Consider the following 71,623-nt stretch of genomic DNA (forward strand, 5'->3'; position numbering starts at 1 on the left):
AACGTCCACCAATACCTTACTGTCCTAATTGTTCTGTAATAGAATTTATTTGGTACCTTTCCTAAATGGATGGAATGTGCAAACGTCTTGCCAATACAAGTTTCTAGAAATAGTGGATATATTTTGGACTGGACTGCAAGAATTGATAAAAAGACAATTATGTAAGGATGCCATGACTCCTGGAGGTTTCATTGGTAATATTCTAACCTTTGGCAAGGGTGGTATTTGAAAAGCTCTCTGGTGCTTAATTGTAGCCTCAGACTTTCTACATTATACAGATAGCAGGAATTGCAAAAAGGGTTCCTGCTATGGCGTATGAGCCTGTGTTCAATCTCCGTATGTTTTAGTTACTGGAAATGTAAGCGTTAAGAAAAAAGGAGAGGGCTGGGGATGTGGCTCAAGAGGTAGCGCGCTCGCCTGGCATGCGTGCGGCCCGGGTTCGATCCTCAGCACCACATACAAACGGGGATGTTGTGCCCGCCGAAAACTAAAAAATAAAGATTAAAAAGATTCTCTCTCTCTCTCTCTTTATTTATTTATTTTTTTTGAGAATTTTTTTTAATATTTATTTTTTAGTTCTCGGCGGACACAACATCTTTGTTGGTATGTGGTGCTGAGGATCGAACCCGGGCCGCACGCATGCCAGGCGAGCGCGCTACCGCTTGAGCCACATCCCCAGCCCTCTCACTCTCTCTTTAAAAAAAAAAAAAAAAAAAAAAGAAAGAAAGAAAAAAGGTGATAAATATCTTGTAGCCTGTAAAAGGTACAATCTAACTAACTGCATCACTAGATTTAACAGAAGGAGAGGAATGTTAATGCTTCACCAATCCTCCTTTGTCTTACTACAGCCAACATTTCAGACCCATGGTATGCTGATGCTGGTGTTCAGATCTTACAACAGATGCATGCTCAGTTAACCAGACCCAAGTGAGCTCTTGGTTTCATAATTCTTGGAGGGGATGCTTTAATTTCATTCATCACCTCTACTGTAATAGCCTCAGTGGTTGTATCTCAAAACATTCAACATGCAAATTTTAATAATTTGGCTCAAAATACTCCCAAAGCCCTCCATAATCAGATAAGTTTTGTTAATATTTATTTTTTAGTTGTAGTTGGACAAAAAGGTATTGTACTTTTTTTTTTTTAATGTATTTTTATGTGATGCTGAGGATTGAACCCAGGGCCTCACATGTGCTAGGCAAGAGTGCTCTACTGCTGATCCACAACCCCAGCCCCAATCAGATAAATATTGATGAAAACATTGAAACTAATTTGAATGCCTTGGAAGCTACTGTCATAAATATTGGTAATGAGCTTTCTGCTTTAAGAAAAGGCTTAAATGCCACACTGACTATAAATATGTCTCTTATTATTGTGGCCAAATATAATACTTCCCAATGGGATTATGGAAAGGTTAAAAATCATCTAATGGGTATTTGGCATAGCAATAATAGTAGCCTGGATCTTATGGAGTTACATTGTCACATCCAGGATATTCAAAAAAGCAAAATCAATCTTAAGAACCCTACCCTCTAGCTGACCAAATACTTCAAGGATTGAATGGCTTTAATCCTGGAAATACGCTAAAACATTCTGTATGGTATGTTATTGGTATGACATGTTTGCTACTAATTCTCTTTTGTATCAATAGGTTGTCCTACCCTTAGAACAAAAATGTGGGAGCTTGAACTAACAGCTCATCATTTACAAAGTAAAAAGAGGGAATATGCAGGAAGCCATCGGTGAAATACATGAGGACCTTTTCAGCATCGTAGCCAAGGAGTGGGTAGACTGGCACTGGGAACTTCTTGTGGCAGTGCCACCAGGATAGACTGCCTGATGCAAGTGAACTTCCCCTCCGCTCTGCCAGAAGGTCCCACGTAGCACGGGAGATGGGCATGACTCTCCTAGGAACGGAGTAGCCTACCTGCCCCCATCTCTATCCTGTTTTGGTGAAGAACTTTCCATAGAATTTCTTCGATGTCTTCTGTTAAAAAAAAAAGCAAACATAGGCTCCTTTCTTTGTTAGAAGCTGGACCCGTCTGGTCAGCTTTGCTTGTCTCAGTATCCTTCTTGAAATTACTTTCTGGGGCTGGGGATGTGGCTCAAGCGGTAGCGCGCTCGCCTGGCATGCGTGCGGCCCAGGTTCGATCCTCAGCACCACATACAAACAAAGATGTTGTGTCCGCTGAAAACTAAAAAATAAATATTAAAATTCTCTCTCTCTAAAAAAAAAAAAAAAATTACTTTCTGTGTTCTATGGTCATTTTGCTGTTCTACTTTTCTTAGCTTTTATTTCTCAGCGAGCCCATCCCACCAAAGGGAAACCCATTCCCTGGCCTGTGCAGGGAATGAGCCACTGCACCAGACCTGGAATTGGGGATTTAACCTAGTTCTTTACTGCTGAGTTACATCCTAGTCCTATTTATTTTATTTATATTTTATTTACTTATTTTATATTTTAATTTTGAAAGAGGGTCTCAACAAGTTGCTTAGGGCCTTGTTAATTTGCTGAGGCTGGCCTCAAACTTGTGACTGTCTCAGTCTCCTGAGTCACTGAGATTACAGGTTTGTACACAATTTATACTTTTTATACACTGTGGGTTATTTCCTTAGCTTGTGTTGATTTTATTTGTTTTTTGGTGATGCTGGGAATTGAACTCAGTGCCTTGTGAATGCTTGTCAAGTGTTCTACCACTGAGTTATATCCCTAACCCTTTGGCTACTATACTATTTTGACAGATTACCACCAATCTTAAGAACAAAAGAAAAACAAAACACTTTTCACCATCTGTGTACTGGTTCTGTTCTAGGGCCCTTCTGTAACACTGTTTACAACACTTCTCCATTTCTTGCTTTCATTGAGCCTAGAGACCATCTAGAGATGAAAGCTTATGGTCTTTACAGGCCTTTTCTGCGTTCACACCCTGTCCTGGGCATTAATGTGGTTTTCTAAATCCCCTAATTGTGCTTCAGAATATCCTGATTTTCCCCTAAGAAAGTCTCTTACAGCTTTTCTTCCTGGGCTGCAGGTGGCTGATCAATGCCCCAGGTGCCTGTGGAGGGTCTCAGTTTACTTTACAATGCTGTTAAGCCTACTGCTTTCCTGCTCTAAGATCTGAGTTAGGAAGAACAGAGATGTATGTACACCTTGCATCGGTCCTTTTGGGAGTCCCAGACAGGTTAGAATAAACAATTCTTTTTTTTTTTAAATATTTATTTCTTAGTTTTAGGTGGATACAATATCTTTATTTTATTTTTATGTGGTGTTGAAGATTGAACCCAGGGCCCCACGCATGCCAAGTGAGTGCGCTACCGCTTGAGCCACATCCCCAGCCCAACAACAACAATTCTTAAGTAAGATCTATTTATTACACACCCTGGAACAAGAGACCATGGTCCCAAGATGAGAACACAAGCTGCCTTCTTTAAAAATGCCAGGAACAGGTTGAGACACAGGCAACTAAGAGTACCACAAAACCTTCTTAACATTTTAAAATTGCCTTTTTCTTTTTTTGTGGTCCTGGAGATCAAACCCAGGGCATTATGCATGCAAGGCAAGCACTCTACTAACTGAGCTATATACCCCAGCCCTTAAAATTGCCTTTTTCTTGATTCATTGTTTGGTTGTTGTCAAGGTTTAACAATTTTCTAGATTTCTGACAGTTTCTTCTTTTTAAACATTTATGTAGAGGAGCAAGTGTTTGGGGCTGCCTATTCTGATGGCTCCACAGTGGCTTTTAAAACATGAACCCCCATTAGCCTATCTCTCCCCCACCAAGGGGCAGAGCAAGGCTCCGGGATTCTCTCACCACTCCCAGCAGGGATCCTTGGCAGTCTGCTTAACATTCTGCCTCTGCTCAGGCTGATGAGCAGGCCTGCTCCTTGGGGCCACTTCTGGGGACCATTCTCTACCTGCTCTTCACTTCTTTTTAGAATCTGCTCTCTTCCACATGTGCAGGACTCTCCTACACACGTATACCCTTAGCCTAACCATCCCCATCCACCCAGGGTCTTGCCAGAGTAACATAGCCACTGACTGACCCAAACAAAGGAAGCAAAAGGTCCATATGAGGGAGCTGTTCCCCCCCCCAAAAAAAAAACAAGTTTTCCCCCCAAAGTTCTCTCTAAAAGGGTTCTTAGGGCAATAGGAGCAGCTGGGCAGTGTGAATACCACCAGAAAGGTATAGGAAAGAATCCTGAGGCAGACTGCCACCAGTCTGGTCACTGGGCTTGGAGGGGGTCAGGGCTACAGCAGACAGCAAAGGACTCTCATGTTATAGCCCTCTGTCTCAAGAAAGAAGCCAGAAGCCTGTTCAGGACACCAGGGGCCAGGCCAGGTCAACTTACTTTCTGATGGTCAGCCTCAGCCCCTTGAGTCCATGAGGCATGATGCTCCTAGGGGTGAGAAGAGGGTGACATGGACATCATCTCCCCAGAATGAGGACACCAGTAGGAAACATGTTCCCAGTACCTGGTTGCTAATGGTGAGGGTGTATAGCTTCCAGCTCATTAATGCCAAAGTAGAGGAGCCCAAAGACTAAAGAACCAGGGTGGGTCACAGGAGGAGTATCACTCACACAGGTCTGTGATACAGGGGTCCAAGGGGATGGTCCTGAAGCTGTGGGCTCCATTTCTGCCTCCTAGAGGCAAGTTCTAAGGCTGGAAATAGCTGGAATCTGAAAACCGGCAAGGACAGAGGTGAGTGTGCAAAGATGTCAGCTACAGGGATCCATCCTCTCACCAGGCAGAAGTCTCTTACTCTACCCCTGCAGCCAGAGACCTGAAAAGGGCCTGAGGTTGCCAGGCATCAGAGACCAATGCTATGTTCCCTGATTCTAGACCCAAGAGGAGAGACAGTCAGCCATACGGACACAGAATCATGAGCCAGGGTTGCATGAGACCTTGTACTCTGAAGGCATTTCCCTACAGGGCTCAGGCCCACCATTATAGGAGGAGAGCAATCTACCACAAGGCCTGCGCAGTGGTTTCATTAATGAGGTTCTAGGCATTAAGTTAGTTAGAAGAGATCAAAATAAAACACACAAACCAGTACCTTATTTTACATTGCTAGGTCCGAGACGGCTCGCCTCCCTGGTTCCCGCCTCTAGCCGCCCAGCAGGGCAGCGAGGATTACTCTGGGCTAGCAGGAGAGAGAGAGAGCGAACACGCCGGGGAGTAGCCTTTTATTTGGGGGACAAGAGATTCAGGGGAGAATTCCATCCAATGAAGGTTGAGGGGGGGCTGCACTCCAAGGTCAGGGTCAGTGATTGGGTCTCCAGGGTCAGTGGTCACGCACACCCCCACACGGATGGGCTCTCTCATCAGGAAAGGGTCGGGATAGCTCCGACACAGCCAGAGCGCCTCAGGCCCTTAACGGGAGTCACCCAATCACATGTCAGAATGGCTCCCCACATATTCCCCCTTTCTTTTCTTAACAATGAGGCGGCGGTTCACTCTCTGGAGTCCCTGGATTCTTGATTGGAAGACTTGCCATCCTATAGTTACAATACAAAAGAGAATTAACAGCAAAGAGAATAATCCAATAATGTACCAAGCGGAGTGTTTAAGAATATTTCCAGGGTTGAATCCATTTAACTCCTTCAATATTTGGTTAGCCAAGGAAGAAGGATCTGAAAAATCAGCTCTATTATTTTGAATGTCTTGGATATGGTGATGAAGTTCCAGAATATCCAAGCTATTATTACTATTTTGCCAAATACCTAATAAATGGTTTTTAACCTTCTCCCAACCCCAGAGAGAAGCATCGTACTTGGCAGCTGTAACACATACATACTTATAATTAGCATGGCATTTAAGCCTTTCCTTAAATTTTAAGGCTGAAAGTTCATTACCAATGTTTATAACAGTCGCCTCTAAGGCGTTTAATTTAGTCTCAATCTTTTCATCAATATTTACTTGATTACGCAGAGCCTTGGAAGTATTTTGAGCTAAATTATTAAGAAATTTTGCATGCTGAATATTCTGAGACAATGTCAGAGATGCAGAGACAGTTGAGGCAATAAATGAGACCAGTGCTAAGACACCAACAATTATGACTCCAATAGCACGTTTAGGTCTTGTTAGCTGGGCATGAATTTGCTGCAAGACTTGTAAACCAGCATCAGCATACCATGGCTCTGAAATATTAGCAGGTAATAAAACAAAAGAGGGCTGATGAAGTATCAGCACTCCTTTTCCTCCATTATACCTAGAAATACAATTGGTTAGGTTGCACTTATTACAAGTAACAATATATCTGTCATCTATCCATTTAACTTTTACATTTCCAATAATTAAAACATAAGGAGATTGGACACAGGCTCTTAGGCCATAGAAAGATCCCTCTTTACAGTTCTTGCCGACAAATTTTGGTAAAGGTTTATCTGTAAAATGTAAATATTCTGAGGCAGCAATTAAACGCCAAATATCTTTTCGAATACCTCCTTCACTATAAGTCAAAATATTACTAACAAATCCTGCAGGTGTCATAGCAGAATTTCTTCGTAATTGTCTCTTATCAATTTTTGGAGACCAGTCTAAAATATACCCACTAGCTTTAGACACCTTATGTTGTACAGGAAAGGTATTTACATAATCCATCCATTTAGGAAAGGTGCCAATTTCAATTGTAGAACTATTTGGACAGTGGGGTATCCGTGGAGGTTTTGCAGAAATGACTGGCTTGTTATGGGAAAGTCCCATCTTAATTACTGATCTAGTATTAGGTTTTAAGTCTCCATAAATAGAATTATTTGTCAGTTTAGGTTTACCAATCGCTGTCTTTTCTTCAAATGATACTTTCAGACAGCCAGCATGTTTATCATGTGACCAACATAAAGGTAATTGGGCACTGTAGCCAGAATAATTAAATTTAGTCACATGATTGGGAGTAATATGAGTATCTGTAAATCCTCCCATCATGAATGAGTCATTAGTAAATACTGGAATAGATTCTCCAGTCCACACAGCTGGGTGTACCAGGGGTGGATCTGGGAAATGTATCCAATAAGTGTCTACTTGATTCCCTTTTACCTGACAGCCCAGTAGGGCAATTAGTGTCGCTACCATCAAGATTGGGGTCCTGTTCTTTCTTAGGCGTCGAAGTATTTGGGAGGCCTGGGTTGTCAATTTCTTCACATCTTTCCACGAAATCAGCTTTTCGGCTGGTTCAATCTGGTCTTTCTTCATCTTTTTCCGATATCTCCTCCTTCTGGGTTGTGGCTCCTCCGAGTTGATCCTCAGTCGCTTGAGTCTGGGTTCTATTTCCTCCATGTCTGATAGCACGTTCAGGCACCCAAATAGGACGGAAAGCACCTTCTGGAAAAATACAGGCATGCCCTCGGCCCCATGTTATTACCGGGTCCGGCCCCTTCCACTGACCAGTCTGTAAATCTTTCCACAGAACTCTGCCTAAAGGGCCTGTCACTGAGGGAGACATTTGTCTCTCAGCAGCGGTGTGACCTTCTGTGTCACAGTTTAAAAAATTTAAAACAAATAAGGCATGATTAAGACTATTTTGGGGAGTCACTATCTTATTCCCCCTTTTTAATTTTTGTAATTGAAGTTTAATAGATAAATGAGCTCGTTCTACAATGGCTTGACCTTGGGGGTTATAAGGAATTCCTGTTTTATGATTAATTTTAAACTCTTGGCAAAATTGTTGAAAAGAAGAGCTTACATAAGCTGGAGCATTATCTGTTTTAATCTGTATAGGGCACCCTAAAACGGAAAAAGCTGCTAAGCAATGAGAAATTACATGTTGAGTATTTTCCTTAGTACGTGCTGTGGCAAAAATAAATCTAGAATAAGTGTCCACTATGACATGCACATAACATTGCTTACCAAATTGAGGAATATGAGTTACATCCATTTGCCATATCTGATTTGGTTTTAATCCACGGGGATTTACCCCTGATGGCAGAGATGGAGTGTGAATAACACACTTAGGACATTGGCTTACAATCTGACGAGCTTGTTCTCTGGTAATACTAAATTTTTTACGTAAGCTAGAAGCATTTTGATGATGCAAGGAATGGGAAGCTAGTGCACAGTCATATGAAGACATCTGTTGACAAAAAGCTACTAATTTATGAATTTTGTCATTACCTGCAATTAGGGGTCCGGGAAGGTTAGTGTGCGCACGGATGTGTCCAATGAAACATGGGAACTTTCGCATTAGCACTGTCTTTTGTAAATTATGAAATAATTTAAATAACTCCTGTGATGAAGTAAACCCAATAACTGAGGTTTCAATATTTTTGGTAACTCCGACTGCATATAAGCTGTCAGAATAGATATTAATAGGCTCATTTGAAAAATAATCTAAGGCACAAATCAGAGCTTGAATCTCTGCCCTTTGGGCAGAAGTATAAGAAGTTTGTATTACCTCTGTGTGAACACGGCTGAAGAAACCTGCCTTACCAGAGTTGGAACCATCCGTGAACACCGATAAAGCTTCCTCTATTGGATGAGAACGTACAATCTTTGGAAAAATAAGTGATGTTAATGATGTAAATTGTACAATCTTATCACGAGGATAATGGCTATCTATCTGGCCAGGGAAATCTGCAAAAGCTATCTGCCATGAGCTAGAAGTTTGAAAAAGCCAATTAGTCTGTTGAACAGAAAATGGAATAATTATGATATCAGGCTCAGATCCAATTAATTGTAAAATCCTAGTTCTACCCTTAATAACTAATTGAGCTATAGAATCATGAAAAGGAATTAATGTTTTTTGAGGGGAATGGGATAAATAAATCCATTCAATAACTCCTAATCTTTGCCATATGGCTCTTGTTGGGGTATGCTCGGTTGGAAATATTAATAAATACATTATCTCTTTAGGATCTATTCTAGTAAGCTGTGCATTTTTAATTGCAATTTCCACTTTCCTTAAGGCTGCCTTAGCTTCTAAAGTTAGTTGACGTGGAGAGGTTGGAGAAGGATTTCCTTGTAATATCTGAAATAAAGGACTTAACTCAGAAGTAGTTAGCTTTAAAGATGGTCTTAGCCAGTTAATATCTCCTAATAGTTTTTGAAAATCATTAAGGGTATGTAACTCTTTAACTCTTATCTGAAGATTTTGAGGACGGATTGTACGTCCCTGAATTATCTGACCTAGATATTGAAAAGGAGATACCTTTTGAATTTTTTGAGGAGCTATACATAAACCCATTGCTGTAAGTGAAGTCTCTAACTGAGTAAAAATTTCTGAAAGTACTTCTGGATTAGCATGAGCCAATAGCATATCATCCATAAAATGAATAATGTATGCATCAGGGAAGCTATTTCTAATGGGATCTATTGCCTGGTCAACATATTTTTGGCACAGTGTAGGGCTATTACGCATTCCCTGAGGAAGTACCTTCCAACAATATCTTTTAACAGGTTCCTTAAAATTAATTGCTGGGACAGTGAAAGCAAATCTTTCACAATCTTCAGGATGTAACCTTATAGAGAAAAAACAGTCTTTTAAATCTATTACCATCAAGCTATAATCTAAAGGAATGGCTGTGGGGGAGGGAAGTCCTGGCTGTAATGATCCCATAGGCTGAATTGCATGATTTATCGCCCTTAAATCCTGTAGTAATCTCCAATTTCCTGACTTTTTCTTAATAACAAAAATAGGTGTATTCCAAGGGCTAAGTGTTCGTTCAATATGACCAGCCTGAAGTTGTTCCTCAACTAATCTATGAATTATTTTAAGTTTTTCCCCTGAGATGGGCCACTGAGAAATCCATATAGGCTCTTCTGTGAGCCACGTGATTTTTTCAGCTGTCTTAGGGATCGGGGAAGTACTCAGGGCCCCTAGTAAAAATTCTGGTCTGGAGTATTTACTAATCCTTGTCGTGGAGACTGGCTTGTAAACAGATATTCTTCCTGAAGGGTCTCCCTATCATCTCCAGGAGAATACCTCTGATTAACCTCCTTAACTGATCTTATAGAATTTGGAGTAACTAATAACAGTCCCATTTTGGCTAATATATCTCTTCCCCATAGGTTAGCTGGTAAGGACTCTAACACATAAGGCTTAAATATTCCACTGTTTCCATCAGAATCTTCCCAACGGAGATAGTTGGCACTTTGAGCAGGCTGTGAAATCTGTCCTATTCCTTCTAGGTTAGCTGGTGCTGTATGCAAAGGCCATGTCCTGGGCCAAAAACGGCTGGACAATACTGAGCTATCAGCCCCTGTGTCTATGATGCCTAGGAAATTTTTATTATTAATTCTAAGTTTTAATAAAGGGCGTTCTTGTCGTACTAACTGGGACCAATATACTCTGTCCGGCGGTTTAGAAACTGAATCTACCGGCAGGTGCCTTTCTGAGACACAAGGCAATAATATTAATTGAGCAAAAATATCCTTTGGGGTGAGTCTTAGGGCATAATTGGATCTTACAGTAACATATAATTGTCCTTTAAATTCTGAATCTATCACACCAGGTATGACTTCAATGGCTCCCTTCAAATTATCACGCCCCAAAATTAAACCTATAGTATTCTCAGCAAGTGGCCCGAAAATCCCAGTAGGGATTTGTGTTGGCCCCGTTTCAGGATCTAATTCAACTGTCTTTGAAGGTCCTAAGAAAACTGTCTGTGATCCCTGTCTCTGTCCCGGTAAAAATCGCGGACTGCCCTGGTCGGCGTTGCCAGTGACGTCACACTGTGCGACCGTTCCTGGAATTCCCGGGCTCCCGCTAGGAGGAAATGCCGGCGGCGGTGAGAAAGCGGGCTGATCTGCGCCATCTGAATTCTCCGCATGGGGCTGGGAGTCTAAGTTCACATTTCTAACCTTGGTCCCTAGTGCTTTTGTTCTAAAATGGTTCAAGGGAAAGGTAATTAACTTAGCCTCAGGCCGATTTTCCATTTGAATAGACTTAACAGCTCCTTGAATGTCTTTTAAAAGGTCTTTAGGGGGCTGTGAACTCTGGCCCATATTTTTAAAAAGATAAACTTTTTTCCTTCTAAATTTCTCCCAAGTAAGTAAATTTGGAGACTCTTGGTCACAAAACCAAGGACAATATTCACCTACAATCTTTAAGAATTGTAATAACTGAGTTTTCTTTATCTGTTTTCCTTTCTGATTAATTATACTGTCTAAAATAGTCAGATACATTTCCTTATCCGAAGAAGTAGAATTTCCCATTTTAAGTAATTTAACGTCTCTTTCCTTCAATATCTCCCGGTACTTTTGTGACCCAAATGTCACCTCTTCCTTATCTTTATCTTTATTCCTTATTTTCCTTTTCTATTCTTTCCCTTATCTTTTTAGCGCGCGCTCCCACTCAATCTAACTAATTCAGAATGCCCCCCTCGTGGGCGCCAATTCTACCACGCGGCCTGCGCAGTGGTTTCATTAATGAGGTTCTAGGCATTAAGTTAGTTAGAAGAGATCAAAATAAAACACACAAACCAGTACCCTATTTTACATTGCTAGGTCCGAGACGGCTCGCTTCCCTGGTTCCCGCCTCTAGCCGCCCAGCAGGGCAGCGAGGATTACTCTGGGCTAGCAGGAGAGAGAGAGAGCGAACACGCCAGGGAGTAGCCTTTTATTTGGGGGACAAGAGATTCAGGGGAGAATTCCATCCAATGAAGGTTGAGGGGGGGCTGCACTCCAAGGTCAGGGTCAGTGATTGGGTCTCCAGGGTCAGTGGTCATGCACACCCCCACACGGATGGGCTCTCTCATCAGGAAAGGGTCGGGATAGCTCTGACACAGTCAGAGCGCCTCAGGCCCTTAACGGGAGTCACCCAATCACGTGTCAGAATGGCTCCCCACAGAGCAATAGTCACAGAGCCTACTTCCTGACACAATGCCATAAAGGTGAATGCATAAGACCTATCTATTGCAGGGAAGCAGCAGACCCAAGATTGAGTGGCCAGGGGCAGCCTGTGCTATAGACATACATATGATCATTATGTGCCAGTGCCTACAAATCCTAGCGGTTGGGTTGTCCCAGATGCACTCAGCAACAGCCACGGGGTATTCCCATCTCCATCTACCTGGGATGTCCTCCCACTTCACTCACTGATCTTGCTCAATTCTCTCAGTTCCCTTTCCCTGTTGGCATTCCAAGGTTCACTTCACCTCCTGAGCAAGTCTGTTAGGAGGCAGTAACACCCCCTATTCTGTGAAGATATTCAAACTTGGGCTCATTTTCAGTCCTAATCACTCTCTCTGGGCAGGAGATGGGACACTCCCACCTGGAGACACACAGGCTTCTCACATGGACTAAATTACTGAATTACTAAATTACCACACCCACTGCCCCCAACAGGCCTAGAGGCCCACCAGGATGTGGGGCTTGACAAACTTTATCTCCTTGCTGACACTGCACTCCCAATAGATACTGCTGATTCCCTGCCCCTCAGAAGTAGAGAAGGCAGACAGAAAAAGTTGGTAGAAACTCATATTGGAAAATGTCAACATATGACCTCGATTTCTCCTCTAGGATACTCTTTTTCAGGATTTCTGAACATCACTATATGCTAGAATCTGTTCTGGGGTTTTATGTGGGACACAACAGCAGACAATGCCCTCATAAAACTCACTAAGGTATCATCACAGCAAATGCATCAGTGAAATAAAACAACTGCTCTGGTTAGCGGTAACAGGGAAGACAGGGACATTTTAACCAGGGTTGTCAGGAAATCCTCACCAAGAAAGTGACCTAAAGGTGAGAGATGGAGTATTGTGACACTGGGGAAGAGAAGTCCCAGGCAGAGGCAATGTGAATGCAAAGACTGAAGAGGGCAGGGGCATGCATGTCAGGTCAGAGGAACAGTGGGGCAGCTAGTGTATAGACAGAAAAATGAGGGAGCCGGGAAAAGGCACTGTAATGGGTCCCATGGGCCTTGCAGTTGGGGTGCTGCCTGCACTCAGTGAGGCTATGCAGCATACAGGCTTTGAAGGCTGCAGGTGTTTAGAGGATAACAGGGGAGCAGCCTCTCACTATTCTGTGAAAAAGCATAAACTCTGTCCTTGACAATGGTATTCTTTTCTGCCTTTCCTGGGAGAAGGGATATTCTGTTCCACATTGGATTTAGATAGAGTCAAGGGGATATTGGTGAGGTGCAGTCAAGGGGACCTGGAGAGGATCTGAGAGGGGGCTTCTCTGAAGAAGGGTGGCAGGAGAAAGGTGCAAGGAGTAGGGATGACAGCAGACATCACCCAGGGCTGCTGGGTTGAGATCACAGAGGAACGCGCAACTGAGTGAGGAGGCCAGAGAGCAAGTTTAGAGACAAAGCTTATGAGAGAAGACAAGGAGGTAAGGACAGAGCTCAGAGGGATGTCACTGGGGACAGACTGTTAGGAGGCACTGGTTGGCTGATGCAGTAAGGCCTTGGCTGCATTTCTAAATCAGGAGACAAAAAACAAAATGTCTCAAAAGATTAACTTGGAAGTGTGTGCAGAAGGATGGTATAAGATGAGACTCAGAGCAGGGAATACAGTAAGGTTCCCATCCATTCAGCAGTAGATGCACAGCAGGAAACTTGAGAGGGAGTTATAAGACTGTCAGTGATGGTGTGTCTGCCTGGGGGAATTTAAATCATCTCCAACATTTATTCAGTACATTTTATTTTAAATTACTTTGAATTCTCATCATTGTTCCGAGTAGGAGTTTTGAGTCACATAGCTCAAAATTTAAAAGGTTTAAAAAAAAAGTTAAAAATGTCCCAGTCACTTGGTTCTCCTTTCCACTTTGAAATGTCCTTCCAGATTACTCTAGGCTTACACAAGCAAATACACGTATGCACTTTTTTTTCCTGTTTTAAAAAAATTATAAACGCTACCAAACTAGTCTGGCACTAATTTTACACATTGCTTTTCTCTGTTTATTCTCAGTGGGATGTTCCCTAGACATGTGCTTAATCTGTGTTAGGCAGAACACTCTTCCAAGACCCTGTAGATATCCTGCACTAAATAGCACAAGGGACTTTGCATAAAGAACTAAGGTTACGGCATGGATTACCAGGGTGGACCCAATCTAACCACAGCCAAAGCTAGCTGCCAGATGTACACGGGCTCGTTCCAGGAGCCATGGGCTGCTCTGCCTGTCAGGCAGCACAGAAACGACGAACCTGTATATGACCATCACAAAGCAACGGATTCTGCCAACTACCCGAATGAGCTTGGCAGCGGGTTCTCCTGGCTAAAGGCTGAATCTGACACTTGAAGACACAGCAGAGACGCTCTGGCAGCAGGAACCGCAGGATGGGACCTGGCCGATTCCCCAGTTCCTTCTCCCACAATAACAGTTCCAAATTCTCCTCCCTCCCCAGAGGTCTCTCCACCTGGAGAGGACGCCCATTACCGAGGGGCCGCCTGGGAAGACCGCCGGGAGAGGAGCGCATCCCGCCCCGCCCGGGTCCTGCGCACCTCTGACGTCACCGAGAGTCCCCCCAACCCCCCCGCCCCTGGCAGACCCGGGAGTCCCGGGCACCGTTCAGCCTCGCACCTTCTCTCGCTCCGCCCCACTCGCGCGCGCCTGGCCACTCGAAAACGCCTCGGCTCCCGGGCAAAGTCTCCGCTGGGCCTGACGCGGCACACCCCACCTGAAGATGCCCCTCAGATCGCGCCGAGGCCAGGACCCTAGGCTAGGCCGAGCCGACCCTTCCCCGCGCCCGCACTCCCACAGTCCCCCGCGCGGCCGCGCACCTCCAGAGGTCGGGGCCCCTCTGCCAGCGCCGCGCTAGATCCCCCCACGCCCACGCCCATCACTTGACTCCAGGGACACCGAAGCAAAGGCTCCGCCCAGCGAACTCACCTCCCTCGGGGTTCGCGACCAGCTGGGTCGCATCGTGCGGCACCCAGCGCCTGAGCCCGGGCTCGGAGGACTGAAAGTCCCGCCCTCAACTTCCCTTGGAAGCCCCGCCCCGATGGCGTAGCCGCTCTGGACCGCGGGAGGTGGAGGAGACTCGGTGACACCGCGCTGGACCGGAACTCTGCGGGGTGAACCCGGAGCCGCTACAGGTCTCGGCGGTTCGAGGGGGCCGAGCCAGGTGGCTATTCGAAATGCAGAGAGAACTAGCACACACGCCCCCAGAGTTGGATCCGACTGTGTCATAAGGTAAAGAGGGCATGCGCGACGGCCCGGGTTCAATCCCCAGTACGGGGGCGACACACAAAAAGCACGCAAGCAAAACCGTCAACTGGAAGAAATATATAAATAAACGGAGAGACTCAAATTCGTTCAGTAGATAATATATACTCTTCTCTTCCTCCCACAGAGTCTCGCCAAATTGAGGGTTTCCCTAAATTGCTGAGGCTGACCTTGTACTTGCCATCTTCTTTCCCCAGTCGCTGGGATTACACGTGTGAGCCACCAAGCCAGGTTAGATAATGTATTTTCATGAGCATTTTTGTGAACATTTACGAAGATTAATTATATACTGTTGAATTCATATTATTCACATAAAGAATATTAATATTTTAGCATATTCATTTTCCAGAATATTAAACTACCAAAATTGGGAGTGAATAATACAAAGTCTCACCAAAAAAAAAAAAAAAAAAAAAAAAAAAAAAAGAGCTGTGAAGTTTACTCTGACTTTTTAAATATAAAAAAGACATCAACTCGAAGATTACAGGGTATAAGCAATGAAAAGTAAACACTTCATTCTTAAATCTCTGGGCGCCAGAATAAAGTGTGTGTGTGTGTGTGTGTGTGTGTGTGTGTGTGTTTAAAAGCCTTATTTTATTATTATTAAAGACAAAGTCATTTATCTTCAGAAGTTAAAAATGATCAATATTATTTTTTCCACCAGCAATAATCAACCAGATAATGTAATTAAAAACTGAAATATCCTCCATAATAAAAACAAAAGGTATAAAATGCTTAAAAATGCACATGTATTGGAATGAATTGGCTTTCCATGTCTGTAGGTTGCACAGTGAATTCAAATTGATTGAAACTTTTTCAGAATTGCCTCCTATTGAACATGTGCCTTTTGTTGTTGTTCTTCCCTAAATAATACAGTATAATAACTATTTAGGTAGCATTTACATTGTATTAGGTATTTTAAGTAATCTAGAGATTATTATCAAAGGAGGTTGTGTCTAAATTATATGCAAACTATATGAAATCCTCATTTCTTTTTTCCCCACAGTCTTAGGGATTGAACGCAGGAGCACTCTACTACTCAGCTCCATCCCCAGCCGTTTTAATTTAGAGACAGGGTCTCCCTGAGTTGCCCAGACTGGCCTCAAACTGCCTCAGCCTCCAATCTGGGAGCAGATCTGGGAGGCCACCTGCTCTCCTGTGTCCAGGAGTGGTGGGGTGGGTGCCCAGCATGGGCTCTCCAGAGCTCAAGTCCCAGAGGTAAGGGAGCCTGAGCCCAGCCTCCTCTGAGACGGAATCTCAGACAGGTACCACAGAAGGCTGGGGAGGAAACGTGGGCCAGTAACCCAGGACAAAGACCAGATTCTTTTCTTGTTATACCACAGTAATACAGATATGTGTGTCCACATTTGAATACTGATAACAATGAAAAATAAATCCAGGCTGGGCTCCTTGGCGCAAGCCTGTAATCCGAGCAGCTCAGAAGGCTGAGGCAGGAGGATCATGAGTTCAAAGCCAGCCTCAGCAAAGGTGAGGCACTAAGTAACTCAGTGGCACCCTGTCTCTAACAAAAAACAAAGATTGGGCTGGGGATGTGGCTTAGTGGTTGAGTGCCCCTGAGTACAATACCTGGTATCCCCTCCAAAACAATAACAACAACCAAATTCAGGAATCATTAACAAAAAAATGTGTGAGGGGGCTGGGGATATAGCTCAGTTAGTAGAGTGTTTGCCTTACATGCACAAGGCCCTGGGTTCGAGCCCCAGCACCCCCCCCCAAATGTGTGAAAGACCTTTATAAAGTTATCATCACTATTTATTAAAGGACATTTAATTAATTAGCTAATTAAGTGCCGCAGTCTGGCAGGACACAAAATAACCGAGCCACCACACACCCTTGTAGGTTCAAACAGCAACCTTTATTCCCGAACTCTCACCGCCACTCTACACACACTTCCCAGGAATACACTGGCTCCACCGGGCTCCAGCGCCAATTCTCTCAGAACTGGGTGAGACTCAACTGGGAACTCCAAAGTAGCGGGCACCGAGGCAACAGGATCCGCCCTAATCCGGGAACCGCCCTATTCCTGGAGGATCCTCCCTAATCCCAGAGCCACCCTAATCCCAGAGCAGGGTCACCTTTCCACCATTCCCTCTAGCAAAATGCCAGGCGTCATTCCGACTAAACTATGGGTCTCAACAATTAAGGACATTTAATTTTCCACAGAATGCTCTACAGAACTAATACAATTCTAACAAAAATTTTAGAAAAAATTCTTTCACATAGGAGACACACAAGAACATTGCTAATAATGGCAAAGAATTGGAATAAACTCACCAAAGCCCTTAGGTATTTGCTCTCCATTGTGAGGCCCCACGGAGATGGTGGCCCAGTGTTAGGTTGTGGGATAGGGCTAGCCTCCTCCACTTACTCCCCAGCCTCCCTTAGGGCCACACCAAGCCCACCAGCAAGTGCTCTGGGCTCTTTCCTCTGTCCTGAGGCTGCTCGGTGTTTCTCCACCTCCTCTGGCCCTTTCATCTCCCAGGCACACACCTGAGTAAGGTCACATCACCCATGATTCACAATGACTGTCCCATTCTTAGAATGAAAGCAAACTCCTGACAAGTGTACAGGGCCCCACCAGAGCTGGACCTTCCCTCCCTCTCCCCTGAGCTGACTATGCCACCTGCAACACCAACGCGCCTACGCCTTTGTCCTGTACTGCGCTTTTCTCCACCAAAGGTCTATTGACCCTCTGAAGCTACCCACGAGGTAGGTAGCTCTGTGCCAACTTTGTTTGCCTACTTTTTTTTCCTCACCACTGAGAGGTGTGCTTTGAGAGGACATTCCCTGTAGTTATTATTATTATTTTACTTGTTGACGGCCCTTTATTTTATTTATTTATATGTAGTGCTGAGAATCGAACCCAGTGCCTCACACATGCCAGGCAAGAGCTCTGCCACTGAGCCCCAGCCCCGGTCCCTCTTTAGTTTATGCTGCCCTCTAGAACCGTGCCTGGGACAAGACCCGCCAACACTGGTGCAGGAGGCTCCGGTTCCTTCCCGGAGCCCCTGGGGCTGCGCCTCCCCGCCTCTCCCGGGAACCCCTCCCCTGCCCGGGAGTCCGCCTCGCCCCGCCCTTCCCCAGTTCTCCGCCCCACCTCCGAGCGCGCCACGGAACTCTGCGTCCCAAGCGTGGTTCCGGGACGGAGTTCGACGTTGGACTCGGCCCTATGTAAATTTCGGCGGCCTTTCTGCGTATGGCGGTGAGCGGCGCGGAAGGGACGCCTGGGTGGCGGGGCTCGGGGCGGTCGGCGGCGCCCCGTGACTCTCCTGCTGCCTCCCTTTCTCCAGGCTCTAGGACGTCCTGCTCGGAGGGTGCCAGCAGCCCTGGAACCTGGTACCGCTCGCGCGTCCCGCAAACCCCAGCTCCCGGGCCGGGGCCCCGATGCCCCGGGTCCTCCCGCCGTCTGTCTCCACTGGGCACAACCCACGTGCGTTGACGCCGCCTCCGGAGCGCACCCCGTCCGCGATGAAGGTGTGACTGTCTCCAAGAAGCAAAAGAAGAAGAAAACCCAGAACAGGGTCTCTGTGGCGAATGGAGGCGAGAAGACCTCCGAGAAGCCTGCCGCAGAGGAGTCTCCCCTAAGCTCCGAGGCCCAGGCAAGGATGGGTTCTCCGGTGAATCTGGGAGCGAGTCTGCGAGTGGTGTGGTCGAAGATCTGGGGGCGAGGGTGGTTAAGGCCTGGCGGGAAATGGGGTGTGGCTTGGTGGGGGGTGTCCCAGTGCCTTTTGTAACAATTCATCACAGGCGGAGCAGCTGGCCCGGGAACTGGCCTGGTGTGTGGAGCAGCTGGAGCTGGGCCTCAAGATGCAGAGACCTACCCCAAAACAGAGTGAGGGTCCTTCACATATAGTTGGGGGGATGTGATAGTGACAGTGGTTCTGCAAGGGGATGTAATTGTTTTTGCGATAGGACACTAGGAGTTGAGCATACATAGTTACTAGTCGTTTGTGTGTTTTTAATATTTTTTTTAGTTGTAGATGGGCACAATACCTTTATTTTTATGTGGTGCTGGGGATAGAACTCGGTGCCTCAAATGTGCAAGGCAAGCTCTCTATCACTGAGCCACAACCCCACTCCCTTGTCCTTTGTTTTTATCTGCAGAAGAGCAGGCCATTGGTGCAATCCGAACTCTACGGAGTCAAAGAACTCCCCTGCCTCGCAAGAGGCAGCTGATGCACTCCTTGTTTGGGGACTACAGGGCCCAGATGGAGGCCGAGTGGCAAGAGTCCTTGCGGGCTCTCAGGGCTGGTGAGTATCTGGGAAGTGGTTAGTTCAGTATACTTAGTTCAAGGGGGTAGGGAGTAACTATCTAGGGAGTGGAAAGGAGAACCCCAGAACATGCTGGGTGCAGTGGTACAAGCATATAATCTCAGCTGCCTGGGAGGCTGAGGCAGGAGGATTTCAACTTGGTGACACCCTGTTTCAAAATAAAAAATATATATATTTAAAAAAATGATTGGGATATGGCTTAGTAGTTGAGAGCCTCTGGATTTAATCCCCAGTACTTAAAAAAAAAAAAAAAAGTCTAGAACAGAAAGGCTGGTCCTGGATGGAGACGGGCTCAGGAAAGCCTGAGCAGGGAGTCTGTACATCTTGTGGGGGTTGGGGGGAGGTGAAGTGGCTGGCTTCTCCTGGTTCTGTTCCTTTGGTGGGGAAAGGTGTCCCCACCTGCCTTTGCTTTGACTTTCTCTATCGGCCATGAAGCCAGATCCCATAGCATTGTGAGTATGATTCCTAGGGCTGAGTAACCTTGGTTCAAACCCTGTTTCTACAACTTGATCTTGACATATTTGTCAGATTACTGAATCTGATTCTAAACATGGGGTGATGATAATATAATAATTTTGAGAAACTGATTAGTAAATTTTAATAACAGTTGGAATTGTGTGGGATTCATAACTGCATAGATAATGTGAGCTGTTACTCAGTTCTGACCCTTTGCTTCCCCTTTCATTGACAGCTGCCCGTTCAGCCCAAGTGCAGCCTGTAGGTGAGGCCTTCAGAAAGAAGAGCCAAAGGTTTTGCAGACCTCGTCCAGCAGGGAGAACCAAGGCCACTCTGGACACTCCTGATGAAGAGTTTAGGTTCAATTTCTTTTAGCTTCTCCCCTATCTTGGCACAGTCCTCTCTTCCTCATGGTGCTGTCAAGGTTTGTCGTGACTGTAGAGCCTTTCTAGGAATTTTCTGTCAGCAAGTATGGGATTGGTTAGTTCTTGCCTGGTCCATGCATTTGAGTTTGTTGGGCAGGTGTGGGACTGTCAGATGAGCATAAGACTCCATTTGTAGATTTTCTAAATGAAATATCTCTTCTGCCAGAAGAGAGAGAGTTGCATTTAGGAGATCTTCTATGATAAGCTGAAGTGAGTGTTCAATGTATTATTATTGAACTTGCTGGGTGTGGTGGCGTATGCCTGTAATCCCAGCTACTTGGGAGGCTGAGGCAATAGGCCAGCTTCTGCAACTTAAAAATATCCTGCCTCGGGGCTGGGATTGTGGCTCAGCGGTAGAGCCCTCGCCCACCTGGGTTCGATCCTCAGCACCACATAAAAATAAAGGCATTGTGTTGTGCCCATCTACACCTAAAAAATAAATACTAAAGAAAAAAAAAAGATTCTACCTCAAAAAAAAAAAAAAAGAAAAGAAAAGGAGTCAGGGCTGGGGTATAGCTCAGTGGAAGACTGCCCCCGATTTAATCCCCAGTACCCAAAAAGAAAAAAGAATATTGAGTTGATTTGATTCCGTAGCCATTGGTGATAAGGATTTGTGGGGAAGCTATGTAATTGTACATTTGGCTCATTTTTGAAAAAATGTCCTACCAGTGGCCTCATCTAGTTTGTGCCACAGACCTGTGCTTTATGTATTATGTCACATCACCCTAATAAATCTCCTTTTTTGATAAAATTGGACAATGAGTGAAAGTGTGCTGTGTATTAGAAGAGGTATGGATGAGATAGGGCCTGACACTGCTGGATCCAGGTTTTCACCCCCGGGCATGGTCCTTTGTCCATGTTGCTTCATTTCTGAGGAGAGAACCACCTGTGCATTTTCTTAGGAACCAAGGAGCTTCTTGCCCCAAATAGACCCAGATAGATACCTTATTTGAGTCTTAGCAGAATACCTGTCTAAATGTTGGCTATTCCAGGCATCAGCCTCAGTTCCTCTGCACTATTGAATTGGGATCTCTGGATGACCTAGGAGACCTGAGCTTGATCTTTGCTTATATTTCTGAACTTGCATCCCAGACTAGATAGCGTCTGAAACCCAGCTGTCTACTCAGTCTCTGCATGGGTGTTCCATGGGCAATTCAAACTCCGTAAGTTTGAAACACCACGTTACCTACCCTGTCTTCTGCTTTTCAGTGGTATAAATACCTTGTCTAATTGATTAGGTCACAAAACCTGTGTCATTCTTGATTGTTCTCTTGGCCAACACCATATGTTCAGTGCTTTCGTGTTTTATGTCATTTCTGTCTTTTCAAATCTGCATTTTATCACTGTAGTTCTGACCTTGACTGCTGTGTTAAACTCCTGATGTAAGTCCCCCTTACCCCCGTCTCATCACATTGCCTTCCCTGGAGTGACAGTTCATATATTCCAGCTCATACTTCTAGTCAGTTACTTCATTGTATCTGTAATACAGGTTCCAAGTAGGGATTACACAAGCCTGCTTTAGATGGCCTCTGATGTCTTTCTCCTGCTGTTCTAGCCTTGATTACTTCCTGTCTGCTCCTAAAGTAATCAGACTCAGTTGCTGTTCCTTTTGCCTGTTTTTTTTTTTTTTTTTTCCATAGATCTTAGCATGATTGGCTTCTGTGAAAGCAAACATCAGATTTGTATGGGAAAGTCACTATTCAACCTGTCACACCTCAGGCCAAAATGATAGATCCAGATAAAGCCAGAATGTTGTGGGGGGGGGGGACCCCACACCCACCATGCAGATACAAAACATCCTAATGACTCTTTTATTTGAGATATCAATAAGATGCCTCAATTTATCTGATGCAGAGCTTTTAGCACTCTGTCCTAACTATGGTTTCCAGGAAGTAGGAGCCTGATCCACCTAGCAGTTCAGACCTGATGTGGGCCTGCCACACAGCCCTGTCTTGCTTTGTGTTCATCCAGATGCCTCTTGTTGCTTTCACTTTACCACCCTTCCACCAAACCCTATAATGCCCACTGTAGTGGAGTAAAATGTCCATGGGTCTCCTGTGCAGGCTTCCCTTATAATAAGGCAATAAACTGACCTTGTGGGCTTTGGATGAGGGACCAGGATAGCCCTGAGTTTTGGGTCATATTATTACTTGCTAACTCTCTTACCTGTTCCTCACAGTCTGTTTGACCCTGACCTTCAGCTCCAATTTTAGGAGCTTGGAGAGCGTAGGGAAAGAAGGTACCAGGGCATATCTTTCCTTTTTTTCCTTTGTGCTATCTTTGTGGTTAAGATTCGGGTTAAGGGTTAGGTTTTGAATTGGGGGTTAGGGTTTGGGTAATGATTCTGAGGTATAAGTTAGGGTTAGGTTTAGGGAAGAGCTAGGAGTTTGGAGGGATGTGTCAGAGCTTGTTTGCCTGGAAATCCATGAAGAGGCTAGGGGCTTTGACCTGGTGTCATTCAGGAGCCTCTGAGGAAGGATGTGTCTGACTTCAGTTTTTGTAGGTTCTTCTGGATGCTGGGTTGAGAAGACTTTCCAACACATTTGCCTCATTCCTGGATGTGGTTTAGCATTAATATATTGGACAAAACTGCCATAGCAGGTTGCAGCCAACCATGAGGGTGCTGAGCTCTTGGGCTTCCAGAACATCTGGTCTTTCCTGAGAAGCACAGAATGATAGTGTCAGAGTCATACAGTGATAAGAACCTGTGTGCTGTTTTTATACACACACACACACACACACACACACACACACACACATATATATAAAATCTCCATATCCTCATTTAAGTATATTTACTTCAGGTATTTTGTCATAGCAACTGAAAGCTGACACTGAGGAAACTGGTGTTTACTACTCATGTCCATTATCTCAGACTCAGATGACCTCACTAAAGGAGTGACCTAGAAAATGTGGAGGTTCACAGAACCCTGTTATTCTGGGTATGCTTTTTGAACTTAGAGGTGAGAGGAACACAACAAGCAGCAGCAGCAGCATGGGGTTTATTGGTGGACTTTTGCAGGGGAGAGGAAAAGGGTTGGCCTAAAGGAAGTGGACCTTCCTCTGGCTGTCAAGTGACATCCCACTCTCACCTGTGCAAAGACACACCAAGATCTCCAGGATAAGGAGTGACTTTAAGAGGCTCATTGGAGCTGGGTGTGGTGGCACACTCCTGATCCCAGAGGCTCAGAGGCTAAGGCAGGAGGATTGTGAGCTCAAAGCCAGCCTCAGCAAAAAAAGCGAGGCACTAAGCAATTCAGTGAGACCCTGTCTCTAAATAAAATACAAAATGGGGCTGGGATGTGGCTTGATGACCTAGTGCCCCTGAGTTCAATCCCTGGTAACCCCCCCCCCAAAAAAAAAGAGGCTTGTTGGAGGTCAGTTTCTTACAAGCACATTGTGTAAGGAGGTGTTAGAGCCCCTCCGCCAGAAAGTAATCTGCCTCTAGTGTTTCTTGACTCAGCACATAATGCAGATTAAAACAGTCCATCATGCCAGGGAGAAAACATGGGGTTTCTAAGACCAATGGACTCACTCAGAATCCCAGAGCAACTTCTTATGCTAGTCTGGGGGACCATGATTATCATACACTCTGCACTCTTGTCTAAAATCAGTGGTGAGCTGGGTGCCGTAGTACATGCCTGTAGTCCCAGCAACCATGGCACATACCTGTGGTCCCAGCTGCTTGGGAGGCTGAGGCAGGAGGACTGCAAGTTTGAGGCTAACCTGGGAAATGCTGACCCTGTCTCAAGATAAAAATAGAAAAGGTGCTTGGAGTGTAGCTCAAAAGTAGAGCACCCTTGGTTAAATCCCCAGTATCAAAAAAAAAAAAAAAAAATCAGGCTAGAGACGTAGCTCAGTGGTAGAGCACCTCCCTATATGTGCAAGACCCTGGGCTCAATTGTTAGCACCATCAGAAAAAAATCAATAGTACATAAAATCAGTGGCTAAGAGCAGGCAGCAGTTACTCAGTATCGGGGTGGCATTTCTAGAACAGTCTTCTCCACAGCTTCTGGCTTGAGCAGGCTCAGATTTGAGAAATCTGTGTGGTCAGTGCTCACAGGGACAACACCAGTGCAAGGGTTGATGTGTTGTGCCTGTCATGGCCATCAATGGCTGCCTGGCCCATGTGCTGAGTGTCACCATGAGCGTCAGCTAGAAACACTCCACTGAGCTTGACTTGCTGTTTGTTTTTTGGTAGAGCTTATTTGTGCTGACTATGATGGGTGCTCTTGGGCCCTGTTTTACAGGTTCCTGTGTGTGTGTGTGTGTGTGGTGTGGTGTGGTTCTGGGGATGGAACCCAGAACCTTGTGTGTTCTAGGAAGGACTGAAATAAACTTAAGTGGAGGAGGGCCCGGGCAGATCAACACACTAAGGGAAAAGTCACGAGGAGGCCATCACTGAATTGAGAACTGCTATGACATTGTGCTTAACAGCCTGTGCCTCACCAGCTCCCTTAAGGTGCCGACATAGGATGGGCTGGGAGATACTCTCCCTGTCCTAAAGTGTGGGGCTGCAGACTCAGCTCCCAGCGTGCCTTTCTGTGAAAACTGAGCAGTGCCCCTCTGCCACCCTCTGTTGAAATCCATAAATGAAGTAACTTGTCTATCCTGTAATTGAAAATAGGGTATTTCCCTAACTGTGGAGTGGGAAGGGTGATGACAAAAAGGGTACTCTGACAGGCAAACACACAGACAGAGCTGAAGGAATTGCTCTGGGGCCACAGGATGGCTGGTGTGGGAAGACATTGCTGTGGCAGAAGGAGGTGCAGGTCAACCAGGTGCTGACACCTGACAGCCTGGACCCTGCAGCCTTATGTCCCACAAGCTTAAGTGCCAGTGTGGCCAGTGGGCAGTTGTCATTGTTCCTCAGATGCTGGCAGTAGCAGGGGTTCCTGGATGGAGAATGGCCCTGGTGGAGACCTGAACAAACTGCAACCTCCAGGTTTGTGTATTCCTGGCAAATTTGGAATGGATTTTATGCAAACTACTATTTATATGTGTAAAACCAGCCCAGGTCCTCAGTATGGGTGTGGCTGGCAGCACCTGCTTGTGGTCAGGGACTAGCCTCTCCTGCACCTATACTTGTACCGAGAGGAGCAGACTTGAGAACAGGGGAACAATTCTTGGAAGAGCTCTGGATTGGGAGATGGAAGAGGTGTCCATGCAGAACAGGCACATGGCAGACCCTCTCCAGAAGGTGCAGGAGATGAGTGAGAAAGGCAGAGGAGGGTTGGGAACTTTGAAAGGGACAGGCAGATCATGATTATGAGTGACCTGATGTATTTGTTCTCTCCATGACACATGCTCTCCTGGGCTCAGGAAAGAAGGCATATCTGAGGATATCTCCTAAGTAGGGCTCAGCCCTTAGGGCAGGAAGGGAGAGATGGGGATGCTGGATCTCTCTTTCCTTTGACTATTCTGAGGCTCAACAGTGGGTGGGTGCTGAGGGAGATGAGGCCTTGTTCTTCCACATATCCCGCTGTCTGGCCTGGGTGGGGCCCAGCTCCTGGAGTCTTCAAGCCAGTTGCTTTTGGCCATTATTTCTGGTCTTGCTGTCTCCCAGAAGCCTATAAATCCTGAATGCTTTTACATGCATGCATGTAAATCCTGAATGCTTTCTATCCCCCACTCTCTGTTCTCCAGCACATGAAATCACATTTTTTTAAAATATTTTATTTACATTTTAGTTTTCAGCAGACACAACATCTTCACTTGTATGTGGTGCTGAGGATTGAACCCGGGCCGCACGCATGCCAGGCGAGCGCGCTACTGCTTGAGCCACATCCCCAGCCCCATGAAATCACATTTTAAGATCCAAAGAAAGACTGAAAGGTATGCAGCTGCAGCAGTGGTTCAAGGTGAATGAGGCATGGAGCTCAGATTTGTCAGCTGAATCTGCTGTCAGGGGATTGGTTGTGTGCCGCAGTCTGGCTGGGCACAAATCACGAGCCACTCAAGCAGGAACAAACTTTACTTCTGAACTCCACCAGCACACTCCCGGGGAACTCTCCCAAACGCCACCCACGCAGCTCCTCCAGGAACACGCCACACACCAACTGGAACTCCCACCGAGCACTCTCCCGGAACACCACCGGGCTGTGGTGCACTCACTCTCCGAACCCCTCGAGAATTCAACGGGAACTCCAAAGTAGTGGGTGCCCGAGGTGGACAGTAAAGGTCTAATATACAATTGAATACACAGCCTGTTTCAATCCAGCATCATTCAGTCACAGTAATTATAGATAGCTTAACTTAATATCATCATCTTAATGGCTCGCCTCTCAACCATTACTTATGGCAAAATGCCGGGGGCCATTCCGACTGGCTCTGGCTCTGGCTCTGGCTCTCAGCAGTTGTGGGCAGGTCTGTGGGACTCTGTATAGTAGTTGGGGATATGGGATCATGCACGTGCTGCCCTGGCTGTGCTCTAAGGAACACTTCTGTGTGGAAAGCTGCAGTGTGACAGCACAATCCTGTTTCCTTCCTAGTAAGAATAAATATTTTTACTTCTGTGGGGAACATTCTGAAAAAGGTCACTGAATGATTACATGGTGGCCTCCAGGAATTGGGGTTAGAGAGGTGTTTACTTTCACTATGAAGTCTCAATGTTTTATAATTCTTATTAAGAAAAAGAAGGGTAGAAGGTGAGAAGGGACAGTCCTACTGGTCAGCAGTTGGTTGTTGTGAGGCTTGCTCTACATCTGCCCTGTGGGGCATTTTGAAGGCAGGTAGAGTTTCCGAGGACCCTCTTGCAAACATTGCCTGCTGGTAGTATGATGCCCTGGCTCTCACTTCGGGGAGATCAGGGGTACATCTCACCTAAGCCCACAGCCTTAACTCAGGCAAGGCTGGCCTTTCCACTTTTGTAGAGCAGCTTTCAGGGTGGGGCTGCTCAGCTCCTACTAGGACACCCCATTGTTTCTTGAAGGAGGACTCATGTTAATGTTTCTCCTGTCTCCCACTGTGTAGACAGCTATACACCTTTAATTCCGTGCACAGAGGGTGGAGTGCAGGCAGTGTGAAGAGCACACTTACCCATATGCCACGGACTGGGGCACTAGTAGAAAATGTGTGCCATTATAGAGGCAGTGTGCCCCACACAGGGGCAGAGGTGGGAAGTGGCTTCTCCCCAGGGAGACATCCTGGGTGAGGAACTTGTGGCCCTTCACAGCCTAGTCTGCACAGATGTGGCAGAAGCAGGATGAGCTCTACTGGAAGTTCATAGTGGCCATCCAAGAGGTGAGGCAGAAGACAGACTTCTGGAACCTGGTGCTGGAGCACCAACTGCAGGCACTGAATACTGCCATGGAGAAGAGGGAGGTGTAGTTCACCAAGGGACTGGTGACCTCCAACCTAGTTCCTGCAGTACTGAGGCTCATGTCCCGCAAGCTTGAGGTAGACCCAGGGGTTCCTGGGGCAGGGCTGGTGGCTGCCCCCCTCCTACCCACAGTGGATGGCCTTGTCTCCTGTGGTGAGACTCTTTGGTCCTGTGTTCTACCCCCTGAGCTAAGCACAGAGATGACCTCTCATTTACCTCTGGGGGAGGGTTTCCTGAAACCTGAGAGCAGGGCAAAGGTGCTGCAGGTATCTGTGCCTCAGGCCTGCGTGTGCTAGCAGTTCCCTTTCAGGGGTTTTGCTTATGTTGTTCTTGGGTCTTGCTGACCCCTCCTTAACCTCATGGCACCTCATAACTTCTCAGCCTTGCAATTCCAGTTCTCCAGTGGCTCATTGTGGTATGCCAGGCTCCTGTCACCAAGTAGAGCAGAAAAGGTGCTCTTGGAATCTGTGGGCCCAAGTCCCTCAGTCACTTGATGATGGACTTAGACACAGGCCTGGGGGGTGGCCACAGCACTAGGAGGCCCCAGGATGCTTGGTTTGGTAGGCATACAGTTAACAATGGGAAACATGTAGACTGTGGGTACCAGGGACTTACATGTCCCTTACTGCCTTCCTGAGTTCTTGGGGAGTGAGGTCTGAGCAGAACTCAAAACATCCACTCCTCCACGTGGCACTGTTCTGCTAGGACTGTCCTGGGCATGGGTGGGAATAGCAGTAAACAAAATTGGTGAGGTCTTGACCCCCAAGGGCCAGCTGAGGACAGGAGGTCTCAGCTGAAGAATCAGGAAGCTGGAACCTCCAACAGAACTTCCTGGTTCCTCTGACACCTTCCTGTCAAGCTTCTAGTGCTTGGCCAGGCCTTCTTGCTCCATCCACCTGTCTGGAGCAGTTACAGAAGAAACAGGTGACACAGGGTGAGGGGTCTTTGACGACACCAGCTGGGTTGACTGGTGGCTTCCAGGCCCATGGCTAGCGTCCAGCAGCCTACCAGGTGCAGCTGTACTGGAGCCCTTGGAGACAAACACAGTGTCATCTCCTAGACACGGCTGCTGCGCCTGAGTTAGAAACAGCTGGTTCTGAGCCTTTGACAGGCCCATTGAGGGGAGGCCAGCTCATCAAGGGGTAGATGCTTCTAGGGCAAGGACATGTAGGGCAGACCCAAGATGGCTATAGTCAGGCTCCCTTGTGGAGATTTCATTGGGTTATGTATTTAGTATGTAGCCAAGGTCATGAGCACCCTGATTCAGTGTATGTACTCAAGGTTGTACACGTTTGTCTGTGAACCTGCACCCACTTATGTAACCTGTGGACAATGTGACTTCTTTGGCTTCCATTAAAAAAAAAAAAAAAGGTCTATGGAAGGACTCGGGGCAAAATGGGGGTGGTGCTGGAGGCTGGGGGCTGCCCCTGCCTCTGAATAAAGAATATCTATTTTGTTATAATTTTTTTTTCTGATACTGGGGATTGAACCCAGGGGTTCCTAACCACTGAGTCACATCCCCAGCCCTTTTTGTTTGTTTGTTTTTTAGTCATAGTTGGGCACAATACCTTTATTTTATTTTTTATGTGGTGCTGAGGATTGAGCCTAGTGCCTTGCACATGCTAGGCAAGCATTCTACCGCTGAGCCACAACCCCAGGTCCTCCCACCCCTTTTTATATTATATTTTGAGATAAGGTCTTGCTGAGTTACTTAGGGCCTTGCTAAGTTGCTAAGGCTGGCTGTGAACTCACAATCCTCCTGCCTCAGTCTCCCGAGCTGCTGGGATTATAGGCGTGTGTCACTGTGCCTGGCTTAAAGAATGTCTGCAATCCCAACTGTGCCTTACATCTTGCTTCACTGCTGGGATCCTAAATGTATTTCCCAGGCTCTGAGCCTCCACCCACAGGCATCTCTGTTGTTGGTGCCAGGCTTGCTGCAGAGAGGCAGATGTGCAGCATGGGCTTGAGTGTCCCTCACCATCTGTGGAGGTGTTTTCATTCTGAGAAGTACCACAGGTAGCTTTTCCAAGGTGATTCATCAGCACACAGTTTGGCTGACCCTTAATACCTTCTGCCCAACACAAAAATTCCAGGACCAAAGGATTAGCTGTGTGTAAAGGTTCTTCATCCCTGTTTACAGCACTCCAGCTGGGTTTGCTGTACCACCCACCCACCCACTCTCACCATCCTGACCAAGGCTGCGTACTAGGCTTTGAGGAGAGCAACCCCTGAGCTGCCTGGGGAAAACCCAGCTGTCGGGATGCAGGGCTGAGGGTGATTGCAAAAGGTGTCTGCCAAAACCCAGTGTGTAGGGCTGGATGGAAACCATGAAGGGGTCTTGGTATGAGGATCAGATGGGGAACACAGGGCCAGACAGCAGGCCAGGCTGGGATGGGTGAGGAACAGAGGTCTAAGAGCTATCAAGAAGCCAATTCCACAGGACTCATTTATGATTGAGGAAGGGCTGGGAGGATCCAAGGTAACCTACCCACACTCTGGCTGGGACACAAGCACTGCAGATGCAACCAGAGTTTATTGACCTGAATCACAGCAACCCATCAGGAGTAGGTCTGTAGATGCAGCACTGGCTTTATCCACCGGAGTCATAGCTGCTCTCTAGCTCTAGCTCCCTCTGTAGGTGGTATAGGACCATGGGCTCAGCAGTAGAGGCAGGTGGAACTTCTGGGTTTCATTGATGATGGTGAAAACAATCTGAGAGAAGTAGAAAGGCACCAGAAGACAGTGAGGGACCACAGCACAGGAGCCACCTGCCCTCAATGCTCCCTGGGAAAATGGACTGGATGGTGGGGAAGGGTTAGCTGAAACCCAGTGGTGGATTAGAAGCTTCCTGAGGGCTGAGTCCTCCTCCGGGCAGGCTGGATGTGGAAAAAGCCAGGTGAAGGGGGTGGGGGGAGCAGTAAGGGAAGGCCCAGGAGCTAGAGTTGGCATAGATGGAAACTGTCTATGAAGAGGGGATGAATCACCCCCAGTCTGCCTTTCCCAAGCCTGACTCATGGATGCTCATGGATGGGCATGTTGACACGGAGTCTCTTGATGCCCCAGGTCCCAGGACCCCTTTCTTGTGGGAACTCAAAGCTCATGTGCCTGCCACCTCCCTGAGAGAAGTGGGACCAGTCTGCCCATGAAGCCTGGCCTGCAGGTCAGTGAGTCAGGGCTTCCACCCTTTCCACCTGCCATAGCACTCACCTCTACATATGGGTAGAAGCTCTCCTGCCCCCTCTCCTTCCAGTAGCCCTCTGTGTCAAAGGACAGCTTATAGGTGCCTGGCTTCATTTGGCCTGTCCTCAGGAGCCTGGGGCAGTGGCCATCTGCGTCTGTGTAGCTGGGGAGAGGATGGGCTGCTGAGGTCAGTTGTGGAGCCACCCTTCCCCATCCCCCCTGGGTCTGACCCCCTGGCCTCAGACACTGTACAGGCGGATGCAGACATGGCTGAACAGAGATTGTGGGGCAGTTTCTAGAGACATTGTTGCATTGCCTCTTTAAGAAATCAATAAAGAAGCAAAAAGGGAAAAATCTCCCAGTTTAACCTATGAGCAATAATCACTTCAAATTTGGCATGTTTTTCTTAGATTCTTTTCTAAGCTTAACTATGTTTATTTACAAACATATTTAAAAATATTTTTTAGTTGTAGATGGACACAATACCTTTATTTATCTTTATGTGGTGCTGAGGATTGAATCCAGTGCCTCACACATAGCTAGGTGAGAGCTCTACCACTGAGCCATAACCCCAGCCTGTATTTACAAACATTTTTACAAAACAAATTATTCATGTTTCATAAGCTGTATTTTCACTTAGTGTTTTGTGTGTGGCTTTCTGGGTCAATAACTGCCTATCTATATGGTGGCCCATTTCCAACAGCACAAAGTGTCCACATGGAGTGGGCTGATCCCTCATGGAGAGTTCTAAAGGCCTGCGGTTTGGCTAAGTCTCCTCTTCAAAACCCTACATCATGTGACCAGCTGGACTGTAAAGTGTGTCTCACTGGTGAGAAGGGCAGAGGAAGCACGTGCACATTGTGGTGGGTGGGACTCCAGATCTGCGCAGTGCCAGGCTGACTTGAAATAATGCTCAGATGAGGTCTTGTCCCTCATCCCCAAACTTTTCATTTCTTTTTTTATTACTGGGATTGAACCGAGGGGTGCTTTACCACTGAGCTATATCCAGTCTTTTAATTTTTATTTTGAGGCAGGGTCTCACTAAATTGCTGTTACTGGCCTCGAACTAGCTATCCTCCTGCGTTAGCCTCCCGAATTGCTGGGATTACAGATGTGCACCCTTATGCATGGCACCCCCTGACTTTTGTGAAAAGCTGAACAGGTAGAAAAGAAGCCCCATCCTTGACCCTGAACCTGTAGGCCTATCCTCCTTTCTGTAACCTGCTCCCGCTGCCCACCCACTCCCAGGCTAAAAGAGAGTCTCTTGAAGCTTGGAGCCTGCCTCCTTCAAGATGGAGGGTTTGGGAAACCCACTCATAGAGCCAACTCTAGGGTTTTCTCCAGCAGAGCCTGTGCAGGGAGCAGGGGCCCAAGGCCTGGGCTCTGTGAGCACATCAGGCTGAGGAAGCCCAGCTTTTATTTCATCCTACCTGTTTTCCCATCTGTAAAATGGTAATTATTGTTTCCTACCCAGAGGGTATACAGAGAATAAAGGCAGAAATTGGGTGTTCAGCCTGCTGTTAACCATGGGGACAGTAAGGCCTTTTAGCTGCCACCTCGGGTATTAATTCAGGCCATGGGCATGGTGGCAAGAAAACACACACTGCCCCTACCCCAGCAGGCTCAGCCCCTTCTATGGCATTGTCCCAGGATGCTCACACCTGGTGAGACGTCTGTTTCCACTGTCCTCTTGTTTTTAGTGAGGAAAGTGAAGCTGAGAGAGTCAGTAGGGAGGGGCCAGGCTGTGAACCTGTGGGCCCCCAGGCTGAGGGGGCAGTTGAGCAGCAGTCATCTCTGTCCTCTAGGCCTCAGTGCCCTCACTCCTGGACTGTCTGGGATGTGTCCCAGGGTGGGACTCAAGAAGGGCTGGTGCTGGAGGAGCAGGTGCTCTAGGTTCCCTCCCATCCCCAGGGCCTACCTCCTACCTTTTCCTTAACTCTGTCCACTGCTGGCTGAGGTCTTCAAGCTGGGACAAATGGAGGCAGAGGCTGGGGATGGGGAGCCCAGAGGCAGTGTCAAGCACATGTATGGTCAACAGGCTGTCCTCAGGCTCCTGGCCACTGCTCTGGATCACAAGAGGGGCAGGGTGAGTTCCAGAGGGCCTCTGCACACAGGCCCCAGTCTGTCCACATCTCTGTGATAAGAGTAAACAGCCCAAATGCCTGGAAGTCAGGCCTAGTGCAAGGGTCACTGGAATTGCTGAGTAGCAGGAGGAGGTACCAGGTTTGCAAACAACGCTGCTCTGTCTTCCATTGTCACCCACTAAAGACCCCCACTTTTCTTCCCTCCAGCCCCTCAGTTCCAACCTGTCTGTGACTTTGTTTTCCCAGAACCCAGAGCTCTCCTGCAACTCTGGTTCGTGGGTGCCCTAGGAGCTTACAGCCCAGGCAAAATTTTGCTAGAAGGCCCTTATCAGGGCCAGGAGGGTTTCCAGTTCTGACTACCCCGACGGTCAAGTATCCTTTCCTCAGTTTCCTCATCTGTAACATGGGAGCATATGACTCCCTAGGAGACAGGAACTCTGATGTCCAGGCCTGTGCCCCTTACCTCGCGGCAGCTCAGATGTCGCTGTAATGTCAGCAGCCGCGGGGCTGCCCTGGAGCTCTGGTCCTGACCTGCAGCTCTCATCCCGGTACTGCGAGGCACTGGCAGAGGCACTGGCCCCCCGGGCCCCCCACCCCCACCCCCGCGTCCTGTCCCACCAGTCCGTAGCCCTAAGCCTCTGTTCCACCTCCACCGCAATGCCCACCAGGAGGGACACCAAGTGGAGGTTGCGGTCAGTAGTACAAACGTGAGGTGTAGGTGTGGGCCCTGGGCTGGGGGCGAAGCCTGGCCCACGGGGGCGTGGTCTGGGCGTGGCTGGTTAACGGGGTGGGGGGGGCGGGGTGTGTGGTCAGAGGCCAGGCACTACATCTATCCCAGACCGCTTGGGGCGAGTGCACAGTGCCACCGCTGGGCCAGGTAGCCTCTGGATTCCCAAAATTTTGATAGAAGGCCCTCATCAGGGCCAGGAGGGTTTCCAGTTCCGACTACCCCAACGGTCAAGTGTCCTTTCCTCAGTTTCCTCATCTATAACACGGGAGCAACTCCCTAGGAGTTTGAGAGGCTGTCATAGGAAGGGTGAAGGTCCTGACCCCCACCTTGCTGCACTCTGTCCTCCCTCCTTTCCATGTTGATAGGGCAGGAGGACGCTCTCTGTAGAAGAGGAGGCAAGCAAGAGATGCTGTGCAGGGTGTGACTCCATCATTGTATCAATATGTGGCCTGTAGAGAATCAAGTGGTTTATAAAAAGCAGAGGCTTGGGCTGGGGATGTGGCTCAAGCGGTAGCGCCTTCACCTGGCATGCGCGGGGTGCTGGGTTCGATCCTCAGCACCACATAAAAATAAAATACAGATGTTGTGTCCACCGAAAACTAAAAAATAAATATTAAACAATTCTCTCTCTCTCTCTCTCTCTTAAAAAAAGCAGAGGTTGGGCTGGGGATGTGGCTCAAGCGGTAGCGCTCGCCTGGCATGCGTGCGGCCCGGGCCACATACCAACAAAGATGTTGTGTCCGCCAAGAACTAAAAAATAAATATTAAAAAAAATTCTCTCTCTCTCTCCCCTCTCTCACTCTCTCTTTAAAAAAAAAAACAAACTATCACTTAAAAAAAAAAAAAAGCAGAGGCTTTCTATATTTAAAATCTGAAAAAATCTACACCTGGATGTTGGCTACTAGTTGTCTTGTTCTGGCACATGGGATCGTTTTTCTCCTTGCCAAGTTGCAGTTCTAATTACGCAACAGTGAGCTGAATAAGTGTGGATTATTTGTAGGTCTGGAATCAGACTCCTTCAGGATAGAGCCACAAGCCCCCTCAGCAAAGGCGGGGTGTTCAGTGGAAACCACAACATCACTTGAGGTGTGAACACACACGCTTGGCTGGGCTTCTATTTAAGAAGATGACTCCAGGAGTTGCTCATTAGTGTTGGGGCAAATGTCCGTGGGGCCAGAGACCAGAAGCAGCCAGACTGACCTACTGGGGACCAGTTAAGTAAATGAGCCTCTAATGCACGGGAATGCTCTGCAGCCCTTTAAGGAGAGACCGTAGAGTAGGAGGGAAGGCTATGACTTTCCACCTCCACTATTGTGAAGATATGTTCACTTGACCTGCACAGCCACCTCACAGAGTGTCATTATCCCCTCTGGGCTATCCAGGTGAATGTATCCTGCAACCCCCAAGGTCCCCCAGAATGAGGGTTGTGCAGGCAAAACACTAGACTATACTACCCAGGGGCTTTTATGGTGGTTCCTGTTTCTGGCCTGTGACCCAAGTCTTTGGGCACTTATGTCACATGCCATGTGCTCTGTGTAAACTGTGACCCCTGCTGTACCTGGTCCCTGGGCAACAACAGTGTTTGCCATGGTCAAGCATAAGGGTTGGGATCTCTGTTTTTCTTGCAATAATCCTGAATAAAGTCTTTCCCTGTGCTTTAATAAGTATCATTGGATAGTTTTTTCTCTAATATTGCAAGACAAGGAACACTACAGACTTCCAGCAAACACCAGAAACTAAAGAGGTGCGGAAGGACCCTCTGCACTAGCTTTCAGAGGAAGAATGATCCTGCTGACACCCTGATTTCAGAATTCTGGCCTCCAGAACTGTGAGATAGTAAGTTTTTGGTTTAAGTCACACACATTTCTGTGCTTTATTATGGCAACCCTGGGAAATAAACACACTGGCTCCCCCTGTACTAAAGATAACCTTTGTTTCATTTGATGTACCTTGCTAATCACACCAGCATTGAGACTGTTCTGAATTTGAAGCTGAAGAGAAATTATGGAGCAGTATGGGTTTTGATTGGGGGGGGGGCATCAAGGAAAGTGGGCCTGGTGTTGGAAAGCGGGTTGAACTAGAAGACTGCAGGGCATCTGGGCTCAGGTAAGGTCAGGATGGTGGGGACAGCAGAGTCTCCACGGTGACAGCCAAGTTGATGTTGAGCAGCTTGCTGGCTTCTGAGTCTCAGCCTCCATCACTGTGCCCTGGGACACTTCAGACTGAGATCTCTGTTCTAACCTCTTGAAAAATGTCAGACCCAGACCAGAGGCTGGGCTCTCCATGCTCCAAGTGGCTGGGCAATGCCCTCTTCTCCAGTCCTCCTGCTGCTCAACTCCTTCTTCTGAGGGAAACATCAGCTCATTTTAAGCCTGTTTCTGCTGGGCAGGGGGAGCCCTAATTCCAGCCCTTACAACAACTCAGGACAGAGCATACAGTGACAGGGGAGGAAGACCCTGAGCTGGGCTGCATTTTGACCAAGTGTGTGGATTGTAATAAAAAATATGTCACTGCTTTATTTCTTTTCACGAACTTTTCAAAAGAAGAAAGTGTTTTTCCATTTTTGTCTTTTCTGCAGAGGGAGGATAAGGATCTTGTATTCCCCTGGAGGAAGGCAGTGCATTTCTTTCCTGACTGGCATCCCTCATGCACGCATAAATGTGTGTGCACACATGTGCAGACACACACATACATATGCCCTCAAAACCATCCCTCCACATGCCCATGACATGCCCATGACACATGAGCATGCACGCATACTACATATGTGCACAAACAAGCACACATGTACATGCACGCACACACACACACACACACACACACACATACACACACATCCCTGTCTTGCTTTTACCTCTGAGGCTGCAGAGTTTGGAGGAAACTAGGAGAGGACCCAGGAGAGGCCAAGGGAGGAGCCTGGCAGCAGAGGGGAGGGAGCAGTCACTTCCTAGGAAACCAGGGTGTCCCCTTCCTGACTCAACTCTGCCTCAAACCCTGGATTTCTCTCCAGAGTCAGGAATAGATTTTCCAGGCTTATGCCTTACAAGGGGTTAGTTCCTGTGGGGTCCTGAGCTGAGAATGTGGATGGCCCTTCAGGATGTCTCCAGCTTATCATGCAGAAGCTCTTTCTTCTCTCTCAACAGGAAGCCCTGTTTTTGAGACTTTTCTAAAAATAGAATTTGTAGCTCAAAACTGGGCATTGGTCCTGGCCTCCCAGGTTCCCTGAATTCAGCAGGATGTGTGGAGTTGGAGGAATACCTAATATTGCAAGACTAGGAACACTACAGACTTCCAGAAAACATCAGGATTGACCCCTGTGTCCCCCACCAGGAATGCTCCCCCAGAGTCAGGGCAGAGGGAGTGACTACTGTGCCTTGGCCTGCTACAGGATGTGGCAACTGTCAGCCCTCCCAGGAAACATGCAGAGCCCTCAGCCTGTGGCCTTACCTGTAGACAGTAGGGTCTAGAATTCAGTAGGGTGAAGTCTGTGAGGAGGTGGTCAGTCAGAGACAGAGACTGGGTGAGGACCTCCAGGTCATTTTGCTGGACAGGCAGTGGGCTCAGTCCTGAAACTGCTCAGTCCTGAAACTCATCTAGCTGTATCATGTCCATTTTGGGGGAAATGGACTAAACTCCCTTGAGCTGACCCTTGACTGGGATTGGACCACCTGGGAAAGGGCATCTGTGCAGTGGCCAGAGGCCCTTTTGGATGGAGGCAGGAGGCCCTTCCTTAGCACCTGTGCTCAACCCCTGTGGAGAGAGGCCTCCACCCTCAGTTTACTGACAGCCAGCCCCCCTTCCCCTTTACCCTTCTGACCTTGTCTTGGGCCACTCTGAGAAGAGGGGTATAGCCCACAGCCTGTTCTACACTCACTCCCTTAAATGGCCATCTGGGTCCAGGGGGCATCCTGAGCCTGTATCTTACAGGTGTTTTCATATAGAACCTACTTTTCCTTCTGCAAGGTGTGCAAAGGTAAAGTCAGACCACATGGTCCAGGTGTGGAGACATAGGGGAGCTCAGAGACCCCAGGGCCTCCATGGCATGGATGCATGGCAATTCTGCTATTTGTTCAACCATTGAAGCACATCCAGATTCCTTAAGGTACTGGGCCATTGTGAATAGAAATACTATATGTAATTGCTTGCTGTTATCTAGATATGTGTTTTTGAGGCAATTCTCTATATTCTTAGGATCATATGGTGACACCTTGTCTAATTTTAGAAAAAATGGTCATCTTTTTGATAGTGATGAACTATGGTGTACTTCACCAGCAATGTATGAGAATGCCCATGGCTGCTCATCATCTTCACGGTGGATTCTGTACTTAAGGAAAGACTTTAGCGGCTTAGTATGTGTGCAGTGCATCTCAAGGTTTTACTTTGTGCTTTTCTCATGATAAGTGATACTAAAAATCATTTCTAGGGTCTGGGGTTGTGGCTCAGTGGCAGAGTGCTTGCCTAGCATGCACAAGGCACTGGATTCGATCCTCAGCACCACATAAATGTAAAATAAAGATATTGTGTCCAGGGCTGGGGATGTGGCTCAAGTGGTAGCGCGCTTGCCTGGGATGCGTGCGGCCCGGGTTTGATCCTCAGCACCACACACAAACAAAGATGTTGTGTCTGCTGAAAACTAAAAAATAAATATTAAAAAAAAGATATTGAGTCCACCTAAAACTAAAAAAAATCAATATTAAAAAATAAAGAATAATTTCTATGCCTCTTTGCCATCAGGAGCCATCCATGGGTTGCATGTGGGTCACTGCACATGGAAGCCTAGTGGCTAGAGACATCTGGGTGTCGGGGAATGACCAGTGGACATTTTATCTGGTCAATTTCCCAGGGACAATGTGAATCTCTATCCCGCTCTGCCATGGCCCACGCAGCACCTGAGATGGGTGTGACCTGCCAAGATGTCAACCTGCTGACTGTAACACTTCATGAAGCAAGACCCCACCCTTGAAACCTTATCCTGCCTTTGATGTACCCCCTTAAATAAAGGATGGGGGCTTTGTCTAGTTCCAGAACTCATGTGGACTTTGATGTACCCCCTTAAATAAAGGATGGGGGCTTTGTCTAGTTCCAGAACTCATGTGGACTTTGATGTACCCCCTTAAATAAAGGATGGGGGCTTTGTCTAGTTCCAGAACTCATGTGGACTTTGATGTACCCCCTTAAATAAAGGATGGGAGCTTTGTCTAGTTCCAGAACTCATGTGGACTAGATCTATCACAGTCTTCACCTTTTGTAAATATATTTCCGAGTATTTGTGTTTTGTTATTCACTAATTATTTGAGATTTTAAGTTCTGGGGTATGTCGGGAGCTGCCACATAGGAACTGAGTGCCCCTTAGCCTTGAGTGAAGAGAATGTGGAGATGCGGCAAGCCAGCTATGGGCTGTGTGAGTGAACTGTAAGCATTGAGTGCACAGGGTGGCCTGAACTGATGTTTGCCGGAGTCTGGCTGGGCACAATTCAGGAGCCATGTGTCAAAAGAAACAAACTTTATTTTTAGAACACACACATCACACCATACAGCTCCTCAGGAAAAACCTTCAGAACCCAACTGCCACCACCGGCTTCCCACAAGCCTCTCAACCTCCCCCACTCCTCCTGTTCTTGAGGCTGATTGGCTGGGTCCCATGGGCGGAGCCACAAAAAGTCCCCCAATGAACAGCTCCATGGTCTGAAAGGGCGGGGAAACAGCCCAATGAGCACCACCGCAGAGGAGCCAATCAGTTGGCAGCTAGAAGTTTGCTGGGGCCCCTTTGGCTGTGGCTCTCAACAATGGTTCACTGGACTCTGCTTAGCCCAAACAGTTGTGTTATTTGATGACAAGACTCATAGGGCTGGTGGACTCTATTTGAGTGTAAGGGAACTGGATTTTTATGATGGCAAGATTATAAGACTGCTGGCCTCTTTGTTCAAAGCCAGGAAACAGATTCTATGATGGCAGGGATTATTGGGAATTCTGACTTATTGTGGAAATACTGGAAACTGGGATTTTCTTGATGACATGACTCATTGGAGCTGTGGGGCTCTTGATACTGAGACAAGAAACTTGTGTTATATTGAAGGCATTATGTTCATATCTTCTGAGTTCTATGAGGTAATTCAGGGAATTGGAGTCCTATGATGGTGTGTATCATAAGGCTACTTGACTCTCCATGGTGAGTCAGGTAAATATGGGTCTGTTATGGAAAGACTGTAGTGCTGTTGTGCTTTATGTGATGAACCAGGGAAGTGAGATTCTATGATGGTGATCACTTATGGCTTGTTGTCTCTACATGGAGTTCCAGAGAATAGGAGTTCTCTGATGGCAGGGCAACCAGCACTGCCTAGGGATCTGAAGTGCTATGATGGCAGGACACCCCAAACTGTTGGGTTTCATGAGGAGAGTCAAGAAACTGGCATTTTATAGTGGAAGGAGTCTCAGAATTTCTAGGTGTATGTGTAGAGCCAGGGAACTGGGGTTCTAGGGTTTGTACTCTATTTGGAGAACCAGGGAACTAAGATACTATGAAGGGAGAATACACAATACTGATATTATGTATGTGGAGAGCAAGATTACAGCGTTTCTATGATGGCCAGACTCTTCATTATACTGGGGTCTTTGTTGAATGGCACAGAACTGGAGTCTATGATGACAGAACTTCCAGGTCTGTAGGGATCTTTGAGTAGTGCCTCAGAACTGATTTTCTATGAGAAAAGCACACTTGACTGTGGAACTCATTGTGTAGCGAAGGGATCTGCAGCCTGTGATGGCAGGATGTTCAGAATTGATGGCTCTGAGTGGTAAGCAATGGAATAGTGATTCAATGATGTCTGGACTCCCAGAGCTGCTGCTTTTTTATATGGCAAGCAAGGAAGCTGATGTTCTGTTGATAAGACTTGAAGTGCTGCCAGATTTATGAGAAACCTCAGGGAAGTGTGGTTCTGTGATGGTAGGACTCACAGTACTGCTGGACTCTGGTAGCAAGGGAACTGGAATTCTATTGATGACTGGACAACTAGGACTACTATCTTCTAGATAGAAAGACATGGAATTGGTGTCTATGACAGCAGTACACACAGGGCTGCTGCAATCTTCATGGAGACACAGAAAGTTGTGTTTCCATGATGTCACAAATCCAAGGGCTGCTGGTGTCCACATGGAGAGGCAGGTAACTGGTGTTGTAGGATGGCAGAATTCACTGGGTCACTGGGCTGTACATGGGTATCCAGGGAAATTGGGTTCTATGATGGCAGGATTCACAGAGCTGCTGAACTCCATGTTTAAGCAAGGGGAATTTATGGTGTGCCTCACAGTACTGCTGGGATCTGCTTGGAGAGCAAGTTAACTTGGTTGTATGATGGCAGGAATTGCCAGGCTGCTGGTTTTAATGTGGAGGGCAGAGAAAATGGGTTTCTCTAATGACAGGATTCCTGGGGCTGCTGGTGTGTATGTTCAAGGGGAGACAATTGGGTTTCTATGATGGTAGAAATTGCAGGGCTTCTTGAATTTACATGGAAGTCACAGAAAATTGGGGTTCTGTGATGTCAGGACTTACAAACTTGCTCTGCTCTTTGTGGACAGCTAGGGAAATGGGTTCTTATGATGGTAGGATGTGAAGGACTGATGGACTGCTGTAGAAAAGCCAGGCAATTTGGTTTCTATGATGGGAGGACACATAGTACTGATGGGCTGTACATCAGGAACAGGAGCATGGAGTTCTATGCATTCAGGAAATCATACTGTCCAGAATTTCCATTGCTAGTGGTCTGTAATGCTCATGGTCTCAGAATTACCATGGCTGCTGGAATCTATTTGGAGACCCACAATACCAGGGCTGCTTCTGTCCATGTTCAAAGCCAGGCAACAAGGATAATGATGGCAGGAAACTCAGGGCTCCTGGGACCACTTGTATGGACAGGTAACTGGGGTTCTATTTATTGATGGATAGATGTGCAAGACTGTTGAATTCTATATCTAGAAAAGTGGAGTTTTCTGATGGAAGGATTCTTAAGGTTGATCATGTCTACTGGCAGATTCAAGGAACTTGATATCTAAAATGTGAACAATTGCAGAGTTGCACATGTCCACGTGGAGAGATAGGAACATACAGGACTGCTGTGGTGTATATGGAGACCCACCTAACTGGTGTTCTGTGAGAGCAAGAATCGCAGGGCTGCTGTGCTCCGTGAAAAGAGCTGACAGTTTCTTTCTTTTTCTTTCCTTTTTTTAAGAGAGACAGAGAGAGAGAGAGAGAGAGAGAGAATTTTTTAATCCTTATTTTTTAGTTTTCGGCGGGCACAACATCTTTGTTTGTATGTGGTGCTGAGGATCGAACCCGGGCCACACGCATGCCAGGCAAGCACGCTACCACTTGAGCCACATCCCCAGCCCTGACAGTTTCTTTTTTTAATGGGGGATGAAACACCATAGGTTTTATGATTTTTTACTCAGATCCACATTTTTATTCCTGGAACCCTTTCTGAGCCTGTCCTTCATTTTCATGACTTAAACAGATGGAAAGAACACATACACATTTTGCTTTGAATACTTTCTTTCAGTTCTTTGGTGTAAAAACCTAGGAACAGACTTGAGTACTATGATAATTCTAATAATTCTAATTTTAACTTTTTGATGAAACTGCAGTTATTCCACACACAGGTCACACATTTTTCTTCATTCTTACCAATGCTTGCTATTTTAAATTATTTTTTAAATTTTTTAATATTTATTTTTCAGTTTTTGGTGGACACAACATCTTTATTTTATTATATGTGGTGCTGAGGATCGAACCCAGTGTCCCACACATGCCAGGCAAGTGCGTTACCACTTGAACCACATCCCCAGCCCCTATTTTAAATTATTTTGATAATGGTTATATTAACAGGAGTGAGGAGATTTCACTGTGACTTTAACTTACATGTCCATTATTAATGAGAAGTTAAGCATCTTCTCATGTTTGCTAGTGCAGTGTGTATTCAAGTTCTTTTTCAAGTTGAAAAGTATATATATATATATATATATGCCATTTATTTCTTTATGTGTGTTGGTGAGTCATAATAAGAAATACGGGCAAGGCACAGTGTTGGATGCCTGTTAATGCCTTGGGGAGGGTGAGGCAGGGGGAATACAAATTCAAAGCCATCCTGAACAACTTATTGATACCCTAAAGGAACTTAGGAAGACCTTATCTAAAAATAAAATAGTTGAATAAATAAATAAATAAATAAATAAAGGTACGGGGATGGAGCTCAGTGGTTAAGTGTCCCTGGGTTCAATCTCTGGTACCAAAAAAAAAAAAAAAAAAAAAAGAAGAAGTTGGTCTTTGACCCAGTTTCCTGGCACTAACCTCCTGATCCTTCAATCTATGAAACAGTGTGCAGGCAGGGAGGAGAACCATGGTCTATGATTCCTGGGTGGCCCTGGATGGCTGGGTGCAGTGGAACCAACTCTGTGATTAGCTCATTGGAACTTGAGCCCTCCCACAAGTTTGGGGAGGATTGAGGGTCTGAAGTTTCAGATGATCACCCATGAGCAATTATTTAATGAATCATTAAATGAAAAGCAAAAGGAGAGGGGTTAAGGACCCTCCATGTTGCTGAAGGTGCTGGGAGGTGGTACCTGGAGAAGGCATGAAGCAACATGCCCTTTATGACTTCTTTTCCCTGATTTTTATCACCTGCCTGCTCAAGTTTATTATTTAAGATATGTTTTAAAGAAAGGCTTTGTGGTGAATTGGCAGTACTAAGTACACTGCTTTCTGACTCCTGTGAGCCACATCAGGAAAAAGGGGCCTTGAAAGCTCACGTTTGTGTCCATGAACATGGGAGGTATTTACATCTTCTTTTTTTTTTTTTTTTTTTTTTTTTTTAAGAGAGAGTGAGAGAGGGGAGAGAGAGAGAGAGAGAGAGAGAGAGAGAGAGAGAGAGAGAGAGAGAATTTTTAATATTTATTTTTTAGTTCTCGGCGGACACAACATCTTTGTTGGTATGTGGTGCTGAGGATCGAACCTGGGTCGCACGCATGCCAGGCGAGCGCGCTACCGCTTGAGCCACATCCCCAGCCCCAATTTTTACATCTTCTTGAGTCATCTTCAATTTCTTTATTCTATGTTCTATAGATTTCATTGTAGAGATCTTTCACCTCCTTGGTTAGATTTATTCCCAGGCATTTTATTTTCTTTGAGGCTATTGAGAATGGAATAGTTTTCTTGATTACTTTCTCTGCAGATTAATTATTGATGTATAGGAAAGCTACTGATTTTTTATATTGATTCTGTAACTTGCTATTTTGAAAAATTTGATTATTAGCCCTGATAGTGTTTTGGTGGAGTTTTTTTTTTATCTTCTAAGTATAGGACCAAATCATCTGCCAACAGTGACAATTTGACTTCTTTATTTCCTATTTTTAATCCCTTTATTTCCTTCTCTTGCCTAATTGTTCTGCCTAGAATTATATTAAACAGGAGTGGTGAGAGTGGACATCTTTGTCTTGTTATTGATTTTAAAGGAAATGCTTTCACTTTTCTCCCATTTACTGTGGGGTTGGCTTTAGGTTTTTTCATATATACCCTTTATGGTATTGAGGTAGGTTCCTTCTATCCCTAGTTTCTTCATTGCTTTTATTTTGTCAAATTTTGTGCTGAATTTTGTCAAAGGCTTTCTCTGTACCTATCAAGATGACGAAATGATTTTTGCCCTTAATTCTACTTATGTGATGAATTACATTTATTGATCTGTGTATATTAAACCATCCTTGCATCTCTGGTATAAGACCAAGTTGGTCATGATGTACAATCTTCTTAGTATGTTGTTGAACATGATTTGATAATATTTTATAGGTATATTGTTTTAAAAGTCTAAGTTCATCAATGATAGTGGTCTGCAGTGTTCTTTACTTGATGTGTCCTCATCTGGTTTTGATATGAGAGCGATACTAGCTTCATAGAATGAATTTGGAAGTGCTGCATTCCTTTATATTTCATGGAATAATTTGAGGAGTATTGGCTTTAGTTCTTCTTTAAAGGTCTGATAGAATTCAGCTGAGAATCCATCTGGTCCCAGGTTTTTATTTTTTGGAAGGCATTTTTTATGGTTTTATATATCACTCCTAGTTATTGGTCTGTTTAGGTTTTCTATGTCCTCTTGATTCAGTTTTAGCAGGTTGTATATGTCTATTTCTTCTAGGTTTTCCAATTTATTGGAGTATAAGTTTTCAATATAGTCCCTAATGTTCTGCTGAATTTCTATAATGTTTGATTTCTCCATTTTCATCTCTAATTTTATTAATGTAAGTTTTCTCTCTCTTCATTTTGGTTAGTTCGGCTAAATGCTTATCAATCTTGTTTATTTCAGAGTTAGCCACTTCATTGCACAAAGTATGTCCACTCAAAGCCCATTTCACTGAAAGCCCATTTCTGTGCAAGGGCAAACCTGCATTTACTTCCCCTTGGCCAGCCTTTCACATCCCCCTTTTGCAGCTGCCTGCTCTTTCCAGTAGCACCCATTGGGCTTAGTCACTGAACTTCTGCTGGAACCCAGAAGGCCTTGGTGAAAACTCTTGTGTCCAAGATGAGGACAACCTGGTGTCTGTAGGACAAGGAACTTCCTGGCAGTAGGTAGGTGGAGCTTAGTGCCCCATGGGGAAGCACCACAGGTAAGAGCAGTGCCCAGAGCCCAGCCAAGTGTAGGATCCCTTCTGCAGTCTTCCTTTCTGCCTTTCTCCTGTGAATTGCTTTCATGTATGCTATGTAGAAGTAGCTCCCATTCCACCTGTTAATTGGATAATTCAGACTCAAGATCAGAGAGGCAGGGCCTGGGTGTTTACTCAACAGTTCTCAAAACTCCTTACATTTTGGTTCAGGCTCAGTCACTATTCCTAGACCTAACTTTGTCCCAGCTCAACATCATGTGTAAACACCACCTCATGCCTATCTGCATGGACACTGAGAAATCTCAGATCCAAAGCTTGAAAGAAAGGTTTAAGTCTTGAAAGGGGGATTAGCAAATGAGGGCATTTATTTTTTATTTTTAATTTTTATTTTCTTTTTATGTGGTGCTGAGGATCGAACTCAGGGCCTCATAAGTTTAAAACAAGCGCTCAGTCACTGAGCCACATCCCAGCCCCTCAGATGTGGGCATGGTTCTCCAAACAATGTGGGGTGTATTGAAGAATGGGCGAGTACCTATGTGGAATTACATCATGGCTGCAATGACAGGAAGCGTGATCACAAGCTGAATACAGAGCTATGGAGAGGGGAGCAGGATCCATGCCCAGAGGGTGGCAGTGCTGCAGCGCCCCAGAGCGCTTTCCAACCCTGAAAGCACCAGCTCCTCGCGCCCATCTGACGGGAACCAGGACAGCACTGCCACCGCCTGGCGCAGGTGGGAAACTACAGCTCAGAGGTGTTAAGTCACATGGCCTGACCACGCAGGCTTGGGCCAGGGTGCAGCCGAATTAGAACTCAGAAATCACGACCTGGAACGCAGCCCTTTCTCCCACTCCAGCATCCTGGATTAACTTTATGCAGCCTGGGAGGCCACTCGCTCTTCCCAGGTGCGGCTTCAGGGGTCCTGGACCTCCATGTTCTGCTGCCAGAAAGGCCCCCTGTTTGTGTCTCCCATAGGAAATACCTGGCGGACAGAAGCCAGGTTGTGGGTTTCTGAAGGGTGCTTGATCTATCCTGCAGTCGAAACTGTGGGCCTGGCTTCCGCGCACCGCGATTCTGCCCTTTCTCCTCCAGGCTCCCCAGCCTGAGGAGGCACTCACCTGTTGTGCTCCACTCCCACAGCGTGGCCACCAGTCCCCGGGAGGCAGGGACACTCTGCAGGATTTCAGGGGGTTGGAACTACAGTTGCTAACCTCAGGGCCACTATGGCTCAATGAAAATGAAGGGAAAAATTTAAGTTTGAACAACAGGTAACACCTCTGCAGCCTCTGGACACCGAGAAAGTCGCTCAGATGGCAGAGTGTGCAAACCCCAACAACTGCTAAAATCAGAGCAATATGTAAAGGAGCGACCTCATTTTCTAGGTCAACATCACCATCTTCCTGAGGAATTTAACACGGGTGTGAATTGACAGATTTGGGAACTATCTTCTTGACTTTGAATGATGCAGAGTAGAAAAGCGTGTGTAGGTTGATGTGAGACCCCCAGTGTCCAAAGGAACAATCAGAGATGGTTGTGCATGATCCAAGCACTCAGCAACCTGTTCCAGAGAGGACAGCTAGCCAGAAGGATTGGAGAACAGCTGCTGTAAATTGTATCTGTGCTGAGAAAGTAAGTTTACATCTCCTTCCTTTGAGTACTAAGTGGAATTCCCTAGCACAGGCAACTGATGTGGTACGAATGCCACCCATGTGGAATCAGCTTTGTGGGGGAGCAGGATGCTCATTTCTTCCACATATCCTTTACTCAGGCCAGGGTGCAAACTGTGATCTGGTGAATTCCTTGTGGATGGGCACCCATGCGAACGCACTACTGCAAAATTAAGAAAAAGTCCAAGAAACTGTCAGATTTGTTTTCTCAGCTTCCCCTATGTGCTGTATAGATACAAATATCAGGCTGATTCCATGGCAAGGAACACTTCTCAGAGTGCAGAGACAACCTACAGAATGGAAGAAGAAAATTCATAATCTATAGATCTGGCATGGGGTTGATATCCAGCATATATAAAATACTCCAAAAGTTCAATAGCAAAAAACTAAGTAAACAGATCATAAATGTGCAGTAGAACTAAATAGGCCTTTCTCAAAAAAAAAAAAAAAAAAAAAAGCTCAGAACAAGTTTGAGAGAACTTCATCTTAACTATATTAGTCTGCCAATCCTGAACAAGGAATGTCTGCATTCAGGACCAGAGCTTCCTTCTCCGCTGCTGCCCTGTGTGCTGAGGAAGCAGCTCTGCTACATTCTTTACTTTCCCTGGTAACATTTTAGTGAGACTTATTTTTACAAAAGTATCCTTTATTGAGGCTTTGGCCGCTTGCCAACATAGCATGTCAAAGTGTTTTCCTGGGATTGGGGGTGTTTCTGGGGAGAAATCCTAGGACAGAAAGGGGAAATACAGATATAACCTCAGGATGGTGCAAGGAGGGCAAGGAGGGCCCAGAATCTGAAGCCACACTAGGGCCTGAGGGAAGAGCTAATGCATGTCTCATTTCTTGTTTTTATTCATGTTATAATGGCTCATTTTTTTGGTACTAGGGATTGAACTCAGGGACACTCAACCACTGAGCCACATCTTGAGCCCTGTTTTGTACTTTATTCAGAGACAGGGTCTCACTGAGTTGCTTAGCACCTCACTTTTGCTGAGACTGGCTTTGAACTCGAGATCCTCTTGTCTCACCCTCCCAAGCCTCTGATTACAGGCATGCACCACTGTGCCTGGTTATGGCTCACTTTTGTTATAGTGTTAAAGTACTTGAAAATACTGATTAAAAAGTGGATGTATTAAAACTCAAAATTACTTTAAGTGTAAATATTGTATTTGTGTCTGTTAAAAGAATAATCTAATGGATGGAGTTCTAGCTCAGTGGTGGAGGGGTGATGAGCATGTGTGAAGGTCTGGGTTCAAATCCAGACAATGCAAGAAAAATCTAACCAAACCCAACCCAGACTGGAAAATGGGCAGTATTAATTACATACTATTATTAGTAGGTAAGTTACAGGGAAAGAAAAGGAAGGAGGACTTAAGATGAATTAATCACATGCAATGGATGCTCCTAGTATGAACCAGATTTATTTATATTTAAAACTGTAAAATTAATTTGCAGCTTCCAGAGTGAGTGCTGCACCTGCAGAACACCAGACTGCACTGCTCAGAAAACTTGGGGGCCTGTGTCTTCCAAAGCCTTCACATTGAGGGCTGGGTGGAAGAGTGCCAAAATACACTTCTGGCCCATATCTCCCAGAGGTCTCTTGCAGGAGGGCTGCATGGTCAGAGCACGACTACTCTGCCCAGGTCCTCTATGGCAGAGTAGTTGTGGCACTCAGCTCCCAAAGTCCTCTATGGCAAGGCTTGTGTGGACAGGACACCTGATATGCTGACCCAAATTCCCGGGAATGCTGAGTGAATGTGCAGCCCATTGCTTCCAGGGGACTCTATGGTGAAAGATGGGTAGGTATGACAGATTGAATTATCTAGATTGTCCTGAGTCAAGGGTGGGCATTGTGGCTGGCAGCTCCCAGACACCTCTGCAACTAGAAGATGGCTGGTAAGATGGAGTGAACTGTCTAGAACCGCCCTGGGGTTCTGGGAGTTTGCTTCTGAGCTCAGGTTCTCCTTGTCTTGACAGTGGCCATCCTGTGCTGGGATTGACAGATTTTCTTAAAACCCCTGATTTTAAAATGGGACAGTCCCTGGCTAAGTCATTGTGTCTCGAAGACTTCACATCCCAGAAGCCTCTGTGGTGGTCTGTTTCTGGCCTTCTGCCCTTGGGCGCATGAGTGAGTATCTGGACTCCCTGAGGCTGCCTCCATCAGTGCATCTGCCTGCCTGCTGCAGCACTTGGCCTGGTGGAGTGCAGGGCTGGGCCACGATGCAGGGAGGGGGTCTCCTGGACTCCATTTCTCCTCTCCTGAGATTCCACTCCTCATGGTGCCACAGCCAGACCTAACAGCAGTGGGGATAGATTTTATTCAGTAACTGCTGAGGTGGAAGAAGGCACTGACATTCACCAGGGAGCCAGGAGAGGCCCTGCCAAAGGGGCGTGGTCAGCAAGGGGTGGGGCCTTGACACCATCTTTAATGCTGCCTCCTTGTGAGGAGCTGGCTTCCCCCTCAGGACCAACCTGGTAGAGCCCCAGCTCATGGGAGTGTTGGGTAATTCCACAGGGAGGGGCAGAGCTCCCTTCTCAGAGCAGATTGAGAGAGACACCCAGGTTGGGGACCCTCGTGGGTCATGCCTCCAGGGACTCGTGGAGCTCCCTTCTCCTCAGAGCAGCCTCAGCAGACTCTTGGCTTAGAGACTTTCATGAGTCATGTCTCTAGGGACACCTGGGGTTCCTTTCTCCTCAGAGCAGCCTGAGGGGGACACCTGTCTTGACCCTTGTTGTCACATTTCTAGGGACACCCAGAGGTTCCTTCTCCTCAAAGCAGCCTGAGGGTGATGCCTGTCTTGACCCTTGTTGTCACATTTCTAGGGACACCCAGAGGTTCCTTCTCCTCAAAGCAGCCTGAGGGCGATGCCTGTCTTGGGGACCCTCATTCTCACATTTCTAGGGACACCCAGAGGTTCCTTCTCCTCAAAGCAGCCTGGGGGGGATGCCTGTCTTGGGGACCCTCATGTGTTATGTTTCTAGGGTCACCTAGGGTTTCCTTCCTGGAGCAGCTTGAAGAAGATCCAGGGTTGGGGACCCTTGTGGGTCATGTCTCTAGGGACACCAGGAACCCCCTTCTTCTCAGAGCATCCTGAGGGAGATGCCTGGCTGGGGACCCTTGTGTGTCATGTTTCTAGGGGTGCCAGGAGCTCCCTTATCCTCAGAGCAGCCTGAGGAGGATGCTTGTCTTGGGTACCCTCATGTGTCATGTTTCTATGAACACCAGGAGCTCCCTTATCCTCAGAGCAGCCTGAGGGAGATGCCTGGCATGGGGATGCTTGTGGGTCATGTCTCTAGGGACACCGAGGGTTTTCTTCTCTTCAGAGCAGCCTGAGGGAGATGCCTGGCGTGGGGATGCTTGTGGGTCATGTCTCTAGGGACACCTAGGGTTTTCTTCTCTTCAGAGCAGCCTGAGGGAGATGCCTGGCGTGGGGATGCTTGTGGGTCATGTCTCTAGGGACACCTAGGGTTTTCTTCTCTTCAGAGCAGCCTGAGGGAGATGCCTGGCTTGCATACCCTCATGGATGCTTGGAGCTCCCTTCTCAGAGCAGCCTGAGGGAGATTTCTGACTTGGGTACATTGTGGTTTATGTCTCTATGATGCCCAGAGATTTTTTTTCTCCTTAGAGCAGCCTTAGCAGACTCTTGGGCTTAGGGACCCTCATGGGTCATGTCTCTAGGGATGCCAGGAACTCCCTTCTCCTCAGAGCATCCTTGGGCTGATGCCTAGATTGGGGGATACACGGAGCTTCCTTCTCCTTAGAGCAGCCTCAGGGAGAGGCCTCAGAATCTTCTGGATGGACCAGTGATAGATGAGGAAAATATGGGGAGGGTGACTAGAAAGTCCCCAACCTGGGTCTGAGAGCTGAGGGGAGCCTGGCTGTGAGCTCATTCTCTTCTCTTTCAGCAAGGCTCACCTTTAAAGGGCCCCTTCCTTGAGGCTGTGACCCTCATCATCATAACATGGCCAGCCTGGGTGTTTTCTGAGGAACTTGACATGTAGGAAGGAGGAACATTGAGGGAGGGTCCTGAGCCCCAAAAGATGGAGCCTTAGTGTACTCCATTACTTGTTTTCCTTAATGTTTTTTAATATTTAAAAAATATATTTTTTAGTTGCAGATGGACACAATACCTTTATTTTATTTATTTATGTGATGCTGAGGATTGAACCCAATGCCTCACATGTGCCAGGAAAGTGCTGTAACACTGAGCCACAATCCCATCTCCTTCCTTAATGTTTTAATGTTTTTTCCCCTTTTTTAAATATTTATTTTTAGTTGTAGATGGACACAATAACTTTGTTTTATTTATTTATTTTTGTAGTGGTACTGAGGATTGAACCGAGTGCCTCACACATGCTAGGCAAGTGCTTTACCACTGAGCTTCAACCCCAGCCTGTTTCATTTTTTCTTGCAATGTTAAAGTAGGAAAATATTAAAAATTGTATGTGTTAAGCCCACTAAGTTATTTAAGCCTAAATACATTATTTCTAACAAAGTCAGAATTTATTAAAATTTTATTTCTCATCTTTCATGGAACTAAAGTCAACCACATTTTGTTTTGGTTGATAAAATCACAGTTTAATTGAGAGTGTCTATATATTTTCCTTCTATTTTTTTTTTTGCAGGGAGGTACCAGGGATTAATCAGGGGCACTTGACCACTGGAGCCACATCCCCAACTCCATTTTGTATTTTATTTAGGGACAGGGTCTCAGTGAGTTGCTTAGTGCCTTGCTATTGCTGAGGCTGGATTTGAACTCACGATTCTCCTGTCTTAACCTCCAGAGCTGTTGGGATTATGTGTGTGCCACCATGCCTGGCTATCATCCCTCTTTAAAAAATGTTTTTATTTGTGCATTTTAGTTTTATGTAATAGTGGGGTCCTTTTGATGTAGGCATACATGCATGAAATATAATTTGCTCCATTTTATCCCCAGTATTTCTACTTTCTCTTTCCTCCACCCTCCCTGTCAATCCCCTTCCTCTACTCCATTGACCACCTGTCTATTTTCATGGGATCCCTCCCTTACATTTCCGTATTTCTCTTTAGCTTTTACATCTTAAGTGAAACATTCAACCCTTCACTGGAGTCTAGTTTATTTTACTTAGCATGATGTTCTCCATTTCCTTCCATTTACCAGCAGATGTCATAATTTCAATCTTCTTTACATCTGAATAAAACACCATTGTGTTTACATCTGAGGAAAACACCACATTTTTATCCATTCTGTTGATGGGTTCCTGGGCTTTTTCCATGACTTGTGTATTATGAATTGTGCTGCTATAAAATTGATGTGCCTGTATCACTGTAGGATGCTGATTTTTAGTTCTTTTGGATAAATACCAAGGAGTAGAATATCTGGCTTACATGCTCTAGTTTTTTTGAGGAATTACCTTTTCTGCTTTCTAGAGTGATTGCACTAGTTGGTAGTCTCACCAACAATGTGTGAGTGAACATTTCCCCCATATCCTCCCTAGCATTTATTATTTGTATTCTTGATGTTTGTCATTCTAACTGGAGTGAGATGAAACATCAATGAAGTTTGCTTTACATACCCCTGATTGCTAGGGATGTTGATCATTTTTTCCCCATATATTTCTTGGCCATCTGTACTTCTTTTGAGAAATGTCTGTTTAGTTCTTTTTTCCTATTTTTGATTGAGTTATTAATTTTTTGGTGGTATGTATTTTGAGTTCTTTGTATAGTCCTGATATTAATCCCCTATTGGAAGAGTAACTGGCAAAGATTTTCCCCCATTATATAGCTCTCTTTTCATGTTTCTTCTTCCTTTGCTGTGCAGAAACTTTTTAATTTGAAGCCATCTCACTTTGATTCCTGATTTTATTTTTGAACTTGTTTCTTGTTAAGGAAGTTAGTGCCTGTACCAATATGTTGGAGAGTCAAGTTTCTATGTGTCTAATCTAGCTTTTCCACTGACTTACATCTTCATTTTAGAAATCCTTTATCTTTGATTGATCTATAATAAACAGCATCTAATATTTTAGTTTTCAAGTGCTCTACAGCTTCTGTCAAGTAGTTAATTGCCCATGAACATTAAAATGTTGACAAAGATAAAGTTAGAATAAAAGGAAATGGGATTAATAATAATAATGCATTTCTTCTCTGCCTGCCCCTGTTTTTTTTTTTTTTTAAGACATGATCTGTCTAAATTACACATGGACCATCATTCCAGGCTACTTTCCTCTTTTAGCATATGTAATGAATACTTGCCACTTGCAGCACTTCTAGGCAGCCAGTACAGAGCAGGTGGTTGTGGCTGGCAGTGGAGGAACTACATCCCCTGGATTCAGGGTGGCTGCTGGAGCCTCATTCAGTGGGTGGATAGTGGATCAGGTCCGCTATGGGCCCTGCTTCAGCCTTTTTTTTTTTTTTTCCGATGGAGGGCTGGAGATTGGCTCTGAACTAACCACCCCAAGGCTGTCATTGCCACCAGTTGTCCCTCCAGACCCTGCTCCCCACCCTCCTCCAGACTCTGCTCCACCACAGCCTCTTCCCCCCCATCCCAGACACCCCGCTCCTCCTTAAGACTGTCGCCCACTAGGCTAGGAGGAGCAGCCTTTCTTGCTGTAATTTGCAGTGTGTTTGCAGTGGTGCACAAAATAATGCCTGTTGTATAAACATTGACATCCTTCATTGGATGAAATACCTTAACTGTAAAATGAATTTAGGAAACTCACTTCTTTCTCTTTTCTTTTCTGTAGATCATGAACATTTGAAATTAGAATTTGTTAAAGGTCAGGTGACACTCAACCATGAGCCCTGGTAATCCTGGGCTCTTGTCCAGAGGGAGATCCTCTAAGCACTAGTCCAAGTTTTTCTATGCTAATTGATTGATTTACAATTTTCTTATTTTAGAGTCATGTTGCAGTGTCTGTATTTACTAGGAAATCCCCCATGTCCTCTGGGTTTCTAGTTCTGGGCAGTAGAACTTGTCCAACTTTAAAAAAAATTTTGGTAGTTGTAGATGGACATACACTTTTCATTTTTTTTTAAAGGGTTATCATGTGAATTTGTAGAAGAAAAAATTAGACATATTAGTATTGTGAGCTGAACAAAGAGCAGGTTTTGGGGAGGTTGACATGGTTGTCTTTGATCAAATGTCTGGCCTGGAGAATTTTTTGGCATTGGGGATTGAACCCAGAGTTGTACACATATGCACTAAGCTATATACATCCCCATCCCTTTAATAATTTTGATTTTGAATCAGGGTCTTGTTAAATTGCTCAGGTAGGCTTCAAATTTGGGATCCTCTTGCCTTAGCCTCCAAAGTAACTGAGATGACAGGCATGTATCAAAGTGCCTGTAGTGTCCTGGGGGATCTTGATGTCAGTATCACATGTTTCAAATGTGTTTATAATTTCCTAACTATATTATGTCCATTTTTATTCTCAGCAGTAAATAAAGCCTTTTTTTGTTGTTTTGTTCTATGCTTAATGTGAATATGCTTTGTGATGTGACACTGCTGTTCATGATGGTTTGGCTGTGCAAGCCACTATAAGGAGATTATTTTGATTCTGATAATTTCTGCTGTGTTTCAGGTCCAACATATTTTCCTAGAGGCAGTGATTATTCATTTTCTGTTTGATTACACAAATAAGGCACAAATTCTTTTTTGCTCCTTTTGTGGTGCTGGGGGTTGAACTCAAGGCCTCCTGCATGCTGGGCAAGCACTCTTCCATTGCACTGCATCCCCAGTCCCATAGATCCTTTAGTTATCATTAGCTTCATGACTAGCTTGAGTGATAATAAAATCACGTAGAAGTTGGCTGAATTTGGAAGCATTCAAGAGTTTGGGCACCCAGTAATTCTTTGTGATTTCTAAAAGATAAAGTATTTTCCTATAACATAGCAGCATCTAAGGTCACACCTAAGCTGAGCTGCTACCTATGCTCCTCTGGGCTCACTACTTCCTGCAGGGCACCATGGAGGAGATGGATGTTTGTGTCCTTTTATTATAGTCTTTTGCTCAGAAGGAGTCACTCTTTATGGTCACCAATCTGCTATCTCCTTCTCTTTTCTTTGACTTTTTGTCCCAGTGGCAAATATTTGATTCTATTACTGCTAAAGGTTATATATAGAAACAAAATAAAGACAAAGACTCTTTGGGATAAGTAATTCAATCACAGTGAGTCAATATGCCATTGGACTTTTTTTTCTTTCTTTTCTCTCTCTTTTTTTTTTTTTTTTAACAAAGTGACTCTTTTGAGAAAGTTCAGCCATTAATTGAAATAGAGTCTCTAAAATGTTATTTTTTTTCTCTAAAATGATCAAGTTTTTAGAAGGCAAATCCAGAACCTAGAGACAGCATGAAAATATAATGTTTACATATATGTTATTACTTCAACATAAAACATGTAAAAGTGGCCCATATCTTGAATATGTGTTAGTTTGAATTATTTAATTTTTGTGTTATAAATGTTTATAATAAAGGCTGGGGTTATGGCTTAGTGGTAGAGCATTTGCCTGGCACATGTGAGGCATGGAGTTTGATCCTTAGCTCCACATGAAAAATAAATAAAATAAAGTTATGTCCATCTGTAACTAAAATTTTTAAAAAAATTTAAAAAGCTTATGATAAAATATAGAATTAGCTAAGAATTTCAGTTATAAGTGATTAACTGTATAAATAATTAAACAAGCAGGTGTTTGACAAAAAAAATATAACCATGTCTTAAGGTTTTACTTAAGGTTTTTCCTTTCCTTATCTCCTCTCCTGTCTTTTCTCTCACTATTGTTCATTGATGCTCTCACTATTATTCACTGGTGCCCACATGTCCACAAATCCATTTTAGTTTTTCTATTGCTTCCCTTGCTTAGGAGCATGAATCTAGAAGTGTCTGTCTGATTATGTTCCCCTCTTGTGTCCATGAACACTGTCATCAGCTGGGAAGTTGACCTTATTAGAAGACCCTCTCCATGCTCCTTTGATCTGGTTCTGCCCCTTACTTCCTCACTTGCCAACTTGCCATGACTGTCTTCACCTTTCTACATCTACCTCAACAGCATTGGGTGGGTTTAGGTCCTCTGGGCTTTCCACCATTGTCACTGTCAGGGCCTGAGCCTCTTCAGTGTCAGGCCTCCTCTTCAGGCAGCTACCACATCTGAACTTCCTATGTTACTGTGGTCTGTTACTGTGGTCTTTGATATTAACATGATATTCATACTATACCATATAAAATTAATAGCTGCCATGTGGCCTTTAATGTTAATAAAATATCCATGCAGTAGTATCTGAAACTAATACAATAGCTACACTGTGTTCTTTAATACTAATATGATATCCATACTGTAGCATCAAAAACTAATACATTAGCTGCATTGTGGCACTCAATACTAATATGCTACACATAGTGATACAGTATTAGTATCTAATGCTAATCTAATACTAATATAATAACTGCCTGGTTGATTTAATATCTATATAACATCCATACTATAGCATCTAAAACTAATGTGGTACCTTCCCTGTGGCCTTTGATACTGATGAAATATCCATACTATAGCATCTAAAACTAATGCAATTAGTACTGTGTCTTAGTGATAATATGATATCCATAGTGTAGCATCTACTACTAATATAATAGGTACTCCAACACAGAAGCTGTGCTGGGACTTCTAATACTAATGTGACGTCCATACAATAGCATTGAAAATGATATATTAATTAATTCCTTGTGGCTTTTTATATTAATATAATAGTCTTGGTATAGCATTTAATGCTGATATAATCACTGTCCTGTGGAATAGATATAATAGCAACAATAATTAATATAATAACTTCCCTTTTTCATTAATAATCATACTATGGCCTGTAAAACAGGTATAATTGTTTCCCTGTGGCCTTTACTAATAATATAATATTCATAGAGTGTCCTCCAAAACTAGTGTAATAGCTTTCATGTCATATATATACATATTTTTTGGTGGTGCTGGGGATTGAACGCAGGGCCTTTTGCATGCTAAGTAAGCACTTTACCAGCTGAGCTAGATTCCCAAAATCCATGTCACTTTTAATACTAATATGATGTCTATTGTGTATCATCTAAAATTAATTTAATTGGTTCTCTGTGGCCTTTAATACTAATGTGGTATCAGTTGACTATAGCATCTGAAATGAATAGAATACTTTCCCTGGCAACTAATCCTAATATGCTATTCATACTGCTAACATAATAGCTGTCTGGTTGCCCTTAATATTACTTTGATATCATGCACTAGCATCTAAAACTACCATAAGAGCTGCACTTTGGCCTTTAATATTGATGTAATATCCATACCTTAGCATCTTTTCCATTAGTTTCCCTGTGACCTTAAATACTAACATGATATTCATAATATAATAGCTCTATGTGGCCTGAAATGCTAACATGATATCTATACTATAGCAACTACAGCTAATATACTAACTGTCCCCTTTTCTTAATATTTTATTATAGCTTCTAAAGATAACACAATCTTGCCCTGTAGCCTTTAAAACCAGTGTAATAGTTTCCCTATTTCCTTTAATATGAATATGATGTCCACAGTAGAACAGCTAAAATTAATGCAGTAACTGATGCTGTGGCCATTAATACTAATATGATAACCATACTATAGCATCTAAAGCTAATATAAGAGCTATCCACCCTTTACAATAAATATTATCTCCATATTATAATATGTAAAACTAATTCAATAGCTAACACTGGTCTTTAATACTAATATGAATTCTATAGTGTAGCATCTAATGCTAATATATGACCTGTGGCTTTGATACTTATATAATATCCATAGTATAATATCTAAAACTATACTAAATCTAAAGCTTCCCTGTGGCCTTTAGTACTAATATAGTATCCATATTATTGCATTTGAAACTTATAGAATAGCTGCTTTTTGGATTTTATTGTGATTATAATATCCATATGCTAGCATGTAAAACTAACACAAAAGCTGCCTATGGCCTTTATTACTAATAGGACATCCATATGACAGCATCTAATACTGACTTAGTGCTGACATAGTGCTGCCCTGTGACCTTAATTATGAATATAAAATCCATAGCATAGCATCTTAACTAATATAATAGCTGTTATTGTGGCCTTTAATACTATAATTGATAGTGTAACATCTAATACTAATATAAGAGCTGCTCTGTGGCATTAATACTTATATAATATCCTCACTGTAGTATCTAGAACTTTTGTGACAATTCCCTATGGCCTTTGAAACCAATATAATATCCATATTGTAGCATCTAAAATTAGTACAATAGCTGTCCTCTTGACAGTATCCTTAAACTGATATAATATCTGCCATGTGGCCTTTAATACTAATATGATGTCAGTACTATAGCATATGAAACAAATATAATAGTGCTCTGTCACAATAAAATGATACCCATACAGTAGTATTTAAAAGCAATATATTAGCTGCCCTATGGCCCTTAATATGGTATCACATTATATCTTTGAAAACTAATAGCTGCCCAGTGACCTTTAATATTAATGTAATATTCATATCATAGCAACTAAATCTAATATAATAGCTGTACTATGATATTTAATATCAATGTAATATTCATAATATAGCATCTGAAACTGATACAATATCTTCCTTGTAGCCATTGATCTTAATAAAAAATTAAACTATAGCATCTTAACTAATATTTAGCTGTCCTCTGGCCTTAAATACATTGAGTTTTCTCTATCTTGAGGTACTAAACTCTCATGGCTGGGGATGGAGCTCAGTGGTGGAGTCATTCCCTGGGATGTGTGATTCCTGGGAATGAATTCAAAGGACTGCAATACAAATTAGTGAATGAATGAATGACAACCAGAAAACAATATAAGGCAAAACATTTTGTGAGATGCTAGTAACCTATAATTTTTTTTCTAGTTGAGAATTTAACTACTAATGGTGCCAGAAGAAATATATGTGTGGTAGGCTGGGGTGCCAGCAAGAGGAGTGGTAGCCTGTAGTACCAGCTTTTTCAGAGCTGAGGCAGGGGATCATGTGAGTACAGGAATTACAGGCCGGTTATCAGCCAACACAGCAGAGAAACTGAGGAGAAAAAGAAGGGGAGAGAGGAACAGAAAGTTATGGACAAACAGAAAAGGGCATCTATACACAATGGAGTACTACACAGCAATAAAAAATGACAAAATCATAGAATTTGCAGGGAAATGGATGGCATTAGAGCAGATTATGCTAAGCGAAGCTAGCCAATCCTTAAAAAACAAATGCCAAATGTCTTCTTTGATATAAAGAGAGCAACTAAGAACAGAACAAGGAGGAAGAGCATGAGGAAAAGATTAACATTAAACAAAGACGAGTGGGGGGAGAGAAAGGGAGAGAGAAGGGAAAGCATATGGAAATGGTAGGAGACCCTCAATGTTACACAAAATTACATAGAAGAGGATGTGAGGGGAAAGGGGGGGGGAAACAGGGAGAGAATTGAACAACAGCAGATGAGGTAGAGAGGGATGATGGGAGGGGAGGGGAGGGGGGATAGTAGGGGATAGGAAAGGCAGCAGAATACAACAGTCACTAATATGCCATTATGTAAACATGTGAGTGTGTAACCGATGTGATTCTGCAATTTGTATTTGGGGTAAAAATGGGAGTTCATAACCCAATTGAGTCAAATGTATGAAAGATGATATATCGTGAGCTTTGTAATGTTTTGAACAACCAATAAAAATATATATATAAAAAAAAGAAAAGGGAATGTCTAGTTTCTTTTTCTTCCTGGAATAAAGGCAGCATTAAAGAGAAAAACTAGAAGGAGTAGTAGAGGGAAGGAAAGAAAGCACAAAATAAATTTATGATTTGTGAAGCTAAGGAATGAACTCAGGTGCACAGTACCTGCAGCTCCAGGCTCTTTTATATTTTATTTTGAGACCGGGTTTCATGGGCTGCCCAGGATAATTTTCTTCCATCTCAGTTACCCTAGTCACTGGGAAGTTTCTTTAAAATGGGTATCAAATAAATTTGCATCCTGTTTAAGGAATAAAACCAAATTCTTTTTGCCTTAGGCTGTATTCCGTGGGATCATATTTATGGGAACACAAAGCATTCTGTAGCTCAAACTGCTTACTTCCTGGAGCTGGAATAGAGTTGAGTGCTGGAGGCTTTCCCTGGAGTGTTGAAGCCCAAGATTGTATTCTCAGGACTGTGATATAAAAAAGTGAATGAACAAAGGAGTGAGTGACAACCAAAGAAACAAAATCAGTCAGAACAAAAACATGTATGGGATACTAGTAACATGAAATCATTTTCTAGCTGAGATGTTTACTCTGGTTGGTGTTGGAAGAAACATGTTCAAGTGGACTGTCAAATATTCAAAGAGAAGGCTCTCATGGGATCTGGAGGAACAACTTGGAAGATAATTCAGACCCCCCAAATCAGAAAGAGGTAGGTGTGGCAGTCTGTGGTACCCATGATTCCAGAAGCCAAGGCTGGGGTTTGACCTAAGTGCAGGTGTTCTGGCTCATCCTTGGGGAACACAGCTGGGGAACTTTGTAGAAAAAAAAAGGGCTGAGGGGAATTAAAGGTCATGGAAAAAGGAAGAGAAGGAAAAGGAAAGAGAAGGAAAAGTCAAGTTTATCTCATTCAGCCTTTAAAGAAAGGAAAGAATGGGCTGGACACAGTGGTGCATGCCTGTAATCCCAGTGGCTTGGGAGGTTGAGGTAGGAGGATTGTGAGTTCAAAATCAGCCTCAGAAATATAGAGGCACTAAGCAACTCAGTGAGACTCTGTAAATAAAATACAAAAAATCGCTGGGGTTGTGGCTCAGTGCTCAGTGGTTGAGTGCCTCTGAGTTCAATCCCTGGTACCACCCCCCACCAAAAAAAAAAAAAAAAAGAAAGAAAGAAAGAAAAAAAGAAAGAAAGAAAGAAAGAAAGAAGGAAAGAAAGGAATGAGGGTGAAAACAAGGATCTTGCTTCCTCTCAGCCCCAGCCTCTTTTTGCTTTTTTTTTTTTTGAAATTGAATATTTTATTTGTTCTTATTTTGCTGCAAATATGTTGCTTCAGTGAATAAAAATAATAGCAGCAAATGCAGCCTATTATAAAATTAGGACAGTATTGTTCTTCTGACACTGTATGACAAACACATTTTTCCACTCCCAAATTTTTTCAAAGTGAAGATCATTAAGTATCTTGACCCCAATCCAGGGATGGTTGTCAACAATATACAATACTATAAAGGCTTATAACAAGATTGTTCTTGGATTACATAATTTTAGAAGTAGTTTTAACCATAGATCAATGTCATGAATTCTGAATACCAGAGCCTAAAGCCTACTATAAAATCATAAGGAATTGTAAAAAAAGGATGCATATTGTTGTATTTATCTGCAATTCTTGGGAAGTTAAGGGGGTATCTTCCCCGGTAGCAGTGTTGAGAGTTGTTCCTTTTTAAATATTCTCTCCCCAACTAACTTATGACAACTGTACTGAAGCTATTTCACATGAGTTTATTTAGGGTGCCATTTTCATTCCTCAATAGATTTCACATATTTCTCAAATGCCTCTTCACTCATTAAGTCATCTAGTTCTGAAAGGTGACTTGTCATCTTCCTTGGCCAGCCATCTCCATAACAAGGTTTGTTCACAAGCCCTGGGTTTTTTTGCAAGTGCCTCACTAATTTCAGTTACTTCTCCTGATAGAGGGGAATAGTGTTCACTGGCAGCTTTCACACTTTCCAAAGCACCAAATTAACCCCCTTTTTAAAAAAAAAATTTTGTCTCAATTGCACATAAACTACAGTAAATAACATCTCCCAGAGCTACCTGTGCAAAACTGCTGATTCCCACTGTTTTTAAGCCATTTTCTGTTACCCACTCATGTTTCTCTGTGACTTTTCACATCGAAAGCAGAGTGGTCCTGGGCATAGCCACCAGGGCTGAGGCTCACATGCTCTATACCACTTACAGCACTGTGTGCACAAATTTACAAAAGGTCACCACCCTGCACCAGCCACCAAGGGGCCTGAACCAGATTGAGCCCCTTATGAAACAGAGTCTTGTGAGGCTGCCCAGGATCACTTGGAACCCGCCATCCTCCCTTTTGCTAGCCTCAGCTTTCACAGGTACCACAGGAAGTATGGGCTTTCTCTTGATGTGCCTCAGGCTGTATCTCTTGGTTTTAGTGGTGTTGGGGAAAAAAGGATTCTTCCAATTTTTTTTTTTTGTGTGTGATACCAGGGATTGAACCCAGGGGTGCTTAACCACTGAGTCACACCCCCAGCCATCTTGTATATTTTATTTAGAGACAAGGTCTCACTGAGTTGCTTAGTGCCTTGCTTTTTTGCTGAGGCTGGCTTTGAATTCGAGATTCTCCTGTCTCAGCCTCCTGAGCCTGCTGGGATTACAGGTGTGTGCTACCATACCCAGTGGGATTCTTCCAATTCTTGAACTGCTCACCTCCCAGGGTTGTGCATGGACCTCAGTTGTGGAGCCTTACCCTACAGTATGTGATGCCTGGGGTTGGATTCCCAGGACTGTGATATGCAGGAGTGAATGACAATCAAGAAACAAAATCAGGCTAAATGTAAATGTTTATGTGATGCTAGTAACCTACAAAGTTGTTTTTCTTTTCTTAAATTAATTAATTAACTAATTTTAATTAGATGTATATGAGAGCAGAATGAATTTTGATTCATTGTACACAATTGCAGCACAACTTTTCACTTCTCTGGTTGTATATGACATAGCCTTGTGCTATATGTACTTGGGTAATGAAATCCACCTCATTCCACCACCTTTTCTGCCCCCATGCTCCCTCTCCACCCCTACCTCTCCTTTGCCCAATTAAAGTTCCTTCATTTTTCCCATCCCCATCCCATATGGATCAACATCCACTTATCAGAGAGAACATTTGGCCTTTGTTTTTTTGGGATTGGCTTACTTCACTTAGTATGATATTCTGCAACTCCATCCATTTATCTGCAAATGCCATAATTTTATTCTCTTATAATGCTGAATATTATTCCATTTTGTATATATATCACAGTTTCTTTATCCATTCATCTATTGAAGGGCATCTAGGTTGCTTCCCACAGTTTAGCTATTGTGAATTGAGTTACTATAAACATTGATGTGGCTGCATTACTATAGTATGCTGATTTGAGGTCCTTTGGGTATAGACTGAGGAATGAAATAGCTGGGTCAAATGGTGGTTCCATTCCAAGTTTTCTAAGGAACCTCCATACTGCTTTCCAGATTGGTTGCACCAATTTGCAGTCCCACCAACAATGTATGAGTGTGCCTCTTCCCCCACATCCTCAACAATGTTTATTGTTATCTGTATTCTTGATAACTGCCATTCTGACTGGCATGATATAAAATCTTAGAGTAGTTTTGATTTGATTTTTTTTCTAATTAATTCATCATGACAATTTTTTGGGAAAATGGACTAAAGTACCTGCAGCTGACCCTTGAGTAGGATAGGACCTCCTGGGAAGGGGTACCTGTGCAGTGTCCAGAGGTCATCTGGATGGAGGCAGGAGGTCCCTCCTTAGTCCCTGTGCTCAGCCCCTATGGGGAAAGGTGTCTACTCTCAGTATACTGACAGCCAGCTCCCCTTCCCTTCCACCCATCTGATTTTGTCCTGGACCACTCTTATGGGTGTGGCTCCCAGCCTGTTCTATGATTACACCCTTAAAGGGCCAACTGGGCCCAGTGGGCACAGGTGAGACACCATGACCAAGTAGAGTATCATCTTCTGTACATTTCTGATGGATTCTCCCTGCTGAGATTAAAATAGATATTTGGTCTGTTCCAAGGTGTGGATGGCAAGAGAGGAGCTGAAAGAGAATATGAGGGGTGGTTTGTTCAGCCCTGGGCTTTCTGGGTGCCAGGGCTTTGAGAACATAAAATATGGGTGGAAAATATTCAAACCATAGCACCATCCTTTTAGATCAAAACATAGGATGATGGACTATATTTTAGCTAAAATATGCAAACGTATGTTGAATAACTAGAACAGTGAATTTCAGAGGTTGTGCATCAGGACTAGGTAGTGGAACAGCTCTCTCTGCAACATTAAACAAGCTAATCAATCAACAGAATCCAAGCTCAGGATGTATTTGCTACCTGTGGAAAAGAGATGAAATTAAAAGTTGGGATGGGTGTATGAAGCTGTAGCATAATGTCCTGTAAGCTAATCAGAGGTGGGTCACAGGGACCCTAATGGCAGCCACATTCAGGTTCTTCTGGAGTGACCCTAAGTGTTTTAGTCATGAGAAATGCAACAATTATGGGTAATGTTATTGTGAGTTTTGCCCTCTCACCTCTGTCAGGAATCCCATGGAAACTGAAAGCCATATACCCTTGTGCCCTGAGGAGTCTGAGTACTGTTAGGGCCAGTATTAGAGCTATGGTAAGTTTAGTGTTTGATTTGGTACTAGGGATTGAACCCAGGGGTGCTTAAGCACTGAGCCACATCTCCAAACTTTTCATTTTTTATTTTGAGACAGAGTCTTGTTAAGTTGCTTAGGGCCTTGCTAAATTGCTAAGGCCAGCTTTGAACTTGTAATCCTTCAACATCAGCCTCCCAAACCACTGGGATTTTTTTTTTAATTGGTTGTTCACAACATTACAAAGCTCTTGACATATCATATTTCATACGTTAGATTGAAGTGGGTTATGAACTCCCAATTTTACCCCAAATGCAGATTGCAGAATCATGTCGGTTACACATCCACAATTTTACATAATGCCCTAGTAGTAATTGTTGTATTCTGCTACCTTTCCTATCCCCTACCACTGGGATTAAATACAATGTTTAGCATTTTGCCGATTATCTTCTAGGGATCCTGGTGGTTTCTTCCAATTAGAATTGTGGGTAATGTAGTCCTGTGTTTAGCCCACTCACTATGAGAGGAGGGCTCTGACAACTTCTGCCCCTGGGCATCATGGTTGACATAATTCTGAGTTTTGCCCACATACCTCTGCTAGTAGTCACATAAAGATGAATGCCTCATGCTTTCCCTGGTACCCTGAGGATTCTGAGCAGTTAGGGTTAGGGCTAGGATTAGGGCAAGGGCTAGAGGTTGGGTTAATATTTGCCCTTTTCTGATTTCTACATGGGATCCTGGCAGCATCTGCCACTTCAGATTGTGGGTAAGGTCATCTGTGATGTGCCTACTTATTGTGGAGAATCCTTGGTACATTGGGTGCTCCTTAGCACTGGGGTATAAGGAGAGTGAAGGGTGAAAAAGGACTGAGGGAACCTGGGGGTAGGTGCCCGCTATGCTTCTAGGAGAGATTGAGGGTGACATTGAGGTACGAAGAAAGTGAAGTGCTGATAATCAGGGTCAGGGTGAACCAAAGGCAAGCTCAGTTCAAATGGTCAAGAGCCAGGGTGACAGAAGGTCCTGGAGGCTCTTACCATGTAGTGAGGAGGGATGATGCACCTCAGCCAATCTCTGCATAGGGGACAACTGATGAATGACCCTCTTTCTCACTGGAGATTTGGGTAAATGAGATAAAGCCTCTTTTCTGCAGAATCAAAACAAGGATTTCTGATGTTGCCCACAGATCTGGTCTTTGTCCTAAAACTCACCCATTGCTGAGCCATTAGGGCCAAAAAAACCTGTCCCACTCAACCACAACCACTAATGCCAGATGACCCCAAGTAGTAATCTACAAAACCACAATCCCCAGGCATATAGCATTTCCAACACAGATCTCCTAGGACAAACACAATTTCAAGGCCACTGGCTGCCAGGTGTTATCCCCTCAGAGTGGGTGGGCCCATCTCTCCTGCTCAGTTACCCTCCTTCCTTAGTTGGAGACCAGGATTTAGAGAGGGAGGCTGGGGCACAGCAGTGATGAACTTGGCTCAGGTGGCCTGGAATAGCTGGGCTGGATGCCATGTCTGCCTCCCTTCTTGAGGTTGTGTTATACTGCATGTGGACTGTGCTCCTTCCTTCCTCCAGCGGGTTGTGGAATTTCTTTCCTTATAGGATTTACCCATCCATGCAGCAGCCATCACCACAGTGTTCCTGGAGAAGGGTCTAGGCCCAAGTGATGAGCTGGCAGAGGTGGGCAGCTTCCTGGTGACAGTGCTCCCACCATAGACTCCTGATTTACGGTCCCCAGAGGTAGGCCCCAAGAGCCTTAGGCCTAGACAAGCATTTCTGCAGGACATGAGGTTGGATACTGCCTGATTTTTAGATTTGCGATCTGAGAATATGCAGATAAAGTATACCTCAGGGATTTCTGAAAAGTCTAATAGTTCCTGCCTACATCTTTCAAAAACAGCAGTTTTGCCTTCAAATAAAAGAACAGGCTGGGGAGGGTGTTGAACAGCCTAGTAAGAAACTGCTCTTGATGACATCAAAGCTATGTACTATTAAAGATGGAGCAGAGATGACCAAGGTCTCTGGGGAACTGCAGAGATGGGGTGAAAAGTATGAAGGTGTCATCTGGGGTCCCCTTTGGAGAGATAGACCAAGACTTCAAAGATGGGAAAACAAGTAGGAGACCACAGAGACAGGGTGGACATTGTTGTGGAATGGTCTGGGGTCCTCTGTGGAGAGATTATGACCAAGGCCTCCAGACTGGGAATACAGGTTGGGGGTTGCAGAGAGAAGGGATGGAATGGAGAAATGTGATGGGGTGGTCTGAGGTTCTCCAGTGGAGAGAGGATCACCTCCATCACACTTGTCCTATCTCCATTAGTGGCCACTAGGACTAGGTCCCTGGGATAGAGCTGAAGATCTGGGGACCCAAGGCAGGTGCTCAGTGAGGGTAGAATTAGGGAATATGAGGAAAGGGTAGTAGTCCCCACATCACATGCTCTGCTTGCTGAAATGATACAATTATTAGAACACAGATGAGGGGCTGGGGATGTGGCTTAAGCGGTAGCGCGCTCACCTGGCATGCGTGCGGCCCGGGTTCGATCCTCAGCACCACATACAAACAAAGATGTTGTGTCCGCCGAAAACTAAAATAAATAAATATTTTTTTAAAAAAGAAAGTCATTAAAAAAAAAAAAGAACACAGATGAACTTGCTGTTGCCAGTGTGGGACAGATGCCTCAGAGCCACATGTGTCCCTGTGGGTGGATGACAGTTGCTTACTTGTTCTTCTGTGGATGACATTTGCATGTTGGTGGTTATGTTGTGGGGCAGGTCACTCAGAAAACACACCAAGTCCCAGTTTTGTCCAAATTGAAGTCTTTATTCTGAATGGCTTGGACTGCTTCCTACAGGACCAAGTTGTCTCTGCAGAAAACAGCCTTGAACTTCAATATTTTAGGGTATTTAAAGGCAAAAACCACATCTGGGTTGATGTAGCTGCAAGCAAGCAGGGTACAGAAGCTGAATTGAGCAGTTAATGAGACAGTGCAATGGATGTTCCATGTTACCATAGCAGCAAGCAAGCAAAAAGGAAGAGGGGCAAAATGACCCCAGTTGAGTACAAGTTAGAGAATAATTACTAACGCTTACTACTAATGGGTACTAGACAATCTCTGTCAGGGTACATTGCCCAAGAAAAATAGGACCAAAATAAAACAGCTTTACTTTGTATAAGAATTGACATTTTGTGTTGAAAAGTATGCTATGCTAGGTAAATATTAATGAGTACAGAGGCAGGTCTTTCCCATGGGAGAAATATTTCTTACAGGATATGGAGTCTCATGATAAAATGGAGACTGTTTGATCATTGCCCATATAGCCTGGCCCATAACAGAACATTACAAAATAGGCTGCTGTGAACATTCCTGTGCATGTGTGCTCTGCAAACACCTTCACTTTCCCTGGTGCACAACTGACCGCCAATATGGAGGCATGTGTTGACATATTTAGGAATAACTGTTGTCCTGGGTGACTGTGTTTGCCCATTCTCTGCTCTCCCTCATCCTGCTCCTTAACTTTGTCCTAATGGCCTCCCATCTTCTTCATAACTCAGGCCCATCCTTCACCATCTCCTCCTTCACATGCGTGCACTGGATCTGTTAGACCATGACGCAAGAAAAGACCACTGACTCCAATTAAAATCAAATTAAAGCAAGCTTATTATTTTGACTGGCCAGGCTGCCTTGCCCATCAAAATCGTGGGAGCCAAGGACAGCAGCAAGGCTTCCTTGCAGCCCAGTTTTATAGCCCAGAAAGTTACACAAAGGGGGGTTACAGATAACAACACTCTGAGGAGCATAACACAAGTTTACATTTTTTTCTGGCCCCAGCATCAGAATTTATGGAGATCTTAGAGACTCAGAGAGGGTCATTATCCAGCCAGGGAAGGCCAGAATTTATGAGGCATCACTAAGGTTTAGGAAAGGGTTGTTATCTGGTCAGGGAAAACCAGACATAGGTGAGTTCAGGGCATGGGCAGGCATTCCAATCAGCTTTTACAACATCAACTAATGGCCAGGCCATACAGACATCCTAATATTTTTACAGAAAACAGAAATAAATCCTTCATAACTTGTGACAAGCTGGTTTCTGATCTAAAGAGAGAACTAGGCTAGGTATATCAGATCCATCTCCATAAACTTGCTCTGACACCCTATTTTCTGTTGCCCTGTGACTCGTGGAGCAACTGTACTCAGGGTGTGTCACATTTCCCTCTTAACAGACACCCTGTACAGGGTTGGGCACTGACAGAAGAGAGTATTCAGCATTCACATTGAGCACCTAGGATGACTCCTAATGTGTAAAAACATTGGTGGGGTGATCTTGTTAGGGAGACAGAGCCCATCCTGATGTGTAAAAAGGAGGACTGCAATATCTTGTCACATAGCACCCCTGAGGCAGAGCCCATCTCAACACTGTTCTTCTGCCAGGACCCCAGAGCAGCTGCCAGCACTATTTGCCATCCCAGGCCCCATGTCTGGCATAGAGCTGAGCCCACTCCTGCTCTCCAGCAAGGTGAGGCCTTCCTATGAGCACCACGTTTCCCTCTTCCTGCATGATTTAGAGCTCAAGGCTGAGGAAGGCTCAGCCAGTGTTGTTGATATGAATAGATGAGGTTAACAAAGATCAGAGAAAACTCACAGCTGGATGTTAGTGGACTGAGAGCTGGAGTGGGGTTGTTGTAGGGCATTGTCCCCTCCAGAGTCCAGAGTATGGCCTGCACAGGGCCAGGAGGTCCCATGGGGAAGACAGTTTTTGGCAGAGGTGCCTCTGCATGTAATGCTTTGTTGGCTTTCTGGGCACATTGGCCTAAAGCTGGGCCTCCTGTGATGCCTTCTTGGAAGGCAGGAGGCTACTTGAACTTTCAGTGGCATCTGGGCAGAAATATGTATGGGGAGTCAGGTCAGCTCCCCCTGAGCATCAGGTAAAGATTGTCAGTTTTGGGCTGGGGATGTGGCTCAAGCGGTAGCGCGCTCGTCTGGCATGTGTGTGGCCCGGGTTCGATCCTCAGCACCACATACCAACAAAGATGTTGTGTCCGCCAAGAACTAAAAAATAAATATTAAAAAATTCTCTCTCTCTCTCTCTCTCTCTCTCTCTCTCTCTCTCTCTCCCTCTATCACTCTCTCTTTTAAAAAAAAAGATTGTCAGTTTTTCAACAAAAGTCATAGAGCTTCATTTTGAGTAAAAGACAGAGGTCCCCAGAAATTTCTTAAGGTTTCTGTGGAGACAAAAACACTGCCACCTTTCAGTAGTGTGTTTGGCAGCTCCTTGTGTTAGAGGGAGCATTTGAGAAATGTTCAGAAATTGAGCAGCAGCCACAGGTCAGAATTGAGCTCCCTGTGTCCTCTGTGCAGTGAAGTCTTACCTAGAGGGGGAAGTGTTCCCTTTCCCACCACCTGTGCACAAGATCACATTCCTGCACCCCATTAGCCTTCTAAATGGGGTGTGGGCTGCATTCTGAAATGCTTGTGTCCATGGGGAATCTCCTTTGAGTACTGAGAGGGAAACCTGACTGAGGAAGGCCCAGGGAGGGTTGACAAGGGTGGATTTTGATTAAATTGTAATTCATTGGGTTTGAGAAGAGGGTTGTAGCCCCAAGCTTATTCTACCCTCACTGCCTTAAAAGGATGGCTGGGCCCAGTGGACACAGGTGAGATACCATGACCAGGTGGAGCATCCTTTTCTGTGCCTTCCTGAGACACCCTTCCTTCTGAGATTAAAAGGGACACCTCGGCTGTTCCAAACTGTGGATGGCTAGGGGGGCATGAGAAATTGATGGGCTTTCTGGATTCTGGGATTTTGGAGATTGAGTTTGTAATACAAGAAATTTTAAACACATGTGGAATGCAAACATTCAAGCCATAGTGGCATGTTTTTAGATTCAGGCATGGGATAATAGGTTCAATTTCAGCTTCAATGTGCAAACTTATGTTGTGTAATAAAGGGAACACTGAATCTCTTTGGCCATTCCGAATAGAATTTCTGTGTTTAAATGCATGTTGTATATACATATTTTCAAGACATATTTTCTAAGCAATTGTCTAAATTCTTAAGTTTTTATTGGATTATATGGTGTGCTTATGTATTGCTCTGGAAAAAAACTTAAAACTTTTAAAAGTGATGAACTATTATGCATTTCACCAGCAAGGAATGAGAGTTCTGGTTCTACATCTTCCAATTGAAAAAGTTTGGAGCCATTGAATGCAGTTGAAGTTCCATACAGCATTGTGGGTCATTTCCCCTCATGTCAGGTGTAGCTGAGCAGCATTTCTATGCTTCTTTGCCATTTTCATATCTTCTTTGTTGAGTTGTCAGTTCAGATATTAACCCATTTTAATTCAATTGTTTCTTACCATATTTAGGATACAAGTCCACTTTAGATGGACTTCATGTACTTTCCAAATATTTTCACCAGTCTCTGGCTTAATTTTTTTGTTCCTTTAATATGAATTTTTCAGAGTAGATGTTTTTATTTAAAAAATTTGGGGGGAGATGGAGCTGTGGCTCAGTGGTAGAGCACTTGCCTAGCATGCATGAGGCACTGGGTTCGATTCTCAGTACCACATATAAGCAATTAAATAAATAAAGGTCCACCAATAACTAATAAAATATTTTTTAAAAAATTGGTACTGAGCACAAAACACAGGGGTGTTCTACCACTGAGCTATATTCCCAGCTCTTCTTAACTGTTTTACTTTGAGACAGGGTCTTGCTAAGTCACCCCAGGCTACCTAATAGCTGGGACTAAGGCATGCACCACCATGCACAGTGACAATTTAAATTTAAATTAAGTCCACATTATCAATTCTTTCTTTCATGGATTTGTTTTTGCAGCTGCATTTTTTAATAAAAAATCAATATGAAACATGGTCATAGTAGTTTCTACCATAATTATTATAGTTTCACATTTTTTTATATATGCCATGGACTATTTAGAGTGAGTTTTGTGAACCTTATAAAGGTTTTCCCTGTCCATTTCTCCCATAGGGTTTCCAAACACTCCAACACCATCTGTGCAGTAGATGCTGTTTTCTTCATGAAGGTCTTTTTCCTTTGACAAAATCAGCTGCCTGTAGGCATGTGTGAGTTTTGGGCTCTCCACTCATCTCCATTTATATCTACCTGTGTGTCCCTTCACAGCATCACATTTCCTCACTACTTCAGGTGTTGTGACACAGATGTACGAGTTCTTTGTCCTTCTGTAGTCTGTGACATCTATTCTAGGTTCAGAAAAAAATTTTCTGGAAATTTGAGTGTGATTGTGCTGAATCTGCAAATCAACTGTGGGAGAATTTCATCTTTACTATGTAGAGACCTGAACAACGAATATATATTTTGTTTGATT

At 44.7% G+C, this 71,623-nt stretch overlaps 2 protein-coding genes and 1 long non-coding RNA gene across 3 annotated transcripts; 2 read left to right on the forward strand and 1 right to left on the reverse strand.

The window, feature by feature from the left end:
* Window positions 1-14,894: 14,894 nt before the first annotated feature.
* On the forward strand, window positions 14,895-15,662 carry LOC308633437. The gene is made up of 2 exons (XR_014018783.1): window positions 14,895-15,072; window positions 15,233-15,662. It is a non-coding gene; the product is annotated as an uncharacterized lncRNA (long non-coding RNA).
* A 2,517-nt stretch (window positions 15,663-18,179) lies between these two features.
* Window positions 18,180-20,774, forward strand: LOC308633161 (UPF0488 protein C8orf33). Its single transcript, XM_081265720.1, has 5 exons — window positions 18,180-18,328; window positions 18,417-18,725; window positions 18,874-18,958; window positions 19,231-19,377; window positions 20,090-20,774. The coding sequence occupies exons 1-5, from the start codon at window positions 18,323-18,325 to the stop codon at window positions 20,227-20,229; spliced, it is 687 nt and encodes a 228-aa protein (XP_081121846.1). The 5' UTR covers window positions 18,180-18,322; the 3' UTR covers window positions 20,230-20,774.
* Window positions 20,775-29,946: 9,172 nt separating this feature from the next.
* LOC308633649 (5-hydroxyisourate hydrolase-like) lies at window positions 29,947-34,059 on the reverse strand. The gene is made up of 4 exons (XM_081266582.1): window positions 33,328-34,059; window positions 32,706-32,845; window positions 30,808-30,943; window positions 29,947-30,312 (listed from the first exon to the last, which is right to left on the reverse strand). The coding sequence occupies exons 1-4, from the start codon at window positions 33,406-33,408 to the stop codon at window positions 30,223-30,225; spliced, it is 447 nt and encodes a 148-aa protein (XP_081122708.1). The 5' UTR covers window positions 33,409-34,059; the 3' UTR covers window positions 29,947-30,222.
* Window positions 34,060-71,623: the final 37,564 nt, after the last annotated feature.

Source organism: Spermophilus citellus (genome assembly GCF_964194105.1).
Source record: "Spermophilus citellus genome assembly, chromosome: 14".
Taxonomy (NCBI): Eukaryota; Metazoa; Chordata; class Mammalia; order Rodentia; family Sciuridae; genus Spermophilus; species Spermophilus citellus.

Bases quoted from the DNA above. Each gene is read 5' to 3' on its own strand.
- LOC308633649 (XM_081266582.1), bottom strand. From the start codon at position 33,408: ATGAGAGCTGCAGGTCAGGACCAGAGCTCCAGGGCAGCCCCGCGGCTG. The intron at 32,846-33,327 runs GTAAGGGGCACA...CTTGTGATCCAG, and splicing joins GACATCTGAGCTGCCGCGAG to AGCAGTGGCCAGGAGCCTGA. The intron at 30,944-32,705 runs GTAGGAGGTAGG...TCCTCTCCCCAG, and splicing joins TGGACAGAGTTAAGGAAAAG to CTACACAGACGCAGATGGCC.
- LOC308633161 (XM_081265720.1), top strand. The intron at 18,726-18,873 runs GCAAGGATGGGT...AATTCATCACAG, and splicing joins CCCTAAGCTCCGAGGCCCAG to GCGGAGCAGCTGGCCCGGGA. The intron at 19,378-20,089 runs GTGAGTATCTGG...TTTCATTGACAG, and splicing joins CTTGCGGGCTCTCAGGGCTG to CTGCCCGTTCAGCCCAAGTG.